A 70,710-nucleotide genomic window follows, 5' to 3' on the forward strand; every position below is an offset into this window, starting at 1 on the left:
ATCTCGAACGATGTATGAACTTAATTTATAATTCAAGCATATTTTCGCTTTTATTTGTAGCAAGCATAACTTGTATATTCAAGTTTGTGAGTGCACTAGATTCAAGTTTGTGAGCGCGCAGTTTCTATAGTATGCATAAGGTGTAAACCTGTTAGCAGTTTCTATAGTTTCTATAATATACAATTCAAACCATTCGTAAACCTGTTAGTTAAGAACTGATTTAGGATCTAATCCAAGTCCTAAATTGCTTATTGGATTCATTGTGTTGAAGTGTAAAAATATCACTTCATTGTCTTAATATACCACTGTCAACATATATTTTAAACATGACTATTAAAAATCATTCAAAAATTATCAGTTTAATAATAATTAAATAAATTTAGTTTTGGTGGGAACTAAAACTATGTGTTAGAAAGCCACTAGGTCATTATTAAAAAAAAACATTATTATCAAATAAAAGAAAGATACTAGGTTTGGTCTAGTGGTGAAGAATTTTGGTAGTATGCATGAGATCCTAGGTTTAATCCTTATTTGCTAACATTGTAAAAAAAAAAAACTATATATTAAAAAAAATTCATAGGAACTAAAAATATAATAAAAATTAAGGAACCAACATATTTTTTTTTTATAGAGAGGAACGAACATATTTAACTCTTGATTATAAGGAGAGAAAAAAAAAACACAAAAAAAAAGGTATTTTAAAATACCTCATTTACTTCTTGACTATCACTCGCCCCTCACGCTGGATTCAAACAGGAGAGCATGAAGGTTGAGGACGTAGCCACAAACCATCAAACCACCCAAGGAACCGGCAATAATTTGTGAGCATGTTACATATTATAGTGAAGTATAATAATTGTTTCAAACCTGAGTGTTTCCTAGACCGTACCATTTTGTTTGGAAACCATAGTGGATTGAAGAGGAAAGAAAAATCAAGCCCACTACACATCGTGCACCTTTATTCTAAATTGAATTTAACTTTTCGCACCCCGGCTTACATGCCCGCCTTCTAATATTTAAAACTTATCCCTCTCGCTACTTAGAAAGTGAGTGTGTAAATAGCAAAAATTGGGGGGAAAAGTTTGATTTCTAGATAACAAACTGTAAACTGAGTTCGCTTTCTAGAATGAGAACCTTATAAAAATCAATTTCTTTTTGTCTTCTTCATCTTTCTCTCATCTCCCATGAAATAACTTTGAATGAAACACAGTTCGCAAGTTAAAGTGTGAATCATTCATACACCTAATTTTTTATTTTTTGTCAAACTTATCAACTCTTGTAGCCTTGATATATGTTTATTGCAAGTATAAATGTAAACTTGGTCATATCGAATAAAGTAACAATTCAGGATAGCTATGTTTATGGTATGTGATATTGGTCGATAATGTCGCAATTGCTCCGGCGGCAAAAATAAAATATATGATATAAGATAGTGACCATATTTTTATAAGGTGCACACTAGTTAAAGTGTAAATTGAGTTCAATTCACCAAAAACAAAAAAAAAATTGTAAATTGAGTTCGCACTCTAAATATCGAACTGTGTTTTAGTTCGCACTCTAACATCGCGAGTGACTATATTTTATACTCAAACTCAATGTCTGTGCCCCCTAGATGAAAACAAATCATGAAAACAAAGAGTTTGCCTTCTAGATAGCAAACTGCAAACCGAGTTCCCACACCTCCACACTTAAAAGTGTGGGACTTTAACCACTAAACTATTTTTTTTATTAATTGACTTTTTAATTATTATATATAAAAATAGACTTTTGAAAGATAAATTTTTGAAAAAAAATGATATATTCAAATAAAAATTAATCTTCAAAAGATGAGTTTTTATTGAATATATAATTTTTTTTAATAGACTTCAAAAGTCAATTTTTTTATCGGATATATAATTTTTTTTTCGAAAGTCAATTTCTAGAAGGAAAAAAAAAAGTAGTTTAGTGGTTAGAGTCACACACTTTTAAGTGTGGGGTGTGGGAAAATTGTGGTTCGAATTTTGAGCTACTCTTACTAAACTAATCTATTATAAAAAATGCTAAATAGTGCTCTCGAGGTTTTTTTTAACAAGGCAAAATGAGATATGTATTAACTAAAACAGTCTCCTCAGCACAAGATGTACCGAGATAGACTACCAAAGTTTACAACGAGTCACTAAAAGGAAACAGAAAGAAAATCATACAAGGCTCAAACAAAGTAAAGGATTAGACCACCAGCTATGGTAGTTTGAAACTAACGTAACACTCGTCGGCTTCAACAACCTGTAGGAAAAAAGTTTGATCTTATCCAACAATTGATGAGGAGCACTTCTTGAGCCTCTAAACAATCTGTGATTTCTTTCCATCCACACAACCCAAGTGTAGACAAGCCAAATGAGCTGCAAAAACGATCGGCGCGCTCGGGAACCTCCTGCTGAATATGTAAACTGAACAAAATGATCCCGTATAGAAGTGGAACCCACTAAAGAAACGCCAATCCATGAGTGAACTAGTATCCAAAGAGAACCAAATGTGCTGCAAGAAATGAATAAATGACGGGTCGTCTCAGCCTCCCCACATCCAGTAACACAAAGAGGAGCTGCGGTAGATACTATGCCACGAGTGATCAGATTTGCTTTTGTTGGCAACCTGTCAGGCAATAAACGTCATGCGAAGATGAAGACCTTCAAAGGAACCTGAGTGTGCCAAATAAGATTCTCTGCGTCGTCTAGAGTAACCGAAACATGAGCAGTCAAGAGCTGATAGGCTCCCCTGACAGTGTAACCTGTATCAGTCATCAGGGTCTAGTTGCCACTGCCACTTGTTTGAAGAATGTGCATGCAGGGAAATGTTAGAAAGTAAAGACTCACACTACCTCAACATCTCCTCCTCCCACACCCTCAACCTTGAGGTACTAGTTAAACATATTAATAAGAACATTTTTAGAATTTATGCTTCCAATACCTTAAAAATGTAAAAAGTCATTTTCTTAAAATTAATTTCGTTTTTAATTTCCTTTTTTTGGTAGTAAGATTTCCTTTTTTCTATGATTAACAAGGGACACTAGCATATCCCATATATTATTACTATGGTTATATTTTTATGTATTAAGTAAATTTTTAATCCTTATAAATATATTATACTTCAATTTTAGTCTCTTTAAAAAATTGAAGCAAATTTTAATCTCTCAAATATTTTTCATCACAATTTTAAGTATATGCTTTTAAGTCAATTCATGTGTACACTTCAAATTTCTTATGAGTTTTTGTATTCATATTTATAATATTTTTTAAAAACTTTGCTACAAAAATTTGCTGAAGCATTTCAAGTTAAGATATTATAAACATGAAATAAAAGAAAAATTTCATCTATCCTTATTATTATTACAAATTTCTGTAAAAAAAAAAAAAAAAAGAAAAACTTGCTAACGTATATTTTGTTTATGATAGTCAGTAATCCTATTTTTTAAGTTTTTTTTTTTATATATGAGATGGAACACATAATAAATAAATAAAAAGTAGGATTAAGATGGGTAGCACTACCCCTTTGAATGATTAATTTTCCAGGATCCAAATATATTATTAAGATTGGTAGTGCTATTTAGTATTTAGTGCCAAGATATTGTGATATTCAATAAAAAATCGTCGTCGTATCATAGAAGACTACTTCCATACAATTTTTTACGGGCGATTTTGCGCAATTTTGACAACCTTGACTTCTATATAATTTCTAGGAAAATGCTAATTTTTATTGTAGATAAGTGTAAAACAAGTGATGGTGCATGCACCTTTTTCTCTTAGCCAACGGTTTGATTATAGACCAAATGCAATGTAACTGATTCCTTAAAAATATTAACAGAAAATTAATCACAGGAGACAACAGAAAGTGCTACACGCAGGTCATTAGATGTTCCACATATATACATTCTGTAAGTTTCAATTTCTTGTTGAGAAACACTACCACTACGAGCTGCATAGTGATTACCACTCACTCTATCGCGCAGCGAAAAAATAATCTCCCTGAGGATTGGTTCGTGGCCATTGAGAAGATTGCCCATGCTCAAAACCTTTCTCCAAGACTGGTTTGCAGTGGGAGGAACAAACATATTTGACAATACTTCCCTTTCATGCTCCCTTACTTCTTGTTTCTTGTCAAATTCCTATGGAAGAAAGATAGATGAATGCATATGTCATTAAAATGGTAAGGAAGACTTTCTGTGGAATATTATCAAATCAACAAGTTGCTTTGAGTTAAAAAGTATTATTTTACCTTTTCAACAACCTCTTCTATCAAGCTTGTTCCCATTGTTGGAATATAAAAGTTGTAGTAATCATTAAAAATTTCTCTTGAGAGGCGTGGTGCTCGTATAAGCTTCCGATGAAGAGAAGCTGCAACGGTCAGTAATTTTTCAACATGTTCAAAAACAACACACAGTCGTCTGAAGTCTTCAATAGTCTCACTGTCAGCAGACAATCGATTTACTGCAACAAAATGGAAATGAGTTAAAAATTATTCTTTTTACATGAGTGAAATTAAAGAATAATTAGATACCTTGTAGAGGCCTCAAAGCAGATGCCATGGTTGGATAAAGTTGTTGAATCTTAGTTTCCATCTGTTTCAGTTCTCCATAACTAGTTTGACTTAGCGTGTCGGCTGCCGCTCTGAAGGAAGTAGACACCATTTGTTCAAGCAATTGATGTGGTTTTAAGGTTTCAAGATAATGAAGAACCTGGAAAATTGAAAATATAAATATTAGATTCTCTCAAGAAACCCAAATACGCACAAAAGTGTCCTTTTCCTTTCAATAACAGTAGAAATTTCATTTGATAGATATTAGTTTGATGGACACAAGAATTTGACTACTACAATTGGATGCATTCAGTCCTACTAAAAAGTAAAAACCACTTCCCTCGTTGTCGGTAATTTTTATTATAGCAATCACACAATCTGTTACACAACAAAAAAGAAAAGAAAAATTCTTTAAAAAGACTCACTTTTTCTCCCTCTCTATTTGGATCAAGAAGAGGCTTCTGTTCTGAAGCAGGAAGAGCAGGTGAGCTATTCCAAATCTTTCTCCACAAATTTCCGTGCTCCGACATTCTCTTGGAAAGCCTCCCACGTGGAGGCCAACTATCTTTCGACTTATTGATGTCAAGATCATTGGATGATGTTGATCCACTGCTCGCGGGATCATCATCTGCTTCCCAATCTCCAGGTGAATGCCACCTAATAAAGTCTTCAAAAATAGCATCTGGATTTGCTGCTTTAAATGCCGACATATCTGATAGCACCAAAGACATTTTTTATGAAGCACTATTAACTATGAAGCATAAAGTTTCTTTAAAAAAAAAAAAAAAACTATGAAGCATAAAAGGGGGAAAAATACAAAGAAGGGTGAAACGAAGAGTTTATTATGTATATATTCCATGAGTTTCATCTCACAAAAACTTCACTTTTGGATTAAAAGTTTCATTATGCAGACTATGCCCTTAGAATTTCATATATTATTTATAAACAATTTGTACTTAATCAGTTTCTCCTACAAAAATTAACATAAATTACATGTTAAAATAGAAACTATAATCAAATGTCTGCTTTTCCTAATATTTTGGTCTGTATGGTATCATTCCATTTAGTTACTGGTGTCGGTATACCAACACCAATTAGAGAGCATCGTGATGTGTGATCATTTTGTAAATGTATGAGTATATACATTATCTTTTTAACATCTAAAACACCTGCTTCCATAAATCAAAATCGACAAGATTATCTCATAAAAAAGGAACTAGGAATATGATTAATAATTATATGGCGTGATTACAAAACATTACAAGTTTTTTACCTGAAGTTAGGATATCCTTTTCCAGCTGAGCAGAAAAATTCTGTAGACAAAAGGTGCAATATATGAAATGGAACACATATAACTCAACTGCAAATTTTGTTAGAGTTCAAAATTCACAAGCGATGTATGCAATAATCAACCAAATTCATATGAAAAAGAAGCTTCAAAATGTTCAAGGAAGAAGAAGGCTATTTAGTCACAAAATAAACATTCTTTCTGTAATCATAATTGAATTTCATGTTGTTTATTTCAGAGTGTCCTTGCATTTTCATCAACCTTGGGACCAGACTTACTTATAGTACTGATATATAGAGTGGATCTAACATAAACATAGCACTATATCTATATATGAGAAATTCCACGGTTTAGTCTTCATTTCACTTAGTCAGCCCCAAGAGTTAATGAGGTTTAAACTATCCAATGAATTGGCTTAATAGCAGTTTTGGCCCCCTATTTTCACTCACCCGCAGAATTGGTCCCTCCCTCGGATGTTTTGGCTTAAAAATGATGGCATATTTTAAATGACATTTCTCACGACCTGAAGGTGTAGAATCATTCAGGTGGATTATTTTATTTGCATTTCATATTACAAAAATGAATAATTTTTTAAGTTGAAACTGAAGTTTTTAGGGGGGTTTCTTGTAATTTCATAGGTGTTGATCATTCTACACCATCAAATCATATGACACGTCGCCATTTTTTAGTTCAAAAATCTATGGAAGGGACCAAAACTGGGGGATTTTAAAATAGAGGGGCCAATTTCATGAGTGTGTTAAAGTGTGTGTGTGTGTGTGTGGGTGGGGGGTGGGGGGGGGACCAAAACTGTAATAAAGCCCAAAGAGTTTATATGTATGTGGAACAATATCCAATCCATGATAACCAATGATACTTTCTATAAACATTTACAAAGCTACAATATCGACGACAACAACAGTTTCACTTCCACGTATCACTGAGAATTGTAGTTAATTACAAGGGGAGGATGATAACTTTGTATATGCAGGTAGATTAGAAAAAAATGGTTGGTGGAAAAAGGATCGAATGAACATATTAAGTTCAAAAATAGGGAATGAAAGACATCATCCTTCTTCAAGCAAAGTAAAACCACATTTTATGAAACAGGCAAACAGCATTGTAAACTTGTAATTATACCTATAGTACAAAATGTTAACCCAATGGTCATGTAAGGCAACCACTCAAGTGTGCAAACTATTATTTTATATTATATGCCAAGAAATTGAGTGGCTACGGCATCACAGGCACGGATAATTCCTACCACTTTACACCAATGCCTGTGTCAATAGATTGGCTGAAGTTGGTTGGTAACTAACTTTAAGAGGCTATATAACTGAACCTATACCACTGCAATACTGATTAAATCTTGAAATTTAATATCAATTAACTGCTTGATCTAATTCCTTTCAGCCCCCTATGTGAAATGTATATAAGAGGTCTATGTGGTCTTTAAGGCTCTAAGCTTCAATAGTCAATAGTCAATATATATATATATATATATATATATATATATATATATATATATATATATATATATATATATATATATATATATGCATATATATATGCATTGCATATAAGTTTGAGCTTACAAATGAATCACCAAAGGCTTCAACAGCTTGCATCCTCTCTTCGTGCATGTCTTCTGTCATAAGAGGTGGTTCCTGTAGCATAAAACAAGATCAAAAGCATTATACTTTGCAACGTTGATGGCAATGTACTACATTATGACAAGGCTAAATGGTGCCTGGATCTTGGAGAAACCTGTGTGTATGGGGCATGCATACTTTGATGTGACTTGAGAAGCATCATAGAATCAACAATACCAGCTGAACCTCTCCGACTAAAATCTGAAGATTTTTTGTCATTAAACAGGTCCGCATCTTCAGGCTTTCTGTTAACAGTGAGTTTTCATTAGAACAGTGTAAATTATTAGCGGTTGAAAATTAGACATCAATATCATGTCTGCTAGAAAACACTCAAAACGTTTCCAAGAACGTGGTACAAATTTGTAACTTGAAGTGCAAATTCAATTAATATTCTTAATAGCAGAACAATGCAAGAACAACATAAAATGGAGGGTGCAACAGGTACAGATGATTTTTGGAAAATTTGGCAAAAGAGATAAAAGGCATACTGGCATATCAGATAATAATGCCTCATTTGGTATGCATCATGCAAACCTGCAACATATCCGTTTGATTATATTGGGTACCAAAATCAAAAGCCTGTTGTTTAAGACAACATGCCTAAATTCTGTTATTTCCAAATTTGATTAAATGAATAGAGCAATGGGACCAAAGAAGCAACTATATATTCAGAATCAGAAGCAATGTTTTTGAAACTGGACCGATCATTAACTCAGTGAATACACTAAATTTATAATTTTTAAATACTATAAAACTAAATTTGGTAAATTAGTGGTTAGAAGTGGTGGGCAGCCCTGACAGCCAAGAGCTAGCTTTTGGGGTTGAGTTAGGCCCAGTCCATATTTAATAAGGTGATGGGCCCATGAAAGGGAATAAGATGGAGAATGACGAATATAAGGAAAGGGAAAGTAACAGAGAAGGGAACATGAAAATTGTGAAAGGAATTTCGGGCTAGCTTGAGTGAAGAAGCGAGTTCTTCCTCAGAAAAGGGTTTATCCTATTTTCTTATTTCTATTATCACTCCATATGGAGCATTGCTGTATTACATTTTTGTTTCTTAGTCAATTGCTGTTTTTGTTTCCAATATTATAGAGAAGTGAAAGTTCATTCACTATTGTGAGAGAATTTATGTTCAGCATCAATATATTTCATTTATCCTCTCTGGTACCTATTAGATGGTATGGTATCAAAGCATATACTATATATGTTGTTGGGCCAACCGATTGGGTCACTTACCAGTGTCTAGTCCGGGAAAATCCACCTCTAGATGTCTAGTCATAGGCGTGAGGAGGGATGTTGAGATCTCATATCGACTAGTGATAGTGGTTATAAGTGATGGGCATCCATTGGTCCAAGAGCTAACTCTTGGGTTTGAGTTAGACTCAACCCATATTTAGTGAGAAACTATAGAAATTTGATTCAACAACTAAGAATGGAAGTAATAGGTAACATGGTAATGGAAGAAATAATCATAAGAGAGGCAGCTGTTATCTAATAAGCACTAAGCAGCTAGATTTAAGATAATTTATAACAACCGAGCAGGTTCTCACTTGCTAAGTTCACCTGTCAACTTTCCCAGAAATATTCTCACTGGGCGGCTGTATATTCAACACGTCATCCCCAATCACACTTTCTTCCTGCAATTCGAATAAGACCAGCAGCTTACAATAATAATACAAAAATACACCAATCGACCTAATCACTGAAAATAAAAGTTAAAAAGGGTATGTGACCTCAGACATAGAATCTATATGATCAACACTTCCAATACAATCTTGATAATCTTCATTCAGCTGACACTTCCTCTCAATACATATTGCAAGCTGAATAACAAAGCAAAAAATGGTATCACCACTCATTATGTATTCTTCAGTATATAAAGATCAAGATATCAAAGGTAGGAGAAATTACATGACAAAATTCTCAACAACATATCTGTATAACTGTATTCAATACACTAATGAAAAAAGAATACAAGTCATTCCAGAATGAAAGAAAAGTGAGTCAAGAATTTTTTTTTTTTTCTTTTAGCTAAAAAGTGGGTAAAAAAATGTTCTAGAAAACACAAAAAATTAAATTTTAGTAAATATCCTTTCAAGACAATTAAATTACCATCTGAAGTTTCTGATTAATCAAACAAGTCGTAAGGTCAATTGATCCGTGAGGTGGCATCCTAGGTAATGGTTGTGATTCTTCCCAACACCACCTAACCTCTCGAACAAACTCTATCCACAGCACAGAAATAGCTGACAAGAGAACAAAATAAATGATATAAATGATAAATATACAATACAAATGTGGTGTCTAAGAAAATCAATTTCACATAGATGATCAGTTCGTTCATACTCTAGGTTTAGGTTACAGAATAAAAAACCCTAATTACTTATGGTAAATACCACGTATATTGCAGTTGCCAAACCAAAGAGAATGTAAACAAAATTGTGCAAAGAGAGATTCAAGAGGTGCGCCTTTTACAGCTCGCGGAGTCTTATCTCCCCCATCAGAAAAATCTGAGAACTGTACACCTGCAGAGATTACATCACTGATTAAAGAAAAATAATGTAAAACATAGAAACTGAATTCTAACCAGCAAAATATATCAGCCTCTGTCTTGCTAGGAATGCCAAAGAAACTTGAAATTCGAAATTATTGACTAAGCAGGTATAAACCAGACCTTAAGTTTTACATGTGATAAAGGAAAAGGTTTTAAAATTGTTAGAATTATTCCCCAATTTATTTTGATTTACATGCGAGACAAGGGAAAAATTTCCTTTCAAGAACATGAAAATAGAACTCATAATTGTTCTTTCTGGAGTTATATGGTACCTAATGTTCACTTCTCGGAAACCAATGCGAGCGCTATTTAGGAATATATTTGAGTTAGTGGTATATTTTTGAAATATTAACTGGTACACTCCCAATATAAATTTTAGAAAATATCAGACACATACATATATAGCATAACAATAATAATATCAACAAAGAATATTTTAAAAAATATAATATTAATAATTTAAAATAGAATAATTTAAAATACCCTATTAATATGATAAACTCATTAAAATGTAATATTAATAATTTCAAAAAAATTATATCTATATATATAATATCGTTAAATATTTTAATATTAATAATAGGCTTAATTGCACATTTGGTCCCGTATGTTTATTTTAGGTTTTAAGTTGGTCCTTTATGTTTTAAAAGTTTTAAGTTGGTGACGTCTGCAAGTGTACAGAATCGCTACCAAGTAATAAAGTAGTAAGTAATCATCTCAACAGGGATTGTGTCAAAGCTACCAGTTTCGGTTAGGAATTAGGATAGTTTTGCTTTCGCTTTGTTTGTTTGAAAAAGGTTTTGAGACAGAGTTAGATAGTACAAGACTAAAGATAAAAGAAAGAGTTCAAGATGATAATATTAGGTTAAGTGCTTTCGAATTCCTCCCCTATTTCTGCTTGGTAACTGGCACTATATCTGCTCACTATTGACGTATTATCTGGAGATTAATTTGTATTAAAGTAAGCCTAGTATAACTATACTTACTTCTATTGTAATCTGTCTAGGGTGAATCAATCAAACTAGGTTTAGCCTTCGTTATTTCTTGTCCTTACCTTAACAAGTTCAGCCTTTAATGGCCATCCTTACCTTTAGAGGTTCCTAATTTAACAAGTTCTCTAGCATAATTGGTTCCCTAATATCAGTACAGAATTTAGCTATGTGTAATTCTTAATCTCTAACCTCACCGCAGATACTGAATTTAATGGTCTCATGTAAGTGGGTTATAGTATCCCTTTGTTTCTGAAGCCTTAGATGTGTCACGGTATCCACTTCGGCCCTAGTTACTAACCGTATATGTGGTCATTCATATATGAAAGTGTATAAAACGATAAATACAAATACTGACAGATAATAAATGAATAACAATTTATATATAAACTTGGAAGTAACCAGATTACATGTTCTCAAGCATTCCTAGGGGAGTTCATCTACTTGCCCTAACCTAAAGGGACTTAGCTACTATTAAGCATATTGAACAATAAAGAAAACATGCATAAAAATAACCTCGATTCCTTGCGGACAAAGTTTTGTCTCCCTATGGTGGGGAGAGTCTCCCTCTCTTGAGAGCTCCTTGGCCCTCCTTGCTCCTCCTCCTTTGCTCCTTAGAGAGCTTATAGTTCTCTAAACTTCTGAATGAATAATTGTGAAGGAGGAGAGCTCTATTTATAGTTTTTAGTGGATTTGGGCTTTTTCCATCGTAGCCATCGTAGCTACGATGTGTGTATTTCTTTGCTTGATTAGCACGCAGACTTGGTGGCCAAGTTTTCCCTTCATCGTGGCCACGATGTATCCCATCGTAGCCACGATAGCGTCCTGAATTAGATTTTTGCTTCAACACGAAAGTTGTAGCTCTTTGTCTTGGCTTTCCAACGCATGGTCACATGACTCGATCCGATACTCGTAGCTCCAGTTATCGCGTTTTTGGTGCGATGTGGTATTTCTTCATTTTTCCATCTTGTGCATCGTATCCATCGTGCCCACGGTGCTTCACAAATATCTTATCGTGGCCACGATACGATCCATCGTGCTACAATGGATTGATTTTCTATAATATTTTAACCGCCTTCTCATCGTGCTATGATGGTCATCTATCGTGGTGCGATGGATTCTTCAGTTTCTTCCTTTTTAGCCCTTTTTCATGCATTTTCCACTTTTCTTGATTCTTGGACAAGTAACTTCGTAACTTTAGGTATTTGCTTGTATTTGGTCTTCAATTGCTACTAAAACTACTCTACAATAGTACTAAATACATCATATAATTGACTGTCATCAGTCCCTTATGTTTTAAACGTTTCAAGTTAGTCCCTCAAGTTTCAAAAATTTGAATTAGTTAGTCCCTATTTAGTCACCTTTATAGCACTAACTAATTCAAATTATAAAAACTTGAGGGACCAACTTGAATCTTTTAAAACATAAGGGACCAATTTGAAACAAAATAAACATAAGGGACCAATTTGAAACCTAAAATAAACATAAGGACCAAATGTGCAATTAAGCCTTAATAATAATATAATTGAAAAATCAAATAAAAATTAGAATATAAACAATATCTATAAAACGTGTGGAAGAGTGCCGAATTACTACTGATCCATAGTTCTTTGGAAAACTTCCAACTACCATTCTAATCCACCCTAGCACAACGCAGAGATCTAGTTGTACATTTAACATGTTAGTGAACTTGGGTTCGAATTCTCTCTTAAGGTTAAGGGTTGGATCTCGTTATAATTTAACTGATAGGCTAATGTGATGGAAATTTGGCTAAAACAGCCGGGTTTTAAATTTGGCTAGTTGAATACATAAGGTTTGAACTCTAATTCCGAGACTGAATTGAGTTGCTTGACTCCGGGTGAATAGTGGGTCAGTTACAGGATTAAATAGAACAAGAAATTGTATTGGAGAGAACACAGGCTCTGTTTTCTGAGATTAACAGCAACACTAAAATGAAAATACCTAAATTTGGGCTGTCGGAATGTGATTCACTGGTTATGTCCCAACGTATGTTCCTGATGAACTGAAACAAAAGTGTGCCACATACTAGAATGTGTCCCATGTTGCGACTTGAAAAGGTGATTCAGCGAATTTGGTAAGGTGTGTCTGAAATAAATAAATGTTGATTGAGAGTCCCACATTGATGTGATATGGCCTCAAAAATATTTATAAGTAGTAGGCAGCATTCACCTTACAAGTTGGTTTTGTAGAGTTGAGTTAGACCCAACCCAAATTCTGATATTGTGTTAAAGCCTATCGTAGATCTATTGTGCCACCACTCATTATCAAACCACTTGGTCACGTTCCAAATATCCGCTACTAAGGGTGAAAATGGTGTATTGAGACTTGAGAGTCCCATATTGGGTGTGATATAGCTTGAAAAAAAAAATTACAAGTGAACACCTTTCACCTTACAAGCCAGTTTTTTAGGATTGAATTAAGCTCAACCTAAATTCTAAAGAGTAACCAATCACCCAATGAACGATATCTGCCTACGTACTTATCAAATATTCAACCAATGCTATTTTTCCACTGTCCAAAATAATTTACGTTTCAATCTTTAGTGCCTCAAACCAAAATCATTTATATTTCATTTCGCCCTTTGGTACCCTAAGACACCAGTGCTATTTTTCCACTGTCCATGTGACAGATTTGTTGACCAGATATAGGATGTAACTGTAAGAGTAGACTCTAATGAATAATAAACAATCAGTACTAACCATACACCCAATCGAAGACAAAATATAAGAGGCCGAAGATCTATGTACCTTCAATAAACAGTTCTTTCAGCACACGATCTCTAACGGTCGGTGAAGGTATAACCATTGAGGATTTCAGATTATCGGAACCTGGATTTTCAGCTGCTACAAGCCAAAACAAGGAAAACAATGAATACTATACCAAAATTGAATAGCTATACTAACTATGAATTATAAAGGCTGCACGAATAAATGAAATTTACTATATAATGCACCAAATCAAATTTGAACCTGAAACAAAATCTTCTATAAAATGTGCCTCGAATGACACTTGCAATGCATCAACAAGATAATGCAACTGGGATGCAAATCCAATCCGACTCTCTTTAGAACCTTCAGGTCTATATGTATAACAATAAAATTAAGAAACATAAAAAGCCAAACTTGGTTACGAGTTTTCATAGTAATTGCATCTGAAATAAATCACAAACTGAATTTATTTATTTTTTCTACAATTAAAATAATGATTCATTTTTAAAATCATGCTATTACACAAGGGCCCTCGGTAAATGCTTTAAAAGAGGAAATGAAAGGATGGCAATTAAGTAGATTATAACCTACGTAACCATTACAAGTGTTACATACATTCAGTATGACACTGATGAAAATGAAATATCTTGGTAACATGTAGTTATAAATTGACCAGTGATGTAAACCACATACTGAACCCGATAATAATCATATACTTCAAGCGGCAGACAATCATTACAAACATAAACAATAACAACGAGTCATCAAGTTTGGTTTCAATTCTACTGGGGTTAAAACTTAATGTTTAAAGTAAACCTTAGAGCGATCAACCACTTCTCAGCTTCATGAGGTGAAGCATTTTCCAGTTCAGCCATTTCCATAGAACTTTCAACCATCTTCTCTGACCATATTGTCGTCAGTTCAAAACCTGCATGCAACCTATGCATAAATTAAACGGAATTGGGATTGAAATTAGAAAGATACATGCAAACAGCAAAGCTTGGAGAGCTTTTATTATTATTAATTAAAAACCAAAATCCGAAAACACCAAAAATGTCCCAAGTCATTAAACAAAGCTCTCAAAGAGACAAATGAAAGTAAAGGAATTAAGGTCTGTCTGAAAGGCTAGACATAGCTTTTATTAATTAAAAACCAAAATCCGAAATCACCAAAAATGTCCCAAGTCATTAAACAAAGCTCTCAAAGAGACCAATGAAAGTAAAGGAATTAAGGTCTGTCTGAAAGGCTAGACATACAGAATGGACAAAGTAGATATAGACTGTTATTAAATGGTAGTAGATACTTAATTATTCAGTATTTCTAAAGATATATAATGGAAGTTATATTGGTTGCTTTTATTAATTAAAAACCAAAATCCGAAATCACCAAAAATGTCCCAAGTCATTAAACAAAGCTCTCAAAGAGACAAATGAAAGTAAAGGAATTAAGGGCTGTCTGAAAGGCTAGACATACAGAATGGACAAAGTAGATAAAGACTGTTATTAAATGGTAGTAGATACTTAATTATTCAGTATTTCTAAAGATATATAATGGAAGTTATATTGGTTGCTTCCCCTACCTCTCAGCTAGTTTTGGTCCAGCAAGCCTAAAACAAATTAAGTCACCTTTGTGTTTTCAATTCAACTCTTGTACCATTTTTTTTGCAGTTTGCACACTTGCATTGCAGTAATTGTAGCAAAGAATATTAGGAGCCCATAAATTAATATTTATTAGAAAAAAGCGACAATATCTATCTATTAATATGGAAGATCAAAAAAGACCATTGAGAAGGATCTAATTTTAAATGATCTGTTATTAGACATAATTTACAATAAGATATTATGTTACTGTTTTATGCAGTCGACCCTACCTAGTTAGAAAAGACTCCAGCTGTTGTTGCTTTTCACTTGGTAAGTCCCAAATGTAAGTTCTTATATTCAGATGGATCATTATGGAAAGATACCCTTTTTGTTAATTTGTAAGTATCACTACTTATTCCTCTAGTCTTATTTATATTAGGAAATAGACAATTTAGTGAATGACTTTATTTTGTTCCATCTGTCTGCATTATGAGTTATGATAGGTGCTGTTAGCATGGCTTTATGTTGCTTGTATAATACAATAAAACACATGCTACCGGTAACATGAACTAAGGCTCGTCTCTCAGTTTTCAAGGGATAAAACAGAAGAAAGGAAAGATGACGTGAATGACATGTGTGCCATTAATGTTAATATTCAGCAGTTTCATGGTTAACCCAAGTTGAGAGAGGAAGCGTTTTATAATATAAACTTTCAAAATAACTACCTCAACTTCGGTTTTATTTTGGGGAGGGCAGGTGTATTTTAATCTTACAGAGTTAATATCGTATAATGAATACCAAAGACAAAAAATTCATAAAATTCACATTCTATTTAAAGGAGCTAAACGAAACCCCATTTTCCATTCTTTGTAAACAATGGCGCATCCCAAACTAGTCTTCTACATGCCCGAATACATAAAACATATACACATAAATTTATAAGGAATTTCCTTGTACTGTCTAATGAAAGCATTGAAGCAAGCACCCAATTACCTAAAGCTACTTTTAGCAACAAATTCCTTTATTATAACAATTACCTTTAACAGGATCTTCTGCAGAATACCACTCACTCCAAGAACAATCATCATCCCACTGTGTCCCATTGGATGTTTCACCCGTAAGATTTTCTCCAGAATTGGTAAATTTAGCATCAAAGTCTTTCATATAATCCTCATCAAAGGGAAGCGTTCTGAACGTTAGTTTCATTGCAATTCGGACTTTGAAATTATGAACAGATAGATCCAACGTGGAGTATGCCTTCAGTATCAAATGAAAATTAATTATTAGAGGCAGAAGTTTACATGACAGTGCAGACAAGAAGTCAAAATTTTATATAGAAGAACAGCTGGCTCTTAACATCTCAAGATGCCCCTTCCATGGGGGGAGAGGTAAGGTAAGACAAACTGGTAATTGTATCATAGCACTATTGCATCCGTTTTGTAAAAGAAAGCAAAGAATGGAAGCACAAAGCAACAAGGGAATATCACAAAATGTAAGTAATCCAACCCCAGAAAATAAAATGAAGATTAAATCAAACAACTAGGGACAGGAACTCACAAACTTAGATACAAATAACTCGTACAACCCCTCCAGATGCATAAGTTTTATTGGAACCTGACTCCCAATTCGATCTCCTTCAAACCTTCTAGTGAATACAGTGCCCATGTTCTGAATTCCAATGTATGCTTTCCGAGAAGGATCGTGAACTGGAACAAATGCTGGCCACAAACTTTGAAGCCAAAGTTATGAGAAAATGGTAATCTTGAATATACAGTTTCATTTTGTTCTATCCATAAACAACGAACAATATTTACCTTGAACAATTTGACAAAGCAATCGCAACGGCGCTCAACAACTTGCTAGCCTCTGGCGCATCAAGAACCACGCCACTTGCACTCTGAGGAGCAATCACCTAATGATATACATGATATAAGTGTTTCGTTATCTTTACAGAAATCGATCTAATTTAGGTGAAAGTCAAAACAAAACACTAAAGCATACCAAAAACTCCTTAACGCCGAAACATAACTGCAGATCGTGCAAATCAAATTTCCAATTCGCAGGCTTGCCTGCGTCATCTATATGCAAAGATAGGTTAAATATAAAATAAAAAATCTGAATCCAAACCTCAACCAACTAATCATTTTCTACCCAGAATATAAAGTACCAGCAGGGTTGGCCTCAAAATAATACTCCATGCAGTAAGTTTTCAACGCATACTTCGTCTCAGATGTCACCTTGTACAAATTACCAGAATCCTCCAAGAGAACCGCACCTTTTACCTAGAACAAAGTAACAGAGGATGTTCATTCAAGTCCAAAACGAAAAACTATTATTTTTCATGTTTCATCAGGGACAAAAAGTAACTCCGGAAACAACAAACACGCCCTACTATTTCCACCAACACAATGTCATGCTTAATAAAAGTGCAACAAAAATACAAGTCAAGAAACCGCATCAAAATCAAGCATGTTTAAAATTTTACAGTAAGAATTGACAGCATCAGCATTCCAATTATGCCAAATTTCAAGAATTTAAATGCTTACTAGTAAATTCTTCGGACCATCAGACATCCATAGCCGACAAACCCCCTCTATTTCAGAAATAAACCTATAAATAAAAAACCAAAACAACAAAAATAAAACTCGGATTAAATTAATTTCGTACAAAATAAAGTCAAATTATGAACTAATTCCATATAAACTAAACTAATGTAATCAAAGCAAGTTCAAAATAAACTGAAGAGCACAGCAATGCAATAAGGAAAATCACAGACATCCAGAGCCTATAACAGTCTCTATTTAAAAAACACGATTAACAACAAAAATAAAACTCAGATTAAATTAATTTCATAAAATATAAATTCAAATTATGAACTAATTTAATCAAAACTAAATTCAAAACAAACAGAAGAACACAACAATGTGAATCGAGAAAAACGCAGAAACATCACACACACCGTTCCCACGAAGATGCAAGCGTGAAATCATCAAAATGCTCGAGCTGCAAAATCAACAGAGAAAAAATCAGCGCATGTAAAATCAGTTGTAAAGTGAAATCAAAATCAAAATTGGATTCGATATTTATTGTGCGTTAATTAAGAACCTACGGTTTCTTCTTCTTCATCGTCTTCTTCTACTTCGGTGTGTTCTTCATCAGTAGAATCAGCTAGGATCTTGTTTCCGGTGCCGGAGGAAGACGCCATCGAATCCAAGGTATGATGATGACGTTCACGCAATGCGTATCATCGTGTATCTGTACTCTGTATTATTATTTGTGATTTTTATTTTATTTTTCACTTTAACTTTTTTTTTCTTCCCTTTTCCGATGTGATCAAAACACCGCGACCATGCTTGATTGAGAGTTTAGACTTGAGAATTGAGATCCGAATGTGAATCGATTAAAAAAATTAAAATACATAGTAAATAAAAAAAAAATGAATAATATTTATTTGGTCATACTCACAAAAAATAAAATAAGTATTTTAAAAAATAATTAAATAATATTTATTTTTAAGTTATTAAATAATATAATCTTTTTTGTGAGTGTGATTAAATGAAATTTATTTGATCATGTAACCATATAAGAATATCTCGTGAAAATTATTATAAAAGAAATCAGAATTGCGTTTAAATTTTTTTAGCAACAATTGCATTTAATTTAGGCTAAGAATTATTATTATTACTACTACAATAATAAAAGAAATGACTTGAACCACTAAGCAATAAAGTATGAGTTGCTCTTTAATTTCTTTAACTTTTAATTTCAACCGGTTGACCTAATCAGAAAAACCAGCTCAAGTAATGTGAAACATTTTTTTTTCTCCTTTATTCTTCGATCAATTCTGTTGCTGGTTATATTGTTGCTTCTTGGTGTGAAGAATTTTCTGTTTCGGTGAATGAATTTGCAAAGAGTCAATGAGTTTACAAAGATTAATTTCTTTTTTGAAAAGGAATTTGCTAAGTGATTTTTCTATTTTGTTGAGGAATTTGCATAGAATGAAAAAAAATGGATTTGCAAAGTGTAAATCTCTGTTTTTTGCGAGTTTTTGCAAAAAAAAAAAGTGAATGAATGAATTTGTGGGTAAAGAGCGATTATATAGGCTAGGGGTTGGAAGCAACCAATTCGAGCAGGTTGTTAGATTCGGGTGGCTCGGACAGTTGGTAGTTTTAGTTAGTTATCGGTTAGTTTTGGTTGATTTTGGTTAATGGTAGTGAAGAAAAAAGAGATTGGTGTTTTGGTAACCAGATTTTGGTTTAAGTATTGTTTTGGAATTGGTTTGGAAATGAAATGAATCTTAAGACTTTGGTTTAGTGCTTTGTTGGTTAAGTTTTTGTTAATGATAATGATTAATGGAAGAAGGGAATGGCTAATGAATTTGGCTTAGACTAATTTTTGTATATGTTTTTTTGGATGAGAACTGCTATTTATTACGAAGGCCTCTTATATGAAAAACGCGAATTTGTAGTTTACGAGCGTGCTGCCGGCAATTCTCACGTGCTTGCAAATGCAAAGACCCCACCCACGTCTGAATTCATTAATAATATAATATTATATTTCGTTAAATAGTATAAAGACCTCACCCACGTCTAAACTTCTCACTGTGTGTACAGTCATTGTCACCAGCCACCACCTCTACAACCAGTCAACCACCACCATAACACTGATGTAACCACCACCCCCAATTAACTACTACTCAATCAATCATCTTTTTGATGATTTCATTTTTTATACAACTTAACTTACAACTAATTTCAAGTATTATTTACAACCATAATCTTATAATAAAAGATGCTTTGGCCATAGATAGATATTTCATACTTTTTGTAATAAGATTATGTCACTAAAAAAATATGAAACCAAAATCGGCGAATAAAATAATCGAGAGACTAGTATCAAGCAAAATGGAGTAATAGAGACTAGTGAGAGGGAAACAAAATATGACAAGGAATCACGATCGAAAAGGAAGAATCATTGCGCCTGTGTGTGTGGTGTTGCTTTTGTGTGTTTCTTCAAGTACTACTACTTAATAAATAAATAAATAAATAAATAAGAAAGAAAGAAGAAAGCGGAGTGACATGTCATTCTCATGTTTCGTTGAAACAAGCTTCGTAGTATCAAACATTTTCCTTTCTGGATTATGTATTGTTTTGAATTTTTTTTTTTTTTGCCTCACTTAAGTTCGCTCATGACAATATGGTTCATTTTGAATGTCATTGTATGAATGGAGTTGATAATGATATCTGGTGCAACATTTTGAGGCATTGATGGAAGAGCACTTCAAGCAATGCTTCAAACATATATTTTTTTGAGTGGAATGTCGAATATTCTCTGAAATTTCAAAATTCGTTAAAGAGTATGATGTTGGGGATTGGTGTTTTTTGTCTGGTTTGAATCTGATGACTCATATTGATTTATTGTGTGGTTAAAATCTCTTGGTTATGATTTTGAAAGCAATGATAATGATGATGAGAATGATTCTAGTGATGATAGTTTTGCTGTTTTGGTTCTCTGTAATTCACTTGGTTGTAAGGAGGTTGAAGGCTCAAATAATGTGCTTTTGAAGGCTAAAAAAATAGACGGAGTAAATGTAGCATGGGGCAATTTGATTGTCGTTTTACAATTTCAGAAAGTATTTGCCTATTTCCAAATTTTATGGGGATATTTGACGAATTTTAAAATTTTAGAGAATATTTGACATTTTACACTATATTTTTTGCTTGTAAGACATATCTTGAAAGAGCTTCTATTGGATGTGGAAAAAAACTGCACATGAAGATCATAGGGGGACTTCTACTACTTTGAAAGCAATTTTCCCAACCCATATACTCAAAACTTTTATGTGATTTCAAATTTCACAGTGTATCAACAATAGAACTTGTGCATGTGTTAAGATGAGGCGCAAGACTTAATACTTAATTTTTTTTAGCTTGCAATGTATCAGTATGTACAAATAGGAAATACTCAATGTAAAATATACGTTTAATGTAAATAATTATGTTACTATGTTTGTTAATGAAATGTAATTTAAATTTTAAAATTAAATTGTGGACTTTTCTTTTTAAATATAATGAATGTAAAAACCTATCTTCTATTTTTCTTTTTCGAAAAATGATAAATTGAAAAAAAAAAAGTAAAAATGAGAAAAAGAGAAAAAAAAAATAAAAAAAAGAGACTAAAATTGGAGTATGACAGAAATGCGGTCAAATAATAGATACATAATATATAAATGTAATAGGGATAAAAATTTATAATCACTCTGTATTTCTAACATATAATATTCATTTTCACATCCTTCAAAAAAAAAATATTCATTTTCACATGACATGCAATGACTCAAAAAGTCATATTTGATATATGAAGAACGAAAAAAAATATGTATTCTTTGCAAGATATATTGGTGGCTCATGCATGTTGGTGGTGTTGTTGTTTGTGATTGAAATACATAATTAATTCCAAAAGTCATGTTTAATTTATGACAATGAAATTAATACAATTGTGTGTGATCTCTATATACTAAGGATGAGTGGTTTTTCAACCACCAAATGCAAACCCTAAATCCTTGTCCAATCAAAACCATACATCTTTTTATGTTGCCCAATCACCAAATGCCATCTCTAGGGTTTCATTTTTAGGTTTTGGGTTTCTTTTAGGGTTCCATGGTTCCTTTTTCTACTCTACTAGTTGGTTGCCCGTGCGATGCACGGGTTCAGCGAAACACCATTTATATATCAATCATGGATGTTATCAATCATGGATGTTATTGACCATGGTAAATTAAACAACCACCTTATTATTCGGCCCGTTCATTGCACGGATCTTTTAGAATGTCATATATAATATTCAATTTAGTAGAATAATAACTTGCAAAAAAAAATTAAACACAATCTCACGAATTCAAAATATAGTAGTAATACTGCATAAATGAAATTGGAGTGATCATAATTTCACATGGCAAATTATAACTCATTCACATTCTAATTACTTATATAGTATATGGCAAATTATAAGGATATTAACAATATTCTGAACCCAATTTAAGTATTATAAGATATCCAATTACATAATCAAAACGAAATGTACAAATAAGTAATCGATTTTCTGATACAAACTATCTCCAAATTACAAATTAGTCGGATAATATAATTCTCTTCAACTGATAATTTATTTTCAAATGCTAGCTTAGAGAACTGGTTTGACTTAAACGTCCATCCTTGAAAATACATGGCCTTCTTCTATAATGAAGAAAATAAATACAGTAGAAAAATTTTAATATTAAAATATATATGAAAAGCTTCTACAAAAGAAAAGGTATATGAAATTTTTTTTTTTAACTTTTCTTTTTCATACACAGCTCCACTCCATCGTGTGAAGAAAATGATTTGCTTTGGGTTTTACATCCTCCATTCCTATATATAAGAAAAAGATTATTTTTTAGATACATTGTAAAAGTGATGTATCTAGTCGCAAGTAAACAATACGAGAGAAAATCAAGCAAAATCAATGCAAACATGAAGCATAGGATAAAAAAATGAATTATAGTTTTTCAAGATACTTTGGAAAACACTATAACTTAGGAAATAAAACTCCCCATACAAAAGTAATCATGTTCTCCTTCCCAAATGAAGGTTGAGGCAGGGATTATGTCCTAGTGAACCAATAAAGCCTTCTAAGAATGAGACACTTAAGGTTCATGTTCAGTTAAGAAAAAATGGAGTGAAGCGAAGGACTGACCTTGTAAATCAGAATGCTAAGGGAAAACATTGCAAGTCACTCCTTCATCATGGCATTGCTAATCTTGCTACATTCTCTCAACAATAGTTAATAACAACTTTCCAACTTCTTTCTCGTTACTCGCCCTTCAAAAAAATGAATGTGTTAAAAATGTCCGGGAGAGCAATTCAACAAACAAACTTAGTAGGATAGTCTCCTAATGCAACTTTCTCCTCCTAATATATGATGGAGATAATATGACAAACACCATAGAAAGTAATAGAGAGAGGGGACATCAAATATCATAAATCTCGTGTCTGTGTTTAGCTATGGAGATTCCCATGCTTTGGAGAAACTCATGGTTGAAGTAATTCATGTCTTTTTCTTCAAGCTCATTTTGTGCAAAGATAAGACCATACTCATATACAAGTGATGGCTCAAGATTGGTTTTTGAAAGCCATGAGAACCAATCCATGGCTGCTGAGTTAAAGGAATTAACTCAAGTAAGTGTGAACTTTGATATTTTGTATTGCTAATATTATGTTTGACCTTCAATTTCAAGTCTTATATCTATGAATATATATATAAATATAATAGTAGAAGGGTTGGATGGTAAAAAGAAAGTGGTAAGTGTGAGGAGTAGTTCAGACGTCTTCAAACTTGACTATACACTATGAGGTACAGACACTTCTTGGATTAGACATGTATGTCAGTGTGTGTGTGTCATTAAACAGTACTGTGACGTGGGCTCTTTCAAGATCTTTGCATTGGTTCCGGCCGCTCGGACAAGCTTTCCACTTTGCCCCGGGTTCAGCTCAATGTTGTGAATGATTGTTCCAATTCGCATTGAAGAGAGAGGCATGCAACTACCAATCTGTGAGTTTATGTCAGAATACAACATTCTCTCACGTGCCTCTTCGGGAATTCCGTTAGAAACCTCAGCTACAAAGCCAAAACAATGACATAAACAAAGCAGCATAGTCAGACGCAATGACCTAAGAGGAGTGCTAGCAACACTCTCTAGCATTCATTCTCTAATTGGGTGAAACTCATGTGAACCATGACCCAGAGGTCTCAGTCTCACCGGTTCTATGTCCGGTTCGGGTTTTAAAACATTAATGAGGAACCATAACTTAAAGTAAACATCAAAGCTGCCTAATTTCCTTTCCCCCAATACTACAAGATACCATGAATATTGATCTAAATGTTTCTAAGAGGGTTGGTTTTGTCATCCAAAAAGGGTTATGGGCACAGTCTGTTCCCTTACTCGTTTCTCTTTCATTCATGTGTAATTACCTTATCTTAAATACACATATTACAATCTAAATGTTAGAATTGAGGGAATGAATAATGTGGCAAAGAAGAGAAATGAAAATACCAGAAGAGAAACGGCGAATAGCATTGGAGAACAAATTGAATGTCGACGATGTGGCGCGATTTCTCAATAGTTGCAAAGCCATTCATAAAAAGAAACTGTAAAAAAGAATATACCAATTATCAAGTTCATATACAAAGCTGCAATCGTGAGGTACAACAAATATGATGATTAAAAAACTGGAAAATAAAAATTCAATGAAAAAGAATGTAATAAAATAATTAGGTATAAATTGGATTGCAAATGCATAAAATACTAACAATCAGAAAGTTTGAAAACAAATCTCATAAGGCTGAATTAATATTAACAATGTAAATATTATAAGGCTGAATTTGAAGAGCAGTTAATCATTGTCCATTGAAATCTCTCACCATAAACTATAAGAATATGAAGAGTAGTTAATTATTTGCTACAGTGATATCCCTATCACTGCCTCCATTTTCCAGATGGCAATGAAAACTAATAACCAAATCACAAAACTTACAAGCACCAATCTCATTATCTAAGAAGCAGAGAGGTTTAAGCTCACAAACCAAGAACCATAAGTTGAACAAAAAACACAAACCAAAACTATATCAAACGTAATTATCATACAAACTATATCATGATGGCATATACATTACATAGTCTGCTGCACAAGAGTTGATTCTATCCAAGATCAACCCCAAACAAAAAGAATAATTAATTAATCTTTCAAAACAAACTTTTAAGTGGTTTTTCCATAAGCACCAATCGGTTAATAGAACAGAAGAAAACCAATCAAAACCTTAAATATGAAACCAAACTGAAATTGCCGTATATAAAATCCAAAATGATCAACAATTTCAATAAACGATGGACATATATACGAAAGAACACCACTCAAAATAATTCAAAAGGGATGATCACGCCAGTTTGCGGACAACACTACTTGATTGCTTAATATGAAGAACTTGTTGGCATTTCTATCCAAGTTCCAGAATCATGTCAATATTTTCAAAATTACAAAATTGCAAAAAAGTACTCATCTTAAGTAACGAACTAACAACAAATATAAAATACACAAAATAATGCATATCAAGTTGAAATTGCCATTCTACTTAAAAATGCCTAATACACTGTCATTTTAGAACTAATAGTTATCACATCCAAATCCTAATCCTAAATATAATAGATAATTAAATAACAAAAAATCTCCACACTCTTTAAGCCAGAGCCTACGAAAATCATGCATTCAATCAAATTCTCAGATACTGAACGTAACACAATAAGCCTAAATCTCGATTCAACAGCTAAATCCTACGGAAACGGTTACATGTAGTTGAGAATAGATCTTTCACCGATTCAATGACTGCCCCCATCTGATTTTTAAGACATTGGCACATGGTATAACATTTAGAGTAGAGAGGAAATTTGCCTACCTGAATGAGAAATGAACTTAGCATGGACAAAATTTCTAATCTCTACCCGAGCTAACTGAACCTCCTCAACCACATCTAGCAAATTACTTAGAAGTGAACCTGTTATCTGCATAAAATAGATGGTTAGCTACAACACACTATGATGTTGCAAAAGAAAACTTTGAGCCCAAGAAATAGAAAGCAACTGGATAATAGAAAAGACTACTTAAAGGCTTCTATGAAACTAAAATTTCTTAACTCTCATAAACCACACCACTCATACCATTAGTTTAATATGAGTTATAGGATAGAAGAAAAGAAAACTGTTGATGAAAATTGAGATAGTAAGAAAGGAAGTGATAGATAAAAATGGAGAAGAGATGAATCCTTACTTGAGAACCATGGCTGCCATGACATATTCTTAAAGATTAGTTTCAACTTTCAACTTAGTACTACCTGCAACCAACAACGATAGCATTACAAACCTGTTGCAACTCATAATCAGCACAAATGACACTAAAATCATTCAAGACAAAACTTGTTATGTTTTTTCCCTTTCAAATAAATTAATCCTAAATAATTCTAAACCGTCATCGTAAAAAATATCAGTCAGACAAAGACCACTTACAACTACCCGTTGTTGGTTGATCCCACCATTTGCAGTAACCAAAATGTATCCATTACTTCCCTCTATTGAAGTAGTGCAATAGAAGAAAGCAAACTGTGAGTACTCATAATGGACCAATAAGCCTTTCTTTATTTGTAATTGTAGTTATGCACAGACATGAATCATGATAATAATCGTCAAATTTCAAAGTTCAGACACACATACCATTAGGTTCCCAACTTTGCTGATCAAAACATGGTGTCCAAGAAGAAGCAGGGACCAAAGGTTCCTGCCACAAGTCTTTTGGTTCACGTTTGTTCTGTACCATTACACAAAACACAGTTACTGAAAATCGAAAATTTTACAATTGCAAACAATTGCAAATGGTTTGGATTTCGCAAACTTGGTGAGTTGGAATTGAACAATAGAATACAAATTTTCAATTTTTGAAGCCCCCAACAAAGATACACTGTATCATTAAAGAACCAATCATAGTGCTGCATATAGTATAACATGTTAAAATTGAAAACAATTTAAAGTGAAATAGAAAGGAGTAGTCATTATCCCATCTAACAGTTCCTTTCCAATTTTCATCAGTGGCAAATCTAACAATCTATCAAACTCCACTGTCAAAAAAAAAAGAAAAAGAAAAAGCTAAATATCGATCTATATCTACAGGCCATTTATTCATACCATTCGAACCGCCAACAAATAAGTCCCCGAGTCAGCAATGGCCGCACAGCCATCAACACAATATATCCTGAATGACAATAAGAAAACGTCAAACCAATGAAATCAAAGCTAAGAGCAATTTATGAAATATTAGGAAAATAAATTGGAATTTATACTTATAGCAATCTACACATACCGGTGGATTTACCATCAATAATTACATCTCCCATATCAAACTGAAAAGAAAAACAAAAAAAGGTTACGAAAAAGAATACTATACATGGGAAAAATTATATGCAGTAATTAACCTGCCAATATCCTTTTCTTGTCGCATGCACATAAGTGTGATTTCCCTTGTAGTGAGCAAATTCCGGCGCCAAGTGAAGATACAGTCTCGGATCCTTAGAACTAAGTATCATTGTTGGACAACCAATCCAGTTCCTCTCCATCTCACTTCTCCAACCCTGTTTTAATGGGGAATAACACAAAATTTTCAACTTTAATAATACAATATCAACACACAAAATTACTAACATGACACACAACACAAACAATCCAACCTCAAAATAAAAACCACCAAAATCTACCTTGGATAATGGATTGGGTGCAATTTTGCAGATAAACTATTTTATCAAACTCAAAAACATAATAACCTTGAATCATCAAACCTACTTTCTTGTTAAATCTAACCTAAATCAACAGAAATAGAATAGCAAAACATTAGTCTAGTTTGCTAGTATGATTTCATTATAATTATAAATCATAAAAATGGTACCAGGTTTTCTGCACTGTAGAAGGAAATGGTGAAAACAAAAACTACACAAAATGCTGGACAAAAGAAAGAGAACAATAGCAAGATCGCATTTTAGTGATCATAATGAATACATACATACTACAGACCATCTAAGTTTTTTAAATTTCATCAAGATATTATTATTTCAACAAATGCAACACACTCAAATCAAGTGCAAACCTGGGCTACTACACAAAGAAGCTCCTCATGAGACAAGACAGTTGTTTTGTGAAACTGCTTATAGAGATCAGCTCCAAATGAACCGTGTGGTAGCCAGTCAGCTGGAGCAAAATTGACTGCCTCTGCACAATTCAGACCTGAAAACACAAAGAATACAGATGACATACTTTAGATTGTATTTAAGCTGGTAATTTCTAGTCACCTGAGTTTATTGACATACAAAGATCCAATTTCATGGAGGATTTAAAACATGCAAGATCAAAATTTGAGGAATTGAAATTTGGGGGTTAGGGTTGATGATTTTCGGCCTACCTGAGAGGAAGAATAACGTGATTCTGATGACGGCGGCATCACCGGAAGCAGATAGGACGTTCTGATTCGGAGATTGATTTGTAGGTGGCGGTGGAGGTTGTGGTGGATGCGGTGGTGAAGGACGAGATGGTGAGGGCAGGGAGATATTAAGAACGGTTGAGGGAAAAAAGAGATGGAAGTGATTGGACTTTCCGGCGACGGTGGTTGCTCGCCGGAATCTGGGTATGGGGATGAACATGCATGGTGTTCTTGTTGTTCATCATGAACAATGGTGAGAAAAGAGAGAGAGAGAGCGCGTATGAGAAAGAGAGAAGAGAGAGAAAGAAACTTCTCAAATGAAAAAAAAATTGAGAAAAAAGAAATATATATCCTTCTGGCCCCAATGCATGTTTCTAGTTTACCATTTGTCACTTTATCAGTATCATAGACATCAAACCTTCTAGTAAGCCATGTAAACATGTAAACCTAGAATCAATGGAAACCTAGGTGTGTCAAAATTTTATTGGATAATAGAAAAATATGGCAAAACACTATTGGGTGAAGATTAGGGTTTCAATTTTCCATTGATTTAGGGCTGACAAAACAGCCTTGCCTTTAGTATAATAAGATTTTTCTGGTTTTATTCTATTTGATGGTTTATGCCAACAATTGGCTGGTCACATGGCATGATGTCATCATGATGTAATGCAATGATCAATTTCCTGGTTTATGCAAACAATGGGTTGTTTGCTGGTTTATGCAAACAGTGAGTTTGACATCAGATAAATGAAACCTAAATACACATTAGGAGCTGCTGCCTCTCTTCTTCATATTTGGGGAATTTGACAGAAAAAAAATACAGAACATGGAAAGTGAAAAAACGAGAGAGAGAGAGAGAGAGAGGGAGAGAGAGAGAGAGAGAGAAAGAGAGAGAGATTGGCAGAGGAGGGAGTTGCTAGCAGTGGTGCTCCGGCCGGAGATGGCGGTGGCAGAAATCTCTCCTTTTCCTCTTCAATCCAACTTCTTCAATCACCGTTCGCCATTATCGACGGTCCTAAAAGCTCCGCCGCCGGCAATCCAGGTTTCTACTCTCTCGATCTTCATTCTCTTCGATCTATACTCGATCTGGTTTTCTACTCTCTCCCTCTAACTCTCAATCTTTGCATGTAGATGAGATCGTAAAACTGCTTCCATTTTTGTTCGGACAACTTTCTGCTTCTTTGGTTCCTGCAGATTCAAGCAAATCGCTTCCTCATCGGAAGTTGAAGATTGGCGTTGTTCTTTCCGGTGATCAAGCTCCTGGAGGTCACAATGTCATATCTGGAATTTACGGTAATGTGCAATAATGTTGAATTTTCAATTTTATACCAAATCAATCAAATAATTATTCCTTAAATTAATTGTAGTCCATACACTTTGATGCTCATCTCATGGGGCTGTGCAACTACACTTTAGGGAATGAAGAGTTAGAAAGGAAAATAAGAGTGAGAATTTTGGTTGCCAGGGGTGAACCTATATCATATTGAACATATATCATATTGTATAATTTTCCTTATGTTACCTCTTTACTTCTTATGCAACACTTAGATCACTTAGATGCATGTAGATCCTTTTAATTTTGTTGTCCTTGGTGACATCATTTTTCTGGATATACTTATAATTTGTTTAACTTTGCTATGCATTCCAAGTGGTTTATGTTGATGTAAAAGGGAAAGCTACAAATTCTAGCTTAAGGTTAGAATAAGTTCTATAACATAATTAATTCTATTTTAGGACATCTCCAATCATGTCAAAATTAATTAATTTCACCAGTTTACCTAACCCAAAACTGAAACCAAACATCTATTTGTTAATTTTTGTCTAATTTTTAGAAAATTCCTTTTAACAGAGGGAGAACAAGTATGACAGTTGGTGCTTCTATGGTATACCAGCCTGAGCTAAAGAAGGATAAAAGAAAAGGAAAACCACCTGCTCATCCCAAAGTATGCTTTTGTTACCTTGCATTTTACTACTTATCAATAATTTGTGTTCTGCATATGTTTCTCCAATTAATAATCCCTTTTCTAGGTTTCATTTATTATAACTTCCTTTTAATCTATTAGAATTTCTTTGTAAGGTTTCTCCTCTTATGTGTTATGCTTGAGATATTTGGTTCTACAAATCTATGTTCATTCCGGTTTCTGTCATGTCTGCAATGGGAGAAGAACAAATATGTCCTGAAGGACATTGGTCCTATAAATTAAAATGGTGCTCTGGCAGTGGCTATGGGTGATGATAGCATTTATTTTGTTCTTAATGTGCTTACAGGTAGTAATTTGTCATATGCATGTGTGCACAATAACCTTGACAAGACGGAACTGCCTTGAGCTTGAAACTCATGAAGCTTGAGCTTGAAACTCATGCAGAGGATGAATTTGTTATAAGTGGCTCTTATATCTTTATGTTTTTGTTGAGTTTAAAAAAAAAAATTATGTCTTAGTTATACATTCAACAATTGCAATGATGAATTTTTTCCAAGGACGTGTCATTTCCTTTGCCCTTGAACTACAATAAAAAATGTTACAAATGAACTTTTTGGAAGATAGATGTCTAATTTGTCTCTTTTAGATTCAATTGTTATATTATATTCACTAAGGTATGTTGTACGAAAAATGCCTGGTAGTATATTATATCATTTTCAAGTTTAATGGTTGTTGTCACATTACATACAAGACCTATTTGTTAGTTGCTGAAAACTGGCTGTATAAGCAACTTGAGCCTACTGATTATGATGTGATCAGTCCAGTTTTAGATGAACCATTAACATTTTTTGTTTTCATAAATTTATCTTTTGAAAATTTCCTCCCTTGCTCAATTCTGCTATGACCGTATACTTGCCTGAAGAAAATGAAAAACACTTACTTTATAGTCCTCTTTGGTCTATCCTTCATGGTTGCTTGCTTATCCATTATTGTTGTGATATGGCAGTGTATTGTGGAGTGACTTATTACACTCCTTATCATTCTCCTATGTATGATGGATTTTTAGTTTTCATTGTTTCAAAACTCTCATTGTGCAAATTGATACTTCTAAAAAATTCTTTCACTTAGGGAGGAAAGTTGGATAATATTCATGTGTAACCAACCTACTTTGAAAAGTATTATGATGCTTAGAGAAACTTCCAGAGAAAGTATATGTGAAGTTTATAAGTTTTGGTGTTATATATTTTGCATTCCAAATTTTGTATAATTTACTTTTGCTTTAATTTTTCATGCAATCGTTGTCTTCTTTCTGATCACTCGGCTTCTTATGCTTTCAATGAGTCTTCAAATTTTCATGCAATCATTGTCATTTTTTGTAAGTGGTGAAAACTCGCGACCACAATCTTTTTGATGCGAAGAGGTTAATAACAAGAAAGTATGTGCTACACAACTGATATTCTTTAAATCTAATATTTGTTTCTGTTTTGTTTTTGCTTGGACCTAATTTTTTATTTTTTGATAGTCCATTATCGAATGTAAAATAGCCACCTTGGTACCTAATCCTTTGCTTTACTTTTGTTGTAAATACCTTTTAGAGAGGATGAGAGAGTATTGATATTTCTTATGTGGTGTAGTGTATTGTTTCTTATAGTTTTGAAAGTTGCAATGCATATCCTGACTCAAGTTATTTTTTTTGTTATTGTAAGGTTTGATATGATCTTCCTTAATCCCCGTGCTTCTTATAACAAGAAGTGTGACTATTGGTAAAGAATATCTTTGTTTTCACTCAATTAGTTTTTTTTTTTTGTCAGTTCAATTGAAATAATAGATTGACAACTTTGCTATCAAAATTATTGATTCCAATTTCCTTTCTATTATTCCTCTTTCAATAATAGATTGACAACTTTGCTGTCATTTTTAATTGCTAGACTTGGGTGAACTCACAATTAGTATTTTCAGTTTCAATCAATCCAGGCCAATCTAGCTTGGCCTACCTGTTTTGTTTTCTTGATCATTTCACCATCTTTCCATTTCATTGCTCCTGATATTATGATTATTATGTAGAGTGGATATACACTCACATCATTGCTACAATATATTTAATGATAAGCTGAAATGGTCTAATGTTATGCTTATTATGTAGAATCGAGGAAAACTACCGGAAATATATGCAAGCGTCATTGGTCAGTACATTGGTGATACAGTTCTTTTACAGGACATTAACGAAAATCAAATCCAAGTAGCTGTATTCAAAAAGAACAATTCACAGATTTATTTCACTCATGGCTGGTCTCGATTGAAAGATTTCTATAACATCAATGCCGGCGCTTGGATTACTCTTTTGTTCATCAGTCCTTTTGTCTTCTTTATTCGGGTACCATACATTACTGGTGTGGAAATCACCTATCCTCATAGGACTCCCCCATATAAACTTGTGTTGGAAAAACCTTTCCTAGAAGCAACTTCAAATGGACCTATTCCCTACTTTGTCCTTCCAAAAGTTTTTACCCACAGTCTTGAAAAAACCCTCACTGCTCCTGATGTTGAGACTGGGACTTTGGTATGTTTCATTTCTCATGCTACAATATCTTTAATACTTTGTATTCATTACTAAATGTTGTGTTGTTTAATTATTCAACAGACAATCTATTGGAGAGGTTTCTGTCAAAATGCACTCCCTAATGAAGAGACTAAACTCAGATTAATTGACTGGCTTGGTAACACCTGGGATCACTGTGATTTGAAGTTTGACAATGGCCCTTATATCAGCTGCAAAATTTCAGGACAATGGGGAGATGTTTGCAAGGTACATAAACTGTCCGAGGGTGTAGTTGTTAAATTCGGTGTTACTAAGTCATCTAACAATAGGACTATCTACTTTAAGCTATCCCCTTTCATTGGTGTTAAAACTACCCTGCATGCTCCGTCAACATCCAGCAATCGGAAGAAATTCTACCAAAATCAGTACTATTATATGCTCTAGATCTCTCTCTAGCTATCCTTCAACTCTAACTCCTCTATCTGTTTTGTAACTTATGCTATAATGTACCAAACAATATTTAATTTCCATCCTTTTTGCCATTAGTGGATCTCAATATCAAGGTCATACTCTTTTAAGGACCATTTTGGTGATGAATGTAAGGACATGTACCATAATTACTACTATTTAACTTTTAATCCCTAATGCTTTTTGTTTGTTCAATGATGTTACCAATTTGATTAATATCCATATGCTTCTTGCTAGCATAATTTGATCCATATCATCCATGGTTGGCAACAACCATGATTGTTATATAAATGCAGTTTTCTACAAACCCGTGCATCGCACGGGTCGGTTACTAGTTTATTTAATATTCAACTTTAAAAATTTAAATCCTTTGATATTTTTTTTAGTGGGTCAATGGTCCATAAGATATTAAATTTATTTATTGAGGGAGAGAGTCCACTACATGGGTCTCTTATGTGTTGCTTTTGTATAGCAATGGTCTCGCGCATCCCACCAAAAAATACCATAAATAATATATATTTTTCCTAGTTAACATATAATTATTTTTGAAATACTTAATTTATTTTCTTAATTTTAGGAATAATATACATTACATTGAATTTTTTTAATCATATAATACATTGAAAATAACTATAAATTTATTGATCTCATATTGGTTAATTTCTATGTTCTTGTCAATAATTCATACTAAGGAAAATTGTGATAAATCCCTCATAAAAAAAGTGGTCCATCTATTCACAAAATTAGTGACTTATAACAAATTGATAACACCCGTCAAAAAAAAAAAAAACAAATTGATAACACTTTACAATGGAACTACAATTCATCATGTCCTAACACAATTTTGCAATAAAACTACAATTCATCATGTCCTACCACTAATACACAAATTTCATGCAAAGTGGTGAATCTTGCCCTATGATTGAGTTAACCAACCAATTTATCAGCTACCTTGGTAGGTCATTAGCTTGCATTCTCAATGATAATTGATAAGTATCAATCCTAAAGAAGTCGATTGATCTAAGCACTTCATTCCATGAACCAACCTAAAAATGCAAGAATGTTAATGCTTCTATAATGATCTTAAGTGGACAATATTAATAAGTGCACCAAACATGTTATTGCAACTATTACAATGAGCATAGCCCATTTTATATCCTTATTTCTTCAATGCCTCAATGAGCGTCTATATTCTTTCTTAGTCCAACTTTCGTATAGTAAACAAATGAATCAATTCAAAATTAATCACATGATTTGGAAGATTTCATTCATTAAAAAAAGATAACAATTTGATATGTACATCTTATACCAGTTTGCTTAATTAAAGCACTATGCCAAAAAGCACATATACTCACATGTAGGACTATGCATACCTCTTACAAAGAGAAAGCTTCCAATGGTAGCACTAGCACTTCAAAGAAATGCAACCAAGCTGATACTTCTACAACGCCCCATGATAATTCATAGTACATTTTAATGTCTCATCATCTAGAATGCCAAATATATAGACTATCATTCACTTATCAAAGAAGCATGATTTCCTTTGGCAAATGTCATGGTCCATCCATTCCCCAAATAATGTTAGCCTGAACAATTACACTCTCTGTCAAAAAGAGAGAATAGTGAAGAAGAGAGACAAATAGAAATTGATCGACAAAGAAGAGCGGTCGCGACGATTGTTTTATGGTAGAGGGAGAACAGTATTGGTAAGGTTCAGTGGTAGATTTTAGAGTGGAGTATGGCTATATCAATCCGGAATGTGAACTGAACCATTAGAAACTATAGTGAATATATTAGCAACTCTAACCACGCCAAAAACCAATGAAAACAATATACACGGTTTTAAAAATCACTCCAAACATAGATCATAGATAGTGAGAATGATGATGAATGTTCATAGATAGTGAGAATACTAAAATAAATAGTTAAGTAAATATAGATCACATTTCTTTGGTGAAAAAAAAGCTTGAAATTATGAGCATTTTCACCAGAGTCTTCTAGAAATTATATCAAAACAAGTAAATTAGTTACTCTATTATGTCATTCCATATATAAATAAAACATAACTTGGTGGCTCTTATTTTGGTCTCACCTCAATTTCATTAAAAATGGAGAACAAAGTGGATATGTCACAACATCAATCTTCAAAGAAGCCAGACAAAATTTTTCCTTGTTAAAGATGCAAAAGCAGGACACAAACATCATTCACATAATGCTTAGAATTATATATCATAACAAGTTATAGAGAAACTAAACAGAAAATTGAGGCCTCAATAGTTGTAGGAAATTACTAACCATCGTGATTTAAAGAATTAAAGATTGTCACCTTGTGATTAGAAAGCGAAGATTTCCCCTCATAGTCATTATAAGCATTGACACTAACTAATAACAATTAACAAATCTACCAACACATATGTTTAAACCACACATCAAATCTAAACATAAAAATAATCATATATCAAATCCCCAAGACAAATAAATCAGTGAGGACAACCAATAATTATTGAAGTATGTTTAACCGATATAATCTGGAAATCAGTAAGTACAATTGCCCTAAACTGTAAATTTAAATGTAAATAAAATACTGCCACCACAATTGAAATTTTCTAGATCTCCACTTTTTTCACTAAATCATAAAGAAAATGTGTTGAAGAACTCCTCATTTTGCATGGCAAGTTTTTCTTTTGTTGATTGAATCATTGCATGATATAGTTGAAATGAGAAGAAAAAAAGTGTTAAAGGTAATGTATGTTAGACTACTTACAATGGTGGGTATTAAACCTCAAAATAAGAGTTGAATAGATGCAATGGTGAGTTTAATGTTGGAGTTGAATGAGATGGAGGAGAGAGGGGTTGAATTTATTCAACCGGGATTAAATTGAAAAGGTGAGAAAGAGAGAAAGTGGGAGAGTGGGAAAGTGGAAAGATGAGGGAGTGTAATGGACACGTGGCACGATCAGATTGGATACTTCCAGCAAGTGTGATGCACTTGCTTAATAGCTAGGTGGGTTTTGTTTTTTCGTTTTTTTTTTAAATGTATATATATTTGTCATATTTTGATTGGATGTGCATATTTTTATTTATTCTAATACTTTCAGGGCAATTATTGCATAGTATATTTTTTTAAATATTTTTTTTTTTTAATACCAAAATTCATAATTTTTAAAACTCTATAAATAGAGATATGGTTTCATATACTTTTAACATGAAAAAAAAACTCATTTTTACACTTCCTTCTCTAGTTTTTATTTGTGCAATGGATCAAAACAATTACTCATGTAACAACCAAAACATGAATAATCATCCATTTCATAGCCAAAGTTCAAGCAATTTTCCGGTGAACAACCAAAATAGAAGAATAATAATATTAAATATGTAAAAAAATATTCATTATTTCAAAAAAATATAAATAATAATTATTATTATACAAAATTAAATAATATAAATAAAGAATGTGGGGTATATGAAAGTGAGTTGGAAGAGAGAGTATTTGGTTTAAACTAAACCATTGTAGGAGTGAAAGTTGAATAATAGTTTAATTGGTATGTGGAAGAGAGAGAAAATGATGTGGAGTATTGGGAAGTGAAAAAGTTGGGGTTTAAACCCAAAACCATTGTTGATAGCCTTATAAGGAACTTTAATAAAGTGCTTAATTTCTTACACTCTTTATCTGCAGCTTATACAAACAAACACGTTAGCTTAATTAGTAGCATGTTACTTGTGTTTTCTAAATTGATTTTGATGAGGTTCACATGGCAAAGTACGATTAGCAAGTTACGATCTTCACCTTGGTCCCATGAATTCTCCAAGAATACACTGCATAGCGATCATTTCATTTATTTAGAATATGGTTCAATTTTATCCAAATTTGCTTTAGTTATCGAACTTCATTTCATTCAATTATAAGAGAGATAAATATAATATTAAATTTAAAGATAAAATATGATTTTTTAAATTAATTCACATTTTTTTCCCGTCAAAAGTAACAAGCTTTAATAGTAAAATACATGAATATGGATCAAAATTGCAATAAATATTAAAATAGAGAATAAAAAAGTTCAATTTTAAAAAGATATTAATTACTATGCATCGACGGTGTGAAATATTTTTACACGTGTATTCAATTAAAGTATCTACATGTATCGACGGTGTAAAATATTTGTTCCTATAATATCTCAACAAAGTATCTACATGTCGTAATTTGATTGAATGCATGTATAATAAAATATCTCAACAAAGTATTTACATGTTGTGATTTGGTTGAATATTGCATGTATAAAAAAGTTTTACACCATATGTCTATATGAATTAAATTCTATATATTTTTGTTGTTTTTTTTTACCGTTATATTTTTGTTGTTGAACAATGAACTATATGATATTGTATAATGAACAATTTTTTACTTGATATATATTGAGCTTTGAACACTTAAAGCTTTTACTATTAAAATTTGGGGTTAAATATGTTTTTGTCCTTAAATATATCAAATTTTAATATTTTCAATCCCTATAAAACTTTCCTTCAAACTTTAGTCTCTAAATTTTTAATTTTCAATTTTAGTTTCTGCTTTTTTTTTCAAAGTTCGCATATCACGTTCTAAATGATTTTTTTGTAAACATATGATTACTATTAAGACCTTAAAATACAATTAGTTTAATAATTTAATTATTTAGTCTTTAATTTTTGTTAATTTATCTATAATTTCAAACTAATGATATTTTAAGGTCGTAATAATGATATCTTTAAAAAAAAAGTCGTTTCTAACATAATATGTGAACTTTTGTAAAAAAAACAGGAACTAAAATTGAAAACTAACAATTTAGAGAGACCTAAATTGGAATAAAATTTTTAGAAGGACTAAAAATAAAATTTAATATATTTAGAGGGACTGAAAATATATTTAACTCGTAGTAACCAAGTAAAATACATATTAACTTTTGGATGTGTGTTATAATTTTTTTGTTTATGACACATTTTTTTTTACAAAATTTATGACACGTGTTAAAGACATGATTATTCCAGACATTTGAAGTTTGTCATATTAATTGTAGGCTTTGTCATAGACATTAGGCCGTTTTATGCTATTAACTCGGATGCTGTGAGTCTGTTTACAGATTCATCCTTATTAATTTTTAGGGAAATTGAATATGTAATGATTTCAATTGATGTATTTCCTTTGAGTTTAAAAGAATGAATGAATATTGTTGTTTTTGAGTAAAAAAAAAAATGAACATGTTGGTGTTTTAAGCAACTCATAATCAAGTATATTTGGTCTAACTTATTGTAATTTTGGTCTTTGATGTCCAATTAACGGGTAGCGGTGCTCGGACTCTTGATTTATCACTATTTTACGTACGTATTGGGTTTGATGCTTTGTTCGAGAGGATTTAATTTTGGATCTTGAGTAAGTGGAGAAAGAAAAAAAAAAATCAGTGGGTGCAAAGTGCAAACAACAGAGAGGGATATTGATAAAAAATTTAAAATTCCAAGGGGTGCACCTACTCCCCTCACTTACACACAGCACCACCTGTTACAACCGACCCCTTTTCTACGTATTTAGGAGGCAATCTTGACGTTGTATCTCACGATCTTCTCTACCCCCTATCTAGTAGAGTTTTTGCCTTCCGTGTAAATCGAACCACATATCATGGGTTCAAGTACATGTTCAATTCATTCTCACTACCAATTGAGCTAGGCAATCCCGACATCGCACATCACGATCTTCTCTACAGAGAGGGGAGTAAAAAAGATCGTGAGGTACAATGCCGAAATCGCTTACTAAATACGTAGAAAAGGGGGCCCATACTGTTACACCGCCCCTGATTAACGCCCTAACCCTCAAGTCAAAGGAGGTCATGATTTTTACACGAAGTTGAATTACCTCTTGAATGATTAATTTTAAGAATTGTAATGATTTTTTTTTGGGCTAACCAAACGAATTTTATAAAATTACAAACAAGTCTCTTAATTGATCATAAATATTGCGAATGACATATGTTCGAGTTCTCCATACCGTCTAATAAGTTATTAATTACACGCAATGTCTTTTCCAATTTTTTTTTACACGCAATGTACTTTTGTTTGTGACAAGTACACGCAATGTACATCAACTCGGTGTGGAAATTCGAAGCAACTCTATAAGATCTCGAGAAACTCAATCCATTTTTCAACTTAATTGCGCATCAAACCACCAAAACTAACACTTATAGGATGAGGCTTGATTGCCTAAATCACGATGAAACTTCATACCAAGTAAGAACATGTAGATTGTAGAGGAGGGGTTTATATCCCACCCTAACAAAATGTTATCTTTCGATATGCATATCTATCTTTTTAGTCTCATGTACTTATTTTCTCTTCATTTTAGTCTCATTTTTGTTCTTGTAGAGAGGAGCATTCATATGAGAGGATTCAACTCTCATAGAGGAATTTGATAGGAACCCCTATATATTAAGAGATACATAATCTACTCATAAAAATGTATTTTAGAATGAATAAAATTTTCAAAACTAAATCATTTACAACAACTTCATTAGTACAATAATCACCATCCTATCAAATTTATAAGAAAAAATAATTTAAATAATTTAAAATAAAATTCAATAACAACTTTACGATGACTAAATCAATGTTGCCGCTGTAGAGAATCCAATCCAAGTAAGTGTTTTCTGTTTTCTTGAAGTAGAAGATAGTTTTTATGTTTATTATCAAGTATCCGTTTAGATGTGCAACACATTTATAAAAATCACAACAACCTAGAAGCTCTATTTTATAGCTACCGATAACTTTGTTTCGGTAAACCTACAAACGATCGGTGGCGGCAAAACGAAGGTGATCCAAACTATCGCTAAATTAATTAGTTAATATTTTTGTATTATAAATTTAGAATTATTTTTTTTGATAAATGTGTGAAATAGAGAATATTTTTGTATTAGAAAATTATTAATGTGTGAAAACTGAAATAGAAAAAAGTCAAAAAACAAGAGTCTTCACTTATGACTTAACATTTCTCACACTCTTTTGTCAGAACAAAACTATGGCAAAGCTCAGAAATCTGAAACAACCACCGTTTCCATAACCACCACCACAACAACCACCATTTCCTCCTCCTTCTTCCCAAATCACTCACTCGCATTCACTTCAAACAGCAACATCAATGGCTTCAGCATTGGAATGTTGGTCAAGACGAGGCAACAACAACAACCACAACAACAACGATGAAGAAGACATGGTAGAACAAGTTCTAATGGAAACAAACCCATCTTCACAACCCAACAACAAAGACTCTTCAATCATTCACAAGAAGTTTAACAAACTCACCCGTAATGTTTCTGAAGCTATTGCTTCACTCAAAAACACTCTCAACATTAACCTTAATCTTGATTCTTCCAAACCCGACAACAACAACACTTGTCGGAGTAGTAACAATAACCTTGTTTGGGGAACTGTTGTGAGAAATCTTACTCAGCTTTATCCTGGTAGTCAACTTCCTGAGAAGCTCATGTCCAATATTCGCAAGCACTATGATTCCTTGCCTCCTAGGTATGAATCTCATTACCAATTTTGATCTTTGGTTTTTGTTATAGTGTTTGTTTTTGTGATGGGTTTTGTTTTTTTCTTATAAATTTTGCATTTTTTTACTTGGGCTTTGATCCAATCTGAAGATTCGGTTGCAATGTTTTTGTTTTGTTTTGTTTTGTTTAAGGTTGTTTCAGTAATGGGTCTTGCTTTGTTTTTAGGCTTTTAATAAATTTGGGAAATGGGTTTGCTTTTGAAGTTTGTATCAAGCAAGTGTTTCAATTTGAATGTGATTTAGTGAATTTCAATGTGAAGATTCAATTGCACTAGTTTTTGTTGTGTTTAATGTTGTTCTGAAGATAATTTTTTTATTTTTCAATTTGGGTTATGTTCTGATCTGAATTTGATTGCAATGTGAAGATTCATTAGCACTGTTTTATTTGTACTAAAGTTTGCATCTTTGTTTTGGTTTTAAATGTTTGGGCAGTTATTCTCAGGCTGGTTTTGATGTTAAAGACGTGTTTCTTCACATCAAGCTGATTGAGCAAACTTTGGAAGATTCGCAGGCTGCAATTTTGATTGAAGAAGAGTGTGACGGTGAAATGCAGCTTCAAGGGTCTTTGTTCAAGTTGACATTTGCTTGCAACTCTCCAATTTCATGGCCTGCAATGTCGAGTGCATTGGATAGTTCCTCCATTTGCTGCAAGAAGATTCAGATCTTTGAGAAGAAAGGTCTCACCCTTGGAATTGTACTTCTACTTGTTCTCTCTGGAGTCGGACAAGATAAGTTGGTAAGGACCCGAGTTGAAAGTGCTCTCAAGTTTGCCATGAAGAAGCCTAAAGCCAGTGTTGTGAAGCTTCCCTTTGGGCTTTGTGGATGTCAAGAGGAGAATTTCAAGGGGAGAGAATTTGGAGAGATTGAAGAGAATTGTAGCGGTGTATACTGCGGAAACGGATTTGAGAGTTTGAGCCAAAAGATTCATCTCGAAATGCCGTTGCCTAATTCAGTGTTTCATGTATCGGTAGATGAGTGGCAGACTATTCTGACAGATGCCGATGAGATGCAAAAATGGCTGTTAAACTCAGATAGTCTTGAGTTCTCGGACCAGATTGGACACAATTCGTATAAAGGTGCCTACATGGGGAAAAAAGTTGGCATTGAGAAGCTCAGAGGGTGCGACAAAGGGAACTCGTATGAGTTTGTGCTCAGGAAAGATATGCTAGAACTGATGACGTGCGGACATAAAAATATTCTGCAGTTTTGTGGTGTTTGTGTAGATGACAATCACGGGTTATGCGTATTGACGAAATTCATGGAAGGTGGATCTGTTCATGACTTGATTTCAAAGAACAAGAAACTTCAGAGCAAGGATATTATAAGAATTGCAGTTGATGTGGCTGAGGGGATCAAGTTTATGAACGATCATGGTGTTGCGTATAGAGACCTTAATACTCAGAGGATTATGTTGGATAAACATGGGAGTGCTTGCTTGGGAGATTTAGGTATAGTCACTGCCTGCAAGAGCAACCAAGAAGCAATGGACTATGAAACCGATGGTTACCGGTGGCTAGCTCCGGAGGTACGATTCTAACCGCACTTGTGCTATTGTGTCATTATTCATCCATTTTAAATATTAATTCATTTTTAATTCTGTTTTGCATCTTCCATATATGCTTCCTAATTCCTACAATGTTCTTTTGACAGAAAATTAAAACTAAAGAATTCACTTTGAAACTTAGAATCCTAACTTAAAGCCCCCATAGCATTTAGGAAAGATACAATAAATGCAAATTTGGAATGTATTTTAGGCTTTTAAGCTGCTGCTCCAGTAAATCTACTATTCCTAGAAAATTATATCGAGAGTCGAGTAAATAGTCAATTTGATCGATAAATGTGTGTCGGATGTCACTATAGTCTTTGAATGTATCAAAGTTTCAAAAACAACCCTAAATGTGTCTTTTAATTTGTTAGTAATTTTATTATGGACTAATTGATTATCGAAAGAAATATTTGAGGACTAAACCAACTGATATAAGACAAGTTCAAGGACCAAAGTGACTAACAAAAGACACATTAATGTATATTTTGTGATTTTGATACATTTAGGACTATTGTGACACCGCCTCACATTTAAGGATCAAAATGACTGTTTAATCAAAACGTATCTCAATCAGATTTGTGATAAGTTTGTCTAGCCATAACCTGAAAAACACACTTAACCACAACAAGATTGCTACCAGTACCAACTTATTGGCTTAAAGAATGTTGCTTAGATCTGTTCCATGTGAAACACTTAAAAAAAAGCTTTATGACACTTGTCTCGGCATCATTGTTTTAGCATGCCTAGCATGTGATAATTGTTATTTTATTTTTCTGCTTTCACTACTGCATATCATTACACAAACCAGTGTGGCTGTAACTTGTATGATGCCAATTACACCTGAATTGATTCCAAATGGACCCCGCATGCCTTAAAGCTTTTTGAAAGCTTTCGTACCATAGCTGACTTGTTTTTCATTCCTCGTTTTGGTTGAAAACAGATAATCGCCGGCGACCCTGAAAGTGTCACAGAGACATGGATGAGCAATGTTTATAGTTTTGGCATGGTAATTTGGGAGATGGTATCCGGTGAAGCAGCCTATACTGCATATTCACCTGTGCAGGCAGCAGTAGGCATTGCAGCTTGTGGCCTTAGACCTGAGATCCCAAAGGACTGTCCACAGATTCTAAAATCTCTAATGACAAAATGCTGGAACAACACTCCTTCGAAACGCCCCGAATTCTCCGAAATAATAGCGATATTGCTGCGAAACAACAACAATAATAGGTAAACTTCTGAAGGTCATTGTGGAATGTAATCTGTTGATATTGTAGTAATTGAAGGAAGTTTCATACACAATCATGAATGAATTCTGTATGCTTTTGTAAGTGTAATGAAGATGTAAAAAGTTTCATTTCATAAATTTGAACAATATTTGTACCTTCTCTTTTATGATGTCCCTGCCATCATGAATCTACTATTTTTATGTTTTGTGATGGTAACTTGAATGATGGAAATATTTAAATAGTGTCACATTGTTTTGTTGTGACTTATGAATATTGAGTTTATCTAAGAATGTACTAGGACTTACTTTGTAGGTTACAAGGTTTTTCTTTTGTTTGTTTAGTGCGTATCCTAAGGGTCCCATTTGAAAATATGTTTCTTTTAGATGTGAAATTATGAAGGTCACTGTCTCACTTTTTCCTGATATATCTACCTTTTTCATATTTTATGGAAGAAATCAAGGTAACACTTTTTTCTCTTTTTGTGCCGTGCAAGGAGAATTTTATGCATGTACTATGTATGATTTTCCATGCTCACATTGAGGACCTTTGATATCATTAGACACCATCCTTCTTAGTATTCATCTTGTGATCTATGCCATGCACTCATACTGCATGATTCATATGTCACTGTTGAGAATATAGCAAGTGTGAGTTTGTCCCACATTGGATAGGAATGTGGTGACTTGAGCATTTATAAGTGAGAGAACTCACTCACCTATTACCTTAAGGTTTTGGGTGGACAAGTGGTGTGTCTCCCCCGATTGTTGCGCTAACGGTCACAATGTCTAGAATACCAGACTGTGTTAAGTTTTATGGTGTCCACTGTCCAGTCAGCATACATATGGTTTAAGCTTTTATGGTATCCACTGTCCAGACAACAGCAATATTACGTCAATTAAAGTTTATGTATACGGTATAAAATTTAAATCATATACATAATTTTTGTGTTTAAATTTGTCTTTATATCTAAGATTTGAGGGAGTATTTTCACGGTAAGATTTTACATTTACGATTTGTTTAGTTGTAAAGAGAGATTGAGAAGTGATGAAGATGTGTCAAGGAGTGAAAGAAGTATGCGAAAAATAGAGTATATTTGATACATTGTTTGGTTTTAAAGAAATGGAGAAATAGTGAAAGTTTTTTTTGCCCCGTTAATCAAGAGTTTAGTTGTGATTTAAGTAAAGTTTGTCCAATAATTATTCCCAAGGTTTTGGGTGCTCTATCGAAATTCTGAATTTGGAACCCTTTTTTTTTTAATTGTAATTTTAATTTTTTGACGAATTTATAAGTCATATAATTATAAATATATATAATTCATCCTATTATATATTCCCCAAAAAAACTAAATTTTGTTCAACAAGATACCTAACAATATAAATTATTCTAACTAAAATATTCTTCCATTGTTCTTTTTCTTTTTCTTGAAGATTTTTATCAATTGATATATTTTTTAAATCTTATTTGTAAGTCAATCAACTCACTCATAAAAGCCACGTGTGCACCACTTGATTCGCGTTTTTTAAGCCTAATCCTAAGATGAGCCCAATCTTTGAAAACCTTCTTTTGTTTTTTTTTTTTTGACAATGAAACCTTCTTTTGTTAAGTGATTTGTTTCAAGACTTTCTACCAACAACTTACAATAGAAACAAAACAACTATCTAATTCTTTTGAGATTTGGCTAATATGAACAAGTGCATCATATCTTTTATGATGTACAAGTTAATAATATTGAATATGAATTTTACAAAATCCATCGTTAGATTAAAAGTTTGTATCATATAGATCATTTATGTCAAATTTTAAAGAAATTAAAAATCATATGATATGTCATTGAGATCCATCAAAATTAACAGTATTTAATAAAAACTCATAAACCATTAATTTTGATGGGTCTCAATAACATATCATATGATTTTCAATTTCTTTAAAATTTGACATGGATGATCTATATTGTATAAACTATCAATCTAACGGTGAATTTTGTAAAATTTGTATTCATTATAATAATATTAACTTGTGCACCATGCACCATATGCATCACTTGTGCACGTTAGAATTGACCTTCTTTTTAGTAAACAAGCAACCTCCATTAACAATAACAAATGTAATGTGAGGATGAAAACTGAAAAGTGCCTACCAAAGATAGAACCACAAAAATTGAGTCGGGCGGATGGGTTGGCTCATTAGTCCACGGTTATAGATGGATCGGGTTTCAAAAACATAGTACAAAATGCAATGAAATCATCTTTTCGTATCTGCTGGATTCTCCTAGTCACTCCTTGAAATGACCAAACTAACCCTCTCACTTTCTAGGATGCGAGCACTTTTTCACATTCCAAGTAGCGAGTGACAATATTTTTAGCTCAAACCCAACATATCCACCCCCTGGAATGAAAAAAATCATGAAAAAAGGAATTCACATTCTAGAAAGCGAACTCAGTTTGCAGTTTGCTATATAGAAAGCGAACTCGACTGCAGTTTGCTATCTAGAAAGCGAACTCAGCTGGAGTTTGCTATCTAAAAAGGGATCTCAGCTGGAGTTTGCTATCTAGAAATCAAATTCTTTTTTTCATAATTTTTTCATTCACGGGTATCGCAGACGTCGCGTTTGAATATAAAATATTGTCACTCGCTTTGTAGAGTGCGAACAGTTTTGGTTTCACTATTTAGAATGCGAACTCAACTTAGTGTGCCTTATAAAAATGTGGTCATTTCTTATATCATATTTTAATTTGTCACTTAGCGGTTGTGACATTATCGAACAATCACACACACACACAAATCGTAAATATAATTATCCTGAATTGTTACTTTATTTCATATGACCAAGTTTACATTTATACTTTCGATAGACATGTATCAAGGCTACAAGAGTTGATAAGTTTGACAGAAAATAAAAAATTAGGCGAATGAATGGTTCACACTTTAACTTGCAAACTGTGTTTCTTTCAAAGTTATTTCATGGGAGATGAGAGAAGGGTGAAAAGGACAAAAAAAATTTGATTTTTATAAGGTTCGCATCCTAGAAAGCGAACTCAATTTGGAGTTAGAGAGCAAACTCAACTGCAGTTTGCTATCTAGAAAGCGAACTCTCCCCCCGCCCCAATTTTTGCTATTTACACACTCGCATCCCAAATAACGAGAGGGGCAAAATGAGATTTTCAGTGGGTTGCCATGATTCTCGGGGGGTGCGAGAAGTAGGATTCAAATGCAATTGAGATGGACGGGCTAGCCCATTGGACTTCAGGGTGACTCATTATAAACACATTTATATCTTTTTTTTGTAAAAAATAATATCAATAAAAATATAAAATATTTCATCTAATTGATAAATATTATAAAAAAAATATTTAAATGTGTAAGCATAATTAAAAAGGTGGTATGTTTACGTAAAATTAGAGTTTAATTAATATCTAGCGTTGATCTAAAAATGATTTACACTTACATAAAAAAATATCTCTATATAATTTATAATTATGAAGAACTAATACACAAAAATTATATAAATAAAGATTGAATAAACAAAACAAATAAAATAAAATAAAATGAAATAGGTCGGACTGACTCATTAACCCACGTGGTCCGAGGCAGGCTTGATAATGCACATCAATAATAATTGGGTCGGGCCAGTTTGACCCATCCAGTCTATTTGATAAAATTATATTTTTATAAGCTATTTTATCATAAATTAGCTTTGACAAACTTATAATAATATATAAAAATTTATTTATTTATATAAGCTGTTTTGTATAAACTTAATTTTAAATTACTACTATAAACCACAATCTCAAAATTTAAATTGCCATTTCCAGTAATTTAATGCAACACAATACGCTCAGTAAAAAAGGAAATGTCAAAAACGTACTATAGTAAATTTTGTTTTTTCCCTCGTAATTATTTACTTTTTCCATCATTCCTTCTAGTTTGTTCTATAGTTAGATCTATCTCCCACCGTTGGATCCAAAACTAATTTCAAACTTCAACCACGCTTTACGTGAAATCCCTAAAACGACGTCATTTTCACATACAAATCCAACACAAAACGACGACGTATCACACCCTTCACACTATTATCCCGTCACAAGAAACATGTCCTTTCTGTTCCTTCCTCACTTCTCTCTCTGAGAGGACCAACGCGAAAAAATGGAAGTAGCACTATCACTAGATTCCCATTCCCAAACCCTAGAATAGTTACATTCCAAAAATCCATAAATACCCCTCAATTCATAACCCATTTTTCTTTTCCTTTCTAATTTCGCATTTTCATTTTTCTAATTTCCAATTCTAGTATAAATACCATAACACTTCATCATAGAGAAACTCACTATCACAAAAACCCAAAACCAAGAAGAAAACATAACCGTTTTCTGTTTCTCTCCGATTCTCACCGATTCTCTCCGATTCCATTCTCCGTTTTCCTTACTTCTTCTCGTAGTTCCGATCGGTACGTTTCTTCGATCTTCCTCATTCTCGTCTTGATTCGATCTCTTACTTTTATTTACTCAATCTTAATCATGTTTAGGAATCTCTAGGGTTAGGGTTTTGTTAGTCATTTTTCGGTTAATCTGTACTATTTGCGATCGTGTTGTTGTTAATTGCATGTTCTCGTTGTTGTTGTTGTTGCGTTGTTTTTTAGTTGATCTTTATGCTTCCTAGAAAGCGACAGTTTGAAGGAGTGGTTGTGGAAGAAGAGACGGGGAATAGTAGTTTACCGAACAAGAAGAATCTGATTGTGGCATTTGGAGCTGCCGATTCGGCCGTTAACAGCGACCGGAGTTTGAGTGGCAGTAATAATAACAATAGTAGTAGCGGGAAAGAGGTTGATTCAGGAACTTACGTTATGGCTGTGGGGGATAACAATCCGCAAGAGATTGATGAAGATTTGCATAGCAGGCAGCTGGCCGTGTATGGTAGAGAGACCATGCGGAGGCTTTTTGGAGCTAATGTTCTTGTGTCTGGGATGCAGGGTCTCGGCGTTGAGATCGGTATGTAGTCTTTGATCTTGTATCTTTGTTGATTGCTTTTCATGTTGTTATATTGTTGTTTCTTGAACGAATATTAGATTAGTATCTTGATGCTGGATATTTTTGTGTGCCATGTGGTTTGTAATGGTTCTTGATAAAGCTTTTTCAATGATTACTTTAACTGGAGCTTTCAGGCTTCAGCTCTCTGGTTCTTAGATAATGTGACTAGTGCTAGTAAGTTCTGTGGTTTTGGTCATTACTTTTAGTATGTAGTCTTTGATCTTGAATTTTTGTTGATTGCTTTTCACATTGTTGTTGTTCTTAGATAATGTCGCAAAATCAAACCACAAAATTTTGAGAAAATCGTTTTTTGTGAAAATATTAAGAGTGATTTTACTTTCCATGTAACATGATATGATACCGAAACTGGTGCTATATACATTTTTTTTTGGATGATATGAATAATGAATTTTGAATTCAGTCTGTACAGAATATGACCTTTTTATTCATTGATGAAACCAACTTGACCTTTTGAATCAAGCCTAAATATATATGTATGTCCTTGTAATTGTTCCTTGCCATAAACTGAAAACAACAATCAAGCCCTTTTGAATTATTGATCATTTTGGATTTTATATAAGGCAATTTCAGTTTGGTTTCATATTTAAGGTTTTGATTGGTTTTCTTCTGTTCTATTAACCAATTGGTGCTTATGGAAAAACCACTTGAAAGTTTGTTTTGAACGATTAATTAATCATTCTTTTTGTTTGAGGTTGATCTTGGATAGAATCAACTCTTGTGCAGCAGACTATGTAATGTATATGCCATCATGATATAGTTTGTATGATAATTACTTTTGATATAGTTTTGGTTTGTGTTTTTTGTTCAACTTATGGTTTATAATGGTTCTTGGTTTGTGAGCTTAAACCTCTCTGCTTCTTAGATAATGAGATTGGTGCCTGTAAGTTTTGTGATTTGGTTATTAGTTTTCATTGCCATCTGGAAAACAGAGGCAGTGATAGGGATATCACTGTAGCAAAGAATTAACTGCTCTTCACATTCTTATAGTTTATGGTGAGAGATTTCAATGGACAATGATTAACTGCTCTTCAAATTCAGTCTTATAATATTTACATTGTTAACTTAGGCCATTAATTTGCCATTGTACTATTTCCATGCGTTGCATCAATCTTTACATTGTTAACGTAGGCCATTTATGCTGCATTTATTTATCTTGTATCTTGTGCAGACTGCAGACTAATTTAAGGTTTTATAATACATAATGAAAGTGGAACAATTCTTTTTTATGGTTGTGATATTTAGGTTCAAATTTCAAATTTTGTTAGTCCTGAAATATTTGTTCTTTTGTATTCTAATAAAGTTAACTACCTGCAGCAAAGAATCTCATTCTTGCTGGTGTCAAATCTGTGACCTTGCATGATGTGGGGACTGTTGAGCTATGGGATCTGTCCAGCAATTTTGTGTTTTCGGAAAATGATGTTGGGAAGAACAGAGCATTGGCTTCTGTTGCTAAGTTGCAGGAGCTGAACAATGCAGTTGTTGTGCAAAGCTTAACATCCGAGCTGACAAAAGAGCAACTTGCTGATTTCCAAGTATCTCTCCTTCTTTCTACTCCACACACACACACACACACACTGACATAGATGTTTGTCTGTTTGCTTGTTATTTCTGAATATTTTAATTTATCCATGGTTTTTGAAAGGGCAATGTAGCTGCTGAAAATGTTGTCACTTCTAGTAGGCTTTTAGCAGTTAGAAATTGTTTGTAAGATTTTCTAGTTTCCCCTAGCATATAAAACTTACTGATAAGTACTCCTTTCTGCATACTGATTTGTTGCGCTTGCTCCTTTCTGCATACTGATTTGTTGCTCTTGCTCCTTTCAATAAAGTCCTGCTGTGATGACTTGCATTATTCTTAACTAAACACAAGTATATAACCTAAGACTGATAATGTTGTAATTTGTTGTGAAGTTTTTTCCGAACTGTTTGTGCTTTCACAAGTATTGTATGATGCTTGTGTTATTAACAATTTTTTTATTTGCTATTTTTTGTAGGCTGTTGTTTTTACTGATATTGGTCTTGAGAAAGCCATTGAGTTCAATGATTACTGTCACAGCCATCAACCTCCTATTGCTTTTATTAAAACCGAAGTTAGAGGCCTTTTTGGTTCCGTGTTCTGTGATTTTGGGCCCGAGTTTACTGTTTTTGATGTTGATGGAGAGGAAGCCCATACTGGCATAATTGCATCCGTCAGCAACGACAATCCTGCTCTAGTATCCTGTGTTGATGATGAGAGGCTTGAGTTTCAGGATGGAGATCTTGTTGTATTCTCTGAAGTTCATGGCATGAAGGAATTAAATGATGGAAAGCCAAGGAAGATTAAAAATGCTAGAGCTTATTCATTTACCCTTGAAGAAGACACGACAAATTATGGTAGCTATGAAAAAGGTGGTATTGTCACACAAGTCAAGCAACAAAAGGTATTGAATTTTAAGCCACTGAGGGAGGCACTTAGTGATCCAGGTGATTTTCTTCTGAGTGATTTTGCCAAGTTTGATCGCCCACCTCTCCTTCACTTAGCATTCCAGGCTTTGGATAAATTCATCTCTGAGTTAGGCCGCTTCCCTGTTCCTGGAGTAGAGGATGATGCACAAAAGCTTATAGCCATTGCCACTAATATGAATGACAGCTCCGGTGATGATAAACTAGATGATATAAATCCAAAACTTTTGCGCCAGTTTGCCTTTGGTGCTAGGGCTGTACTGAACCCTATGGCTGCCATGTTTGGTGGAATTGTTGGACAAGAGGTTGTCAAAGCATGCTCTGGGAAATTTCATCCACTTTATCAAGTAAGTATATTCTTAACTGTTTCCTCATGTTTTCTGCTCTTTTTTTTAAACGAACTGTTTCATCTTGTTCTCTGCTCTTTTAAAATACCATTGTTTAAACTTTTGTTACTATGCAGTTTTTCTATTTTGATTCGGTGGAATCACTTCCTTCAGAACCGCTGGACCCAGATGATTTCAGACCAGTAAATAGTCGTTATGATGCACAAATTTCAGTTTTTGGACGGAAGTTACAAAAGAAGTTAGAGGATTCTCAAGTGTTTGTTGTTGGATCTGGTGCCTTGGGATGTGAATTTTTAAAAAACCTTGCACTTATGGGAGTTGCTTGTGGAAAACAGGGGAAGCTGACAATTACTGATGATGATGTGATAGAGAAAAGCAATCTAAGCAGACAGTTCCTCTTCCGTGATTGGAATATTGGACAGGCCAAGTCCACTGTTGCTGCTTCAGCTGCTGCATCTATAAATCCTAGTTTTAATATTGAAGCTCTACAAAACCGTGTCAGCCCTGAAACTGAAAATGTATTTCATGATACCTTCTGGGAAAACTTGAGTGTTGTGATAAATGCGCTGGACAATGTGAATGCAAGACTGTATGTTGATCAGAGATGCCTGTATTTTCAAAAGCCTCTTCTTGAATCTGGGACTCTTGGAGCGAAATGCAATACCCAGATGGTCATTCCCCATCTCACAGAAAATTATGGTGCATCAAGAGATCCTCCTGAGAAACAGGCACCGATGTGCACTGTGCACTCATTTCCACACAACATTGATCATTGCTTGACATGGGCCCGATCAGAGTTTGATGGTTTGCTTGAGAAAACTCCAGCTGAAGTGAATACGTATTTGTCCAACCCAAGTGAATATACTAATGCAATGAGGAATGCTGGAGATGCTCAAGCAAGGGATAATTTGGAGCGTGTTCTTGATTGTTTGGACAGGGATAAGTGTGACACTTTTGAAGATTGTATTACTTGGGCTCGACTGAAGTACGTGCTTATTATATATATGCTTGTGTTCTCTTTTAGTAATGTTGTGGGACCGTATTAATTTTTCTATCCATTTATAACTATTGTTTTCTACAGGTTTGAAGATTATTTTGCTAATCGGGTGAAGCAGTTGACCTTTACTTTTCCTGAAGATGCTGCAACTAGTACTGGAGCTCCTTTCTGGTCTGCACCAAAAAGATTTCCTCGCCCATTGCAGTTTTCGACCTCTGATCTGAGTCATCTAAATTTTGTGATTTCTGCTGCTATTTTACGCTCAGAATCGTTTGGTATCCCCATTCCTGACTGGGTTAAGAACCCTAGGAAGGTGGCTGATGCAGTTGATAGGGTGATTGTACCTGACTTTCAGCCTAAGGAAGGTGTGAAAGTAGTGACAGACGAGAAGGCCACTAGTCTCTCCACTGCATCTGTAGACGATGCTGATGTTATTAATGATCTAATAACCAAGTTAGAGAGGTGCCGGACAAATTTGACCCCTACATTCAGGATGAAACCGATTCAGTTTGAAAAGGTTTGTTTTTCCTTCATTTCTGTTGCTGCAAACTAAACAGCCTCTCTAGTAAAATGTTTGAATTCTAAGTCATTTATGTTCATATGTTGTAGAATTTAGTTACATTTGAAAATTCTAGATTGGTATGTATGATTTTGTGTATTATCTTGAAATTGGATCATCACTTGAGTTTATGAACCTTACATCCTCTATTTGAATGCACTTTCTGTTATTGATTGTCATAACCTAAGAAATTGATTTTCTGTTAAAAAACTGCAGGATGATGATACAAACTACCATATGGATGTAATTGCTGGGCTTGCAAACATGAGAGCTCGGAATTACAGCATTCCTGAGGTTGACAAACTTAAAGCCAAGTTTATTGCTGGGCGGATTATTCCTGCGATTGCAACCTCAACTGCCATGGCTACTGGTCTTGTCTGCTTGGAGCTGTACAAAGTTTTGGATGGGGGCCACAAAGTTGAAGATTATAGAAACACATTTGCAAACTTAGCATTGCCTCTCTTTTCCATGGCTGAGCCAGTCCCACCAAAGGTTATCAAACATCAAGAGACGAGTTGGACAGTTTGGGACAGATGGACTCTGGGAAACAATCCCACCCTCAGGGAACTTATTCAGTGGCTGAAGGATAAAGGCTTGAAAGCTTACAGTATTTCATGCGGAAATTGTCTTCTCTTTAATAGCATGTTCCCAAGGCATAAAGAGCGAATGGACAGAACAATAGCAGATCTGGGAAGGGAAGTAGCTAAGTTGGAGATTCCTTTGTATCGTCATCATCTGGATGTGGTTGTGGCATGTGAGGATGAGGAAGATAATGATGTTGATATCCCTCTAGTATCAATTTATTTCCGTTAGGTTGGTTGATTTCATCTTTAGATTTAGGCTGAAAGACAGCATGTTTGACTCATGCTCCATATTCATAATGGATACACATACTCAACATGTTGAGTATTTCAGATACTTCAAATATGAATTCAATAGCAGTTTCAATCCTTGAGTATTATTGTCTTTGCATGTTTTTGGCCCTTCCTTACCTCTGTTGCTATTATTTATTGTCTTTGCTTGTTTTTGGCTCTTCCTTTAAACCTGTTACTATTTTATTTATTGACATAGTTATCTATGACGTGTCACTTTTTCTGCATGTGATCCCTTTAATTGTTGCAGTGCTTTTGTCTAAGCTAGTCAAATACTAGTTGAGTTGCCTCTTAATTCTGGAGTATCTTTATAGGGTATTATTCTATATTTTTTTGAATAATTATTATTTTATATTTAAAGCAATAGTTTTTATCACGTATGTCAATGTGTTGTTCATTTGATTTTTAATCTATAATAAGTTATAATAACTATATTTGTCATTGATTTGAAACAAACATTTTTTCGTTTCTCTGAATTGCTCTTTCGTTCACTTCTTTTTTAAGTAGATACTGCTTTCATTAACTTCCCTTCACTGCAATTAATTTTGCAGTTAGTTTTGGATGTAAAGAGTAGCTTTTTTCCCTATGAATAATTGGATTTACTTTTTTCTCTGATAAATCTTGCAGTTAATTTTAGATGTATAAGTAGCTTTGCATTCTCCTATGAAGCTAGGCTATGATAAATCCTAACTCAAACTAGGACAAGTGCTAATATGGACTACTTGAATAGGTGATCTTCAGTAGACCAGTGTAAAAAATTCTAGTAACTGCCGACGATGCTCTTAAAAAATATAAAAGTCATGACTCATTTTTTATGGTTTAACGTTAACCTATTTGATGATGGTTTACGGTTTAAACGTTAACCTAATTGATGATGGTTTAATGTCAGATGCATACTTATTTTTTGCTGTTTTAATCAAACTAGTATCAATTAAATCATTTTTACAACTATAAAAATTATGAAGATCAATATCCTCTAAATTTAAGAGATGACATTTATCATCGTTGATGTTTTGAATATGTTTTCGAGCACATGTACATATTAGAATTTACAAGTGAAGTAGATTGACCACTACTTTACAGTCCATCTTAATGGCTGTGGTGTGCAAATAGTTCCCCAAAGACCCTCCCCACAGAAGAAGCAGCTGAGAATCTGAGATCAACAAAAGGTTCCACGCTTATAAAAAAAAACAAAAGGTTCCACCATCCCAAACACTCCTTGAGAAGCCTGAATACACAAACTAAAGGATGCAAACTTGTGTTTCCGAAAGAATTTCTGAAAGAAATCTGCATCAATATTGCATTTCATGGAGATTGCATTACGTGAAAAGGCTTTGGCTAACATGAAACTTGTCCCACTGTTTCATGTTAGAAGCCGCCATGTGAAAACCAATTATGATGGTCATTGTATTGGCATTGGATTTGGAACTAGTTCAAACATGTCCTTTGTTGCATTTTAAGATGCAATGAACATAAGTTTGTTTTATTTCAGTATTCCCAAATTAAACCTTAGTTTTATTCCCAAATTGAATATTTTAGACCCTCATACCGGGGAATCATAAATATGTTTGCTCGTTTAGATGTAGTGATGCAACCATTTTACAACGATTCATGAAAAACTATAACTATATCAATAATGATATAGAAATTTTAGCATTACATGATATACAAGTTGGAAATGTGTTTGATTGAGATCTATAATTCAACGAATATTAGTATTAGACATTGTATTTGTTCTCTAGAAAAATGTTTGGAATAATCATTAGAAAGATAACATTGTATATATTGCTCAATTTGAAAGATATTACAATAAGAGAGATAGAAGAAACTTCCATAAAAAAGAGAGAGAAGAAACATGTTTTACTAAAATAATTCTTCAACATAGTTGGAAAGTCTTGCTATAACATTCTATAACAAATTTTCAATCTGCCACAAGAGGCAAATTAAGGAACTATGATCAATAATTTCTATTTAGTTTTTATCAGCACCTTCATCAAAATCTCTCGAAACTCCAACTCGGAATTCTATTTGTTTCTGATGCTTTGAGCGACGGCGCTCATCAAAATCGTCCCAACCTTCAAACTGAAAGAAACCAACAGATATTTCGCGGTCATGTAACTGTCGTATCTGATGTGCATTTATGAACTGATATAATATAACTATGATAAAGACTTGCGTTGAAATGCAATACTTCTAGTTTTGAAAGACAATACAAAAACAATAGCGCAAACCTGACGAAGTAGATCAATTGTTATTTCTGTATTATGGAGATCCAAAGTTGAAAGCTGCAAGCAAGTCTTGAATAGTTTAGATGGCAGGGATTTCATCCCATTGTTACTAAGATGCAAAGCCTGCATAGTGTTCAGAAATGTGGAGTAAAATGCAAGTTAGTATTTTTGGTACATAACAGATCCATTTTACAAAGAGCATGAGATGACCATGTAGTGACGATTGATACATTATATATTTGTATAATAGTTAAAGGAATAATAACTTAACTCGTTAAAATTTAAGGATCGAAACACTATCTCTAAAGAGTTGACATAAAGGAATGAATTTTGTGTTACTGCATTTTTTATTCTTTAAACGTGCTAAGGCAATTTCATTATAGTCTCTGAATGTATCAGAAATATAAAAAAGTTCTTGAGTAGATCTTCTGTTAGTAATTTCTTGGACCAGAGTGATTTATAAAAAGACACATTTGAGAGCCAAACTAACTAATGAAAAACATATTTGACGACCAATCTAACTAACAAACGGTACATTTTAGAGTTTTATTTGAAACTTTGATAAATTTAGGGACTATAACAAGTAACAACAAATGCTTGACACATTCAAGAACCACAGTGACTGTTTACTCTCAAAATTAGGTGATAATGGGGAAACAAACCACCTTCAAATTTTTAAAATTACTGAATGTCTCTGGCAATTCTGACAGAAAATTTGATGAGAAATCAACCTGCTCCACACAAAAAACCCTTGATAAGCATTACCTAAAAAGATATTATCATTTCACTTATAATTTAATTTTCCAATGCTATATCATCTATGTAGTCACTTTTGGAAAAGGAATGAAATAAAATGAGACAGAAGAATTAAGAGCAAAAGCTGTACCTCAACAAGAGAATGGCAGTTCCCTATAAATTCACATATTTTACTCATCCTGATAAAAATAGACGTATCAATCAATATGAGAAGTTTTTGCTCAATTTTAAAATTAAAAAAAAAAACCACGTAGTGGCTGCATGAGGTAGAACGGTAGATGTATTTAGCATGAAGCCACGAACTAATATGTTCAGCTAAGTAAACTCATTAGCATTAGACATTAGATTAAAACTTGATGAAAACGAAGAATGACAGCTATTCATTAAATATCTATATTCTATATACTTCAAGTACAAAGGTTTAAATGATACCTATTATTGTTGGCTTTCAAAACTTCTAACTGTGTCAGATTCCCTATTTCATCAGGAAGGCCAGTCAATTGATTATTGGAGAGATGCAACTCTCTCAAAGAGCTTATAGATCCCAACGCAGATGGCAAAGTAGTTAAACTGCAGAAAAGAGTTTGTTGCTTTGTGAGAGTTAACCGGAAAATGGCACAAATTGATAACAAAAATATGTAATTTATACTCACTGGTTCTGATTCAATGTTAGTACTGTTAGGTACTTCAGATTTGTCAGTCCTTCCCAGTTAATTGATTCATCCGATAAGTTGTTGGCATCAATAAATAGTTTCTGCAACATTTTGAAAGTAGCAAATTGTGATTAAATATTGCTACCAATAAGAAAATTTATATAGAAGAAAAAACCATGAAGAACGAGAAAAGTAAAACTTACCTCGAGACGAGTAAGTTGTGAAATTTCAATAGGAACATTTCTAAGGATATTTCTGTCGCAAACTAGAACTCTTGCAGAAGATCCACAAATCCAAACTTCATCAGGTATGGCCTATTTAAATTAAAATTGCAAAGAAAAATGAGAGGATTTTTCATATTATTTTTAAGGTTTTTTTTTTTATCTTTTCTCGTCCTCATTGGCTGTTTACTACTACACACCACGTTATTGCTGAACCTAAACCATGTTTTCAAGTCCCAAAACAAGGTTTTATGAATTTTGAAGATGTCGGGAAACGTGTTTGCTTAGCTTTGAAGATGTTGAAATGAAACTTTGTAAAAATTATGCTTCAACATTGGCTGTTTACAGTACACACCACGTTATTGCAGCATCCGTTGTCAATAGTGCACTATAGCAGAATAGCATAGCAGTGGTCGGCGCGGAGCCATCTTCTTGCGAGCTGCCTTCATCGAAGGCAGTTGTAGCGGTTGCGAATAGCAGAAATCCCGCTATCCGCTGTACTGCTATAGCAATCGAGACTCACTAAAGTTGTGCCAAATGGAGATGATGAGTTGGAAGTGTAAAACACGAGTTTGAATCAAGTGATGAACAAGATAATATTTTGATGTGTGGAACTTAGAAGTGAAGATGAGGCAGATGCAGATGCGAAATGTTTTTGATATTTTATAGAACTTGATTTTAATGGCTTGTCATTTTGAATACTATGTTATTTTGATTACGTTTAGAACTTATTTTGATGAGAAATGACAAAGTTGATTATAATTATTAAGTATGATTGTCCCTTTAATTTTTTTTTTTTTTGTATTTTCAGTATTTATGTATCTTGTTGGAATTTATGTTTACTTCGTACATTGTTTTTTAGTCTTCACAATAGCGGCCATCCCGCTATTCACTATATCATTTTTGGGGTTTCACGTGATGCGCCGCTATCTGATATTAACAACATAGGCAGCGCCTAAACCATGTTTTGAAGTCTCAAAACAAGGTTTTATGAATTATGAAGATGTTGGGAAACACTTTTGCATAGTTTTGAAGATGGTGAAACTATGCTAAAAATTATAGTACGCTATAGTGCTACAACATGCTACATCCTCTATTTAACAACACTTGTGGGTAGTGTTTAATGTTTATAAGCCTGCCGCAAACAGTGGTACTTGTAGCTACCTATCCACTACAACAAGGTTATTGAACAGATAATATCATTATGTTATATGCACGAAAAACCTACAAAATGTAATCTTTACTGTGTCGTGCTTCAATCTCTATGCCTAATTCAAAATGACCAAACAAAGTAATGCAAGAAACTAAAATAATTTTCCTATAGAGCATATTCAGCTCAGTAGATACCTGATGTAAGACTTAATGTCACATCAGATATGCACATATAATTGACGATTCGCTACGTGAAGTTGTCCTCATGTAGGAGAGGTAACATAATCCATTTCCCTCTCTGATCTGTGGTATAACCTATCAACCATGTTTGATGCACAATGAGGAACTTTATGGTCAAAATGATAGCAGGATTTACTACCCGTTTGGATTAGCTTATTTTTGAGCTTATGCAAACAACTTATGCAATATAAATTAGGTTTTATGCTATTTTATAAGTTCACACTAGTGAAAATTGTATTTTTATAAGCTATTTTATCAAAAACTACCTCGACAAACTTATAATAATACATAAAAATTGCATAAGCTGTTTGCATAAGCTCAAAAATAAGCTAATCCAAACAGGGCCTTGATCTAACACATGCCCAAAAGAGAACGTTTTTCTGGTCTGAACAACAGACAATTAAAGGGTCGAAAAGATATTAGCTTTAACGTTACAGATTATAAAAGTATGAAAGAATTCTAAAGGTTTTACATAGTTCCAAGATAAAACATCAAAGGCTTGCTTTTCCTTACCTAATACAGATAATTACATAGGTCTTCCTGCTAAGTTAATGAGATTTAACTAGACCTTTCTAATACATCCACTATGAATTAGTCAACACAGGTTTGTCAAATTGTTAGAATCAAACAGCGTTGATGCAAAGGTCTTCAGTATGATTATTATCGCAGAATATCTTCATTGGTAATGTTAAGTACCACTCTGTAAATTCTAATTGACATGAGTATCGTGTGACAACCTCCCCACCCTCTTAAACTTTCTGAATTCTGATAATAAAAAAAAACAAACTACAATGAATCAAAATGCTTTGATGGATTATTTTTAAGTGGAGTTAATAGCCTATACAGCTTATCACTAATCACCCTGCATTCTGAAATAAACAATTCCTAGATAGATGGTATAGAGAAACACAGTAAAAATTCAACAAAATATTCAATAGCATGTCCTTAAGTAAGAATTTAATGCATTCCTCATCTCCAAATTTCAAGTTTACATCAAAATCTAAGTGACTAGTTGAATATATAATAAAAACCATGGCAAGTTTATTACCTCCAAGTTGCATTCAGACAATGCTATAACCCCTGTTACTTTCCACCGTTCCGACCTGTTCTTTACCGGAACTTTCTTCATGTCGCTACTAGAGGCTGAGTGGCTATCTTTCCTTGAGCTGGGAACAACCTGAGCTTTCTTCAAGACAGGACCATCCTGTACAAAACATATTAAATCTACAAGCTACAGTTTTCTGATCGCGAAATAAACAAAAACAAACTCTACAAAATTGTTTCTATAAAAGAATAAGTGTACATATATATTTTCTTGAGAAGCTTAACAAAGCTTATCACACTTGTGTTATTATGTACCACTTCTAACTAGCCTAGGTCATTATCCATGTGATAGGATCCATATACATGCAATCAATTCCTAGCACTTATTTATATTAGTTTGTCCCACCCCCCAAATTCTTTACCTCTAACAATAAAAACTATACAGCCGGTTTGAACTGGCTTATTTGAGTTTACCTATAAGCTCAAATAGGTACTTGTTGTAAGACTGTTTAGAAGAGCATATGGAAACAACTAATGACATTACTATAACTTATTTTCAATTTATTTCCATAAACTCTCCAGAACAACTTATACTAGTTTATAAAAAAAATCGACTTTTTTTTTAACTTTTGTTATGGAAATAGCTTATACATAAGCAATTACATGATAAACATGTATGCTATAAAGCATTTAATCAAGTTATTTATAGAAACATAGCTATACTCTATGCAGCACGGACACTTAAAACTAAAGGCATGTCCAAGTGTCTGACACTAACATGACACTGTCGCTTATGATTACATACTTCCATTTTCTCAAATTATTACCGTGTCTAGGTTCTGGTACGACATTGTCAGTATCATAATAACCATGTCTATGTTAGTGCCTTTATGGCTATAATTGAACACAATGATGAAATCACATATACAACATAGTTAACAACCCATCATGCAAACACAACAAAAAATGACACTTTTAACCTCAACAAAAACAAAGAAGAGAACAAAAAAACAATACCCCTTGATATAAACCCTGAGAAGCCATAAGCATGACTTTAGAGCCATTACTCAAATTGGAAGCTACCAATGTAGAAGGGTCTTCCAAAACCTTACCTATTAGAAATTTCAATATTCAATGAAATCACACATCAATTAATAAATGGTTAATGAAAAAAAAGAGAAAGATTGAACCTTTGAAGATGAGTTTTTGACCCCTTGGAAGAACATTAGTGGCAGGTAGAAGAAGAGACTTGAGTTCTTTGATGGTTGATTGAGGTGAAATTGAGATTGGTATAGAAGAACCACTGAACTTCACGTTTATGGTTATAGTGGTGGTGGTGGCATTCGAATTCGACTCGGTTGCTCCACCGTCGTTTTCCATTTCACCGCTCTCTCCCTGGCCACGGTTCAGGATCAACGTATCAAAGGGAGTTCGCTTTTATGCACAGTCTGGATTATGAGTTTATGAAAAAATAATTGGGTTCACCTTACATCGGAATAATTCGAATGTACCGGTATATTAAATCGTTAAATTGATAAATTAACGATTATTTTTACGGAGTTTATACGGTATATCAGAATAATTTGAATGTACTGATACATTAAGTTATTAAATTGATAAATTAACGATTATTTGTATGAATTAAGTTGATTATTATAGTTTAAAGATAATAATATTACAAGAAAAATCACAATTTCACCTGATTTTTTTAAATTTTTGAACCTTCACATGATGAAACTATATATGTCTAAATGTTTTTTTTTAACCAATATATGTCTAAATGTTTATTCATAGAGATTAATTAAATTGACTCGATATTTTCAATTTAAGAGAAAATTGAAATATTAAATTGTCCGACCTTACAATTTTAAATAATAAAATGGTGATTCAACTTTGTACCAAAAATTGTGGTGATTCAACTTCTTTAAAAATGGTGATTCAACAATTACGATTGGGATGAGGTTGGAACCACTCGATGTTATAATTGACCCCCGAATCAGATTAAACTGGTGGTAAAAAAAAATGGTGATTCAACTTCTTTTATAAAGCTAATCAAATTGAATTTGTGAGTACTCTATTGTTTGGATATAGAATTTTAGATAATTTATGGCATGCGGTTACATCCAAAGGTTTTGTGAAGTTCGATAGGTGTAATATAATATTCATAAACAACGAAGATTTTTATTTGTAACAACAACAAGATTTACAACATTTGCACCATTGTAGTGATAGGAACTATCAAACCTCCTTTATTAACTAGACTTTGATGTCTGAATATTGAAACAATGTGTATTTGCACTAATTTATCAAGGTTGCTTAAAAATGTTATATAAATTATTAAACCCTCCAATATATATATATATATATATATATATATATATATATATATATATATATATATATATAAACTAGAGCACTTCCACTAATCAAACTTGCATTTTTCATAACCTGTGCATCAAACAAAACAAATTGAATTGTGTTAATAAATCCATCAAACTCAAAAAAATAATCTTTGTATTAAAATTAAATACATGTTATACAGGATGGCAAAACGGATCCGGGCTGATGGACTGACCCGTTTAACTTGTTATTTTTGGCGGCTGATTTGAAATTTTGAGCTCGACCCTTCTAGTAATTGGCCCGTTCCACTGACCTCGCTTAAAAAGCCGGTTGGGCCGATAGTTACATAAAATTTATCTTTTATTTTTTTTACGGTGAGATAGACAAAAATATAAACAAAAAAAACTTTTTGTTTGACGGACCAACCCGTCAACTCGTTTGTCCACCAGTAAACGAGAGGAGGTGTGATTTTAAACTCGACCACCTAAATTAATCTACCTCATCTCGTCTCGCTTTTAGCGGGCTTAAGCAAGACGAACCTAAACGGGACGGACTTTGTCACCCCTAATGTTATACCACATATCTCTATATCATAATCATGTTCATATCTTTTATATGAAGGCAAATACATAAACAATATCTTAACTTTAGATTTATAGTTTATAATAATATGAAATAATAAAATGCTTACTTGGATCGGTGAGAACAATGAGAGCAGAGTAACCGAAAAACCTATTACAGAAGAATTCATCTTTTCCATGATTTGCATAGAACATATTCATGACATACGAGGCATGATTGTATAATGTGTTTGGTTCATAACAATCTCCCCCTTTTTCAATTATTGTGCAACTATGGGTAATACAAGCATGTATAAGGTTGTAATTCAACTCTTCTAGACTTGCAGAAGGTTTTGCTATACACCAACTATTTGGATTAACGTTTCCAATACCAAATTTTGAATTCCACCCTACACAATCAAAATTAATCAACATTACCAGATACATGTGACATATATTATGTTAATAATAATGTATAATATCTAAATTAAAAAACTTTAGCCGTGTTAAAAAAAAATTAAAAAACTTTAGCCAAGAACAATTGTTTAATTAAATACCTCCTGTATTGAACATAACAAAGAAAAATATGAGAATTGAGCCAATTGAATATTTTGTCATTATCATGACGAGGTAGCTTGGAAATTTCAGAAAACTAAATGTAGTGTGTTGGGCAATATATATATATATATATATAAGGTTTTGCATGTTTAGGGTGGAGCTCAGTGTGACCTGGATGACCCAACTGAGCTGGACATGTTAAAGGTGGAGCTCAGCGTGACCTTAATGTCTCGGCTGAGTTAGAGATGTTGAAGGTGGAGCTCAGCGTGACCTCAGTATACTAAAGGTGGGACAAAGTGTAATAGAGCTCGAACTAAGATTTCATGGAGAATTTTAAATATAAAAATGAGTAAGGAGTTAAAATTGTAGATGTTTTTTCAGAAGGAATATAATTGTAGATGTTGAGGAGTCTTTAATCTAAGAATTTTAACTTTATTGCATGCTCAAATCAGAAATCAAATGATCTTAGTTAAGTTAAAAGAAATTTGCACTATCTCATCAAAACACTCTTGAATAAACATGTTTGAATTTATGGCATATATGATGAAATAAAGTGAAATAAAATGAAATAAATACACTAGTTAAATTGTAAAAAAAAATTGAAGTTAATTCTTTCAATTTTATGCGATCTCTTTCAATTTCATTCCAAAATATTTTACCATCAATTAAAATATACAACACCTCTTGAAAAAAATATACAATAACCTTTGGCAACTTTTGTAGTCTTAATTTTTATGTTTAATAATAACATTTAATTCACTGTCTTCGTAAGCTTAGTTCAGTTGTGAAGATATTGTATTATATATGTAGGAATTGAAAGTCAAATATTAAATATTCACTTATTTACTTTAAGAGTGTAATTTATAGCACTAAGCTACTTAAAAAAAAAAACCTTTACGTCGATCACCAATTTATAACTTATAAATTTATATATTTTTATATAAAAATTATAGTATATTGGTATTCTGATTTCACTGATTGAATTTCAAATCAGTCTTCTCACTAAGAAAATAAAAGTTGGTCACAAATAATTATGTAATGATTTAATGAACTTATACATAATCTTTTATGTATATGCGATAATATTAATATAAGTAATAATCATTGTGTGTTTCAATAAATATAACTTAATTGATAGAGATATTATAATATATAGATTAAAATTCAAACCTCATAGTTATTTAGTAAACTTTGGTGTTACAAATATTCTAAGTACTCTATATTAAATTATTTTTTAGAAAATAAATAAATAATTTTGACAAAAAGAGAATATTGTTGATCGTTGCGCGTGTTCTCATAAATTAAGAGAAATATTATTTAGACACATTTTTGAAACAAAAACATTTAGAGATAATTATGTCATTTACTTAATAAAAAGGTACAAGTTGGTAGAGAAAAAATAATGATGGTGAAAGAGAGAAAATATGAAATGACAAAATTATCCCTAAATATTATATTTTTGTCTCAAAAAATGTGTTTAGATAACATTTGTCTGAAATTAACTATCAGCCAGGCTGTGAACTGTGATCACTAGTTACTACTGCGACTGCGAGACAGATTTTCTCAAGCTTATGAATTTTTATATCTGACACAAGCAGTGTAGTGAGTGTGAAATCCTTAGTTATTTTTATGTATGTACCAGAATCCTTTATTTAAATGTCAAATATTTCTAAAAGGGTACCTAAGATGCCAGAACAACTAATTCATTTAGTCAAGGGTTGCAATGCCAATGCAAAGAAATGATGCACCAAATCAAGAAAATATGGCATGACTGTATATTAAAAAAAATGTTAACTAGTGTTCTGAATATTATTAATTAAAAAAATTAAATATAGTAGAGTTATCTTAAATTTGTATAGTACGACTCATAAGATCATGAGTTTCTTAAACATTTGAAAGAAAACTTATAAACAAATTATACTAGAATATTTTGACATTTTACTGTTCTTATTCTTATTAGTCAAAAGAAGTATTCAACTTGAAGACATTGGATGAAGCCTAATTCACATGATAAGAAGTATTCATTGACTGATTGGTGGTCTTATAATATTAGACTAAATAAAAAAAAAATAATCAAGTCCAATTTTCTTTATTTTTATTGCAATTTTCATTTTGGGTATCGAGAGGATTTTTAGATGACATTTAACTTCCTTCTAACCTCTCTAGATGCTTCGTAGTGGTGCACTAAGTCATTATAGTGGCTAGTGAAAATTTATAAATATGCTAGTGCTCATTTTCTAATGTCTATGATGAATTATGATAAATGTATGGTAGTGGAGAATAAATCTTACTCTATAAGGATATGCTATAATTAAGATTCTTATGTACTTCTAAAAAAATAACTTGAAGTTTAATCAAATTTGAGAGTTTTCTATTGTGAGAACTTTTCATTTGTTCTTGAGATAAGAACTTTATAGTGTTGGTTCTACCGTCAGATCGCGGTTACGGTCGCACTTTTCTTGATAATTTTGATTCTACCGGCAGATCGCGATTAGGGTCAAATTTCTTTCCTAGATGATCCCTAAACAGTAGTTGATCAACGACCTTAGATAATAAAGGAAAAGGATTTGGTTGAATTGTGTTCAATATTGGATTAGTTACAACATGGCATGTGGGTTGTACTCTGTTTATGCCATCTAGGATCCTTCTCCCCTCCCACTTTTTTGTTACTATCTTGCCACCATGTGAAACTTTACAGTATCTACCCACTTTATGTTGATGGATTGAACCTTTTTTAAGCGCTTTTGGAACACATTGATGTTTTGTAGTTTCAAGCACGCCTTGTTCCTTGATCCGGTTATAATTACATACATAGCATATGGTCCAAGTGGTCACATGATATGTAGGACAATTTCATCCATCAAGATTAATGAAATTGCATAACCATATTTAAATTTTAAAAATCTTCTATAACATAATATTTTTGAAAAATTTAGAAAACGATCGGAAGTGGATCTCAAATGGTGATCGAAAGTGATGAAGAGTGACTAAGGCGGATGGTTCAAGGTCATAGACTGGGTGATGTATCTGCAAGTACTTTTACATTGCTTAAATTAATGAGAGATTGAAGTGAGCTAGAAATAATGAAATGATGCATAATGGCGGGAAAGTGAGACACATGAATCTCACCATAACAAGTTGATCGATTCTTATCACACGGTGCCGATCATCAAAGGGGTTCATCGTGTAGAGTTGGACCTTCAACATAGAAATCTAGTTCACACGGGCCTCGCCTTGGTCAAATCTATAACATGAATTACATTGATCAATCCAAAATAAAATGTGATTAGAAATTTTTTTAATTTCAAAATTATTATTGATATTTTTGTTAATCTTAAAGACCAAATTACTCAATAATTGATCCTATTTATGATCTTATACCCTTTTGACACCTATTATTTATACTATATTTTTCTTTATTTTCTTACTTCATGTTGGTTGTGTTGCCAGTGTCTGTTGGTAGAAAGGATGGATGATGGTGCAAGCAAGTGACAATATGTGCAATTAATGAGCAATGGGGGTTTGTAGCTTCAAAGCATTACACTCTTTGAGTCATTCTCCAATATGGATGAACTATCATTTGTGTAGCAGATTTCACTTCACTCTGCCGTAAACTTTAAATTTTGATTTGCATTTCCCCTTCAATTAATTGATAATTGATAATTGATGATTGATTACTCTTTATGTCATTCTCTAACTCTAATTGCAATTGATGTTTACAACATAACCAGCTAGTTTTTTTAGTGAAATTTTTTTCATCTTCTTCCTAACCTTTCTTCTTTTTATCCATAAGAGATGAGTAGTTTTGCATCAATTTTTTTTGGGGAGTCTAAAAGGAGCTCGGAAGAAACATCAGGTCAAAATGGTCCAAAACCATATGAGAGAGACGCCATATCTTCACCAAAAACCTTAAGACATTAGGTTAATAAGTCATCTCTCTTATGTCACATATCTTATAAATCCAACATTTTTTCCTTACATAGTCGATGTAAACTTAATCACTCACATTTGAAATCCAATAATTTTCCCCCAAGTGTGAACTCCCGCATCCTATAGTTGATCCAATATCAGGATCCACTCCCGCTCTCCCACCAAGCCAAATCACGGATCTCATACCACTTGTTAGGGAGTCTGGAGGAGCTCGGGAGAAACATCGAGTCATCTCTCTTATAAATCCAACATTTTTCCCATATTTGTGATTTCTTGCTGCATTGCTGTTTTGTTCGTCATCCTTGTTGCAACGTAATTTGGTTTTCTTTGCTTGTTGCAGTATTTGTTCGATTTAGATTGACATATCAATTTCGGTTAATTACAAATTCAATCAATGATGACTTGGACATCTACGCTATAAAATCGAAAGCATAAATATTCGGGTTACTAATTTTGTAGAAATATGCATGGCCCTTTTTTTATTATTATTTCACCAATTTTTTTTTAATGTTTTGTTGTTGTTCAATAGCTTAATGGTTAGAATGAGTTCAATCTAGGGTTCAAACTCTCTCTTAAGATGTTTTATGACATTGTCTAAAATTGTACAATAGATGATCAATTACGATGTCCTAGGATAAAATAACTTAGATCACTGTATCAATTTACTACTACACCGTACAAAGACAAAGCAAAGGGGAGTGAGAGAGAAAACACTAGAAAGTTTAGAGTTTTTGGAGTGAGAAATAAGTTGTGCAAACTCCGCTATTTACGGAGGAATTCCCTAACTAGTTTGGAGCAAATCTGTTTGGAATTTTTTTTTTATAAGCAAATCGGTTTGGAACTCGATCAAATGAAATTTTAAACATGTCAATTAATATTGGAAGAGATGCATACACAATTTTTATTTTATTTTTTCATTTCCAGGTACCAAAAATTCATACATTACACAGCCCAAACCAGCGGACACATAGAGGTCAAGAGTGAATACCTCCGACTACTCCCTCCGTCCCAAATTATAAGGGAAAATAAAAAAATCACACTTATTAAGAAAAAGTAAAACATGAGAATTTGAAGTATGTTTTTGTGGGTTTTCCTTGGAATAAGTTGCATAGGAAGATGTAAAAACAATTTTTATTGGTTGTTGTTTATTGAGAAAATGAGAGAGAGAAGAAATTAAATGCAATTTGCATTTAATTTTATGAAAATAAGGAAAAAAACATTCTTGAAAATGATTTTTCTCTTATAATTTGGGACAAAAAAAATGGGCTTTTTTCCCTTATAATTTGGGACGGAGGGAGTATATTGTTAAGATTTTCATACTCAGGAGAAAATGTATGAGAAAAGCCATAAGAGCTTAAAAGAGGGTAAGAATTATAAGGTTTCATATTGATCAAAGGTAGTAAAATGAGTACAATTGGTGCTCTTATATAGAGCTAATAGAGGCTTAACTAATTAATCACCTAATAACAAATTATATCAAACTAATGAAAATGCTCACTAACTAATGGGAGTATTTGGCTAATTATCAATATTCTAACATATATAATCACTAATAAGGGACGAGTATGCTCTTTCCAATATGTGAATACAATTTGTTCAATTTAATTATTTAATTACAAACTTCATTATTTCTAAGTCTCTAAATTTGATGTTTACTCCGCTAACTTTCAACTAAATTCTAACATTATCAATCAACGAACATTTTACATTGACGGAAAAAGTTAAATTCACGGCGATATAATACGAGTTAACTCTTTATTAAGTTCACTATTTTCTATGGGTACCTATCTCTCATCATTTGTGAAAAAAAGAACTTCCTCATTTTTTTTATGAATAAGAAAGAAGAATTCACCATTTTTTTGTTAATCATCTGACATCTGGGATATAAGTAAAACATGAATAAAAATAGAATTAACCATTTTTTTAGTTTACAATAAGTTGGGATCGAACCCATGACCTATAACGTACTACTAAAATTCCTCACCACTAGACCAAATCTAGTGGCTTTAGAATTAACCATTTTTAATAAGGAAAATGCTAAACAGTGCCCCCGGGCACTAGTTAAGCATTTAAAAATAGAAATTCTGCCTCGAAATACGTACATTTAATACATCAAAAATATCAAGAGTTATCTTTTCAATATTTATTTTATTTATTTATCTTTTTTTGGTATGCTTAACAAGTGTCCGAAACACCGTTTAGGATGACCCTTTTAATAAACAAGAAAGAAGAATTCACCATTGACACGCATCAATTATTTATAGGACAACTTATCATATGAACATAAGTTAACACGTTCGGTGTCAAAAAAAAGAAAAGTTAACACGCATGAGGAAAGATGCAGAAATAATTGTACCCTCTTTCCACTATTAAACTAGTACTAGTACATGTACTTATGATAAGTTGCAAAAGACCTGGTTTTAACTGCTTCTGCAGTAGAGAGGTGCTCCTAATTTAATAAGTAAAAATATTTTTCTTCATAAAAGAAAACTCATGTCATTTACAAAGAGAACATATCCGCATTATAAATAAATTGATAAAGATAAATTTTGATTCTCACAATTCTCTTATTGTTTAATTTTCTTTTTTTTGGTTGATAGACGAAATGACAAAATATTTGAAAACTTACACACACAAAATGAAGTGATCGGGGTTCGAACCCCAATCATGACATCCAACACTAGCAATTTCGACATTTTTGTCAGTTGAACTAAAATTTATGCACTACTGTTCAATTTAATTTATTATAGAAAATAATGTTTTTCTGACATTTTTTAAAGGGACAAATTAATTTATCTATTACGATAAGTCAAAATTAACAAAACATACATTTTTCATATTAAAAATGATTGTAAAAAATAGCAACTAAAATTAGAAAAAAGTCGTTGTAACCCGTTTCATTTGCCTTTACGCCTAACATTTAGTATCCCATTCAATAATAGCATGCTCCAAATTTATCTCAATATCACATCAAAGATTAGTTAACAACTTCTAAACATAGGCCAAACCCATTTGGACATAATATGTAGATTTAACATATGTTTAGAAATTATTGACTAATCTTTAATGTGAGATTATATTGACCAGAACTTGAATTTGCTTGCATT

The 70,710-nt window shown here is 33.0% G+C and overlaps 7 protein-coding genes across 17 annotated transcripts; 3 read left to right on the forward strand and 4 right to left on the reverse strand.

Annotated features, from left to right (window-relative positions):
- Positions 1-3,679: 3,679 nt before the first annotated feature.
- Positions 3,680-18,786, reverse strand: LOC123912693 (rab3 GTPase-activating protein catalytic subunit). 3 transcript variants are annotated; one of them, XM_045963245.1, is made up of 22 exons: positions 18,447-18,786; positions 18,297-18,340; positions 17,884-17,947; positions 17,505-17,619; positions 17,339-17,415; positions 17,152-17,249; positions 16,895-17,066; positions 16,375-16,594; positions 14,574-14,685; positions 14,019-14,128; positions 13,797-13,892; positions 9,882-10,010; positions 9,598-9,731; positions 9,219-9,308; positions 9,049-9,122; positions 7,601-7,730; positions 7,429-7,500; positions 5,822-5,861; positions 4,974-5,260; positions 4,531-4,708; positions 4,249-4,460; positions 3,680-4,138 (listed from the first exon to the last, which is right to left on the reverse strand). In XM_045963245.1, exons 1-22 carry the CDS (start codon positions 18,540-18,542, stop codon positions 3,842-3,844), a joined length of 2,847 nt encoding a protein of 948 aa, XP_045819201.1. In that variant the 5' UTR covers positions 18,543-18,786; the 3' UTR covers positions 3,680-3,841. The 3 variants fall into 3 exon arrangements, with proteins under 3 accessions (XP_045819201.1, XP_045819202.1, XP_045819204.1); XM_045963246.1 differs by having other exon boundaries at positions 13,797-13,889; positions 18,447-18,758; XM_045963248.1 differs by lacking the exons at positions 17,339-17,415; positions 17,505-17,619; positions 17,884-17,947; positions 18,297-18,340; positions 18,447-18,786 and having other exon boundaries at positions 16,895-17,055; positions 17,152-17,248.
- A 3,564-nt stretch (positions 18,787-22,350) lies between these two features.
- On the reverse strand, positions 22,351-28,933 carry LOC123913966. Of its 6 annotated transcripts, XR_006811752.1 has the most exons (9): positions 28,369-28,690; positions 28,057-28,193; positions 27,392-27,547; positions 27,280-27,319; positions 27,105-27,171; positions 26,637-26,730; positions 26,439-26,494; positions 26,197-26,260; positions 25,350-25,931 (listed from the first exon to the last, which is right to left on the reverse strand). XR_006811752.1 is itself a non-coding variant. In XM_045964911.1 (6 exons), coding segments are annotated over exons 1-6 (639 nt in total). In that variant the 5' UTR covers positions 28,607-28,710; the 3' UTR covers positions 26,660-26,729. The 6 variants fall into 6 exon arrangements, 1 of the variants encoding a protein (XP_045820867.1); XR_006811750.1 differs by adding exons at positions 22,351-22,746; positions 23,072-24,523 and having other exon boundaries at positions 25,826-25,931; positions 26,197-27,171; positions 28,369-28,933; XR_006811751.1 differs by adding exons at positions 22,850-22,985; positions 23,072-23,196 and having other exon boundaries at positions 24,429-25,931; positions 26,197-27,171; positions 28,369-28,933.
- A 101-nt stretch (positions 28,934-29,034) lies between these two features.
- Positions 29,035-33,510, forward strand: LOC123913964. Of its 4 annotated transcripts, XM_045964907.1 has the most exons (7): positions 29,035-29,428; positions 29,518-29,679; positions 29,754-29,831; positions 30,036-30,081; positions 30,236-30,329; positions 32,452-32,868; positions 32,950-33,510. In XM_045964907.1, coding segments are annotated over exons 3-7 (900 nt in total). In that variant the 5' UTR covers positions 29,035-29,428; positions 29,518-29,679; positions 29,754-29,830; the 3' UTR covers positions 33,292-33,510. The 4 variants fall into 4 exon arrangements, with proteins under 4 accessions (XP_045820863.1, XP_045820864.1, XP_045820866.1 ...); XM_045964910.1 differs by lacking the exon at positions 29,754-29,831 and having other exon boundaries at positions 29,036-29,428; XM_045964908.1 differs by lacking the exons at positions 29,754-29,831; positions 30,036-30,081 and having other exon boundaries at positions 30,219-30,329.
- A 6,768-nt stretch (positions 33,511-40,278) lies between these two features.
- Positions 40,279-43,939, forward strand: LOC123918318 (mitogen-activated protein kinase kinase kinase 13-like). The gene is made up of 3 exons (XM_045970324.1): positions 40,279-40,857; positions 41,321-42,413; positions 43,375-43,939. The coding sequence occupies exons 1-3, from the start codon at positions 40,472-40,474 to the stop codon at positions 43,663-43,665; spliced, it is 1,770 nt and encodes a 589-aa protein (XP_045826280.1). The 5' UTR covers positions 40,279-40,471; the 3' UTR covers positions 43,666-43,939.
- Positions 43,940-47,665: 3,726 nt separating this feature from the next.
- Positions 47,666-54,010, forward strand: LOC123916466 (ubiquitin-activating enzyme E1 1). Its single transcript, XM_045967929.1, has 7 exons — positions 47,666-48,104; positions 48,297-48,645; positions 50,020-50,237; positions 50,699-51,493; positions 51,610-52,478; positions 52,575-53,007; positions 53,266-54,010. The coding sequence occupies exons 2-7, from the start codon at positions 48,306-48,308 to the stop codon at positions 53,860-53,862; spliced, it is 3,252 nt and encodes a 1,083-aa protein (XP_045823885.1). The 5' UTR covers positions 47,666-48,104; positions 48,297-48,305; the 3' UTR covers positions 53,863-54,010.
- Positions 54,011-55,731: 1,721 nt separating this feature from the next.
- LOC123916137 (LRR repeats and ubiquitin-like domain-containing protein At2g30105) lies at positions 55,732-61,754 on the reverse strand. The gene is made up of 10 exons (XM_045967516.1): positions 61,406-61,754; positions 61,233-61,327; positions 60,220-60,375; positions 57,762-57,872; positions 57,559-57,659; positions 57,338-57,475; positions 57,036-57,084; positions 56,815-56,880; positions 56,153-56,272; positions 55,732-56,003 (listed from the first exon to the last, which is right to left on the reverse strand). The coding sequence occupies exons 1-10, from the start codon at positions 61,593-61,595 to the stop codon at positions 55,893-55,895; spliced, it is 1,137 nt and encodes a 378-aa protein (XP_045823472.1). The 5' UTR covers positions 61,596-61,754; the 3' UTR covers positions 55,732-55,892.
- An 810-nt stretch (positions 61,755-62,564) lies between these two features.
- LOC123916564 (glucan endo-1,3-beta-D-glucosidase-like) lies at positions 62,565-64,136 on the reverse strand. The gene is made up of 3 exons (XM_045968044.1): positions 63,673-64,136; positions 63,247-63,525; positions 62,565-62,663 (listed from the first exon to the last, which is right to left on the reverse strand). Exons 1-3 carry the CDS (start codon positions 63,818-63,820, stop codon positions 62,638-62,640), a joined length of 453 nt encoding a protein of 150 aa, XP_045824000.1. The 5' UTR covers positions 63,821-64,136; the 3' UTR covers positions 62,565-62,637.
- Between the last annotated feature and the right edge of the window lie 6,574 nt (positions 64,137-70,710).

The sequence above is a fragment of the Trifolium pratense genome, linkage group LG3 (genome assembly GCF_020283565.1).
Source record: "Trifolium pratense cultivar HEN17-A07 linkage group LG3, ARS_RC_1.1, whole genome shotgun sequence".
NCBI lineage: Eukaryota > Viridiplantae > Streptophyta > Magnoliopsida > Fabales > Fabaceae > Trifolium > Trifolium pratense.

Coding starts and splice junctions, on each gene's coding strand:
- LOC123916564 (XM_045968044.1), bottom strand. CDS start 63,820: ATGCAAAACCTTATATATATATATATATATATTGCCCAACACACTACA. Junction 63,526..63,672: donor TGTTATGTTCAATACAGGAG/GTATTTAATTAA, acceptor TTGATTGTGTAG/GGTGGAATTCAAAATTTGGT. Junction 62,664..63,246: donor CATTGTTCTCACCGATCCAA/GTAAGCATTTTA, acceptor TTTGATGCACAG/GTTATGAAAAATGCAAGTTT.
- LOC123916466 (XM_045967929.1), top strand. CDS start 48,306: ATGCTTCCTAGAAAGCGACAGTTTGAAGGAGTGGTTGTGGAAGAAGAG. Junction 51,494..51,609: donor AATTTCATCCACTTTATCAA/GTAAGTATATTC, acceptor GTTACTATGCAG/TTTTTCTATTTTGATTCGGT. Junction 52,479..52,574: donor ATTACTTGGGCTCGACTGAA/GTACGTGCTTAT, acceptor TGTTTTCTACAG/GTTTGAAGATTATTTTGCTA.
- LOC123913964 (XM_045964907.1), top strand. Junction 30,082..30,235: donor GCTACAAATTCTAGCTTAAG/GTTAGAATAAGT, acceptor TCCTTTTAACAG/AGGGAGAACAAGTATGACAG. Junction 30,330..32,451: donor AACCACCTGCTCATCCCAAA/GTATGCTTTTGT, acceptor CTTATTATGTAG/AATCGAGGAAAACTACCGGA.
- LOC123913966 (XM_045964911.1), bottom strand. CDS start 28,606: ATGTTCATCCCCATACCCAGATTCCGGCGAGCAACCACCGTCGCCGGA. Junction 28,194..28,368: donor CACGTTATTCTTCCTCTCAG/GTAGGCCGAAAA, acceptor TTGTGTTTTCAG/GTCTGAATTGTGCAGAGGCA. Junction 27,548..28,056: donor TTCTTTGTGTAGTAGCCCAG/GTTTGCACTTGA, acceptor CCATTAAAACAG/GGTTGGAGAAGTGAGATGGA.
- LOC123912693 (XM_045963245.1), bottom strand. CDS start 18,542: ATGGCGTCTTCCTCCGGCACCGGAAACAAGATCCTAGCTGATTCTACT. Junction 17,416..17,504: donor TTTTGAGGCCAACCCTGCTG/GTACTTTATATT, acceptor CTTTGCATATAG/ATGACGCAGGCAAGCCTGCG. Junction 9,732..9,881: donor TGGCAACTGCAATATACGTG/GTATTTACCATA, acceptor TTCTCTTGTCAG/CTATTTCTGTGCTGTGGATA.
- LOC123918318 (XM_045970324.1), top strand. CDS start 40,472: ATGGCTTCAGCATTGGAATGTTGGTCAAGACGAGGCAACAACAACAAC. Junction 40,858..41,320: donor TATGATTCCTTGCCTCCTAG/GTATGAATCTCA, acceptor ATGTTTGGGCAG/TTATTCTCAGGCTGGTTTTG. Junction 42,414..43,374: donor ACCGGTGGCTAGCTCCGGAG/GTACGATTCTAA, acceptor GGTTGAAAACAG/ATAATCGCCGGCGACCCTGA.
- LOC123916137 (XM_045967516.1), bottom strand. CDS start 61,595: ATGGAAAACGACGGTGGAGCAACCGAGTCGAATTCGAATGCCACCACC. Junction 57,660..57,761: donor CACAACTTACTCGTCTCGAG/GTAAGTTTTACT, acceptor AAAATGTTGCAG/AAACTATTTATTGATGCCAA. Junction 56,004..56,152: donor CAATTGATCTACTTCGTCAG/GTTTGCGCTATT, acceptor GGTTTCTTTCAG/TTTGAAGGTTGGGACGATTT.